This window comes from Ricinus communis, chromosome 6 (assembly GCF_019578655.1).
Source record: "Ricinus communis isolate WT05 ecotype wild-type chromosome 6, ASM1957865v1, whole genome shotgun sequence".
NCBI classification, from domain to species: Eukaryota; Viridiplantae; Streptophyta; class Magnoliopsida; order Malpighiales; family Euphorbiaceae; genus Ricinus; species Ricinus communis.
In genome coordinates this window covers 4,858,658-4,930,746 of record NC_063261.1, presented here as the reverse complement: position 1 = coordinate 4,930,746, position 72,089 = coordinate 4,858,658, and the positions used below count along the sequence as shown (strand labels likewise).

At 36.3% G+C, this 72,089-nt stretch overlaps 1 protein-coding gene across 3 annotated transcripts; it reads left to right on the top strand.

Annotated features, from left to right (window-relative positions):
- The first annotated feature begins 63,965 nt into the window (after positions 1-63,965).
- Positions 63,966-70,543, top strand: LOC8285423 (beta-glucosidase BoGH3B). Of its 3 annotated transcripts, none has more exons than XM_015716412.3 (11): positions 63,966-64,376; positions 64,728-64,952; positions 65,646-65,850; positions 66,471-66,561; positions 66,702-66,847; positions 67,224-67,467; positions 68,052-68,165; positions 68,304-68,486; positions 68,774-68,978; positions 69,623-70,115; positions 70,299-70,543. In XM_015716412.3, exons 2-11 carry the CDS (start codon positions 64,739-64,741, stop codon positions 70,393-70,395), a joined length of 1,992 nt encoding a protein of 663 aa, XP_015571898.1. In that variant the 5' UTR covers positions 63,966-64,376; positions 64,728-64,738; the 3' UTR covers positions 70,396-70,543. The 3 variants fall into 3 exon arrangements, with proteins under 3 accessions (XP_015571898.1, XP_015571900.1, XP_015571899.1); XM_015716414.2 differs by having other exon boundaries at positions 64,187-64,376; positions 68,061-68,165; XM_015716413.3 differs by lacking the exon at positions 63,966-64,376 and adding an exon at positions 64,393-64,461.
- The last annotated feature ends 1,546 nt before the right edge of the window (positions 70,544-72,089 follow it).

Genomic DNA, 72,089 nt, shown 5'->3' with positions numbered 1-72,089 from the left:
TTAGACTTGCAATTTTATTGTGCATTTAGACTTACAATTTTATTTATCATGTGTATTAGAAATAAGTTTGTCGCAAGATTGTGATTAAATATGAATAGTATTCATATGGATATGAACAATTTTTTAAAATCAATTAAAAGACACGTAATAATTTTTTCTAATTATGAACAATGTTGATTTTTTTGTTGGAATTTGGAAAAACAACACTTAATATATCATTGTTCTTTTTATTTTGTGACTCAATGTTTTATAATATTTTATAATTGAAATGGTAAAGGACGATATTGTGGATACTTTTATTAGAAAGAAGTAGTAATGGGCGTTAAATTCAATATTCCTACTTAATTAGAATTTTATTGTTAAATATTTCTCTATTAATTATGCAGTACCATTACTGTTTTGTATTTAAAAATATATGCTTATTAGGTAGTCTTCCAAAAAAAAAAGATGTTTATTTACTTATAAAACACTATGTCAATTTTCTAGGAATTTTTTTTTAAATAAAAATATAAAATATTACTTTGTATTTATTTGTATTATTTTTCTACAATGAAAATGGAAAACAAAATTCTTTATATTTTTAAAATTATAACTAAACTTTAAAAAACTTTTAAAAATAAATTCAACATCTTTTCTATGTTTTCTTTATATAAGAAGTCACTTGTTTTCAAATAAAAACAAGCAGTTTTCACTTTATTTATTTCAAGTCTATTTTTTATATTTAAAATATTACTTAAACAAATAAAAAAATCTTTTTATAAAGTAGACATGTTTTACAATTTTTCTATGAGAATGAAAATCTTTTATTTTTCTTAAAAATTAGAAAACGTAAATAGAAAAAATTCTTTAAAAATTGCAATTTCTATTTAGAGCAGCTAATATGTAATAAAATTATTGACATATTTAGTCAAAAAATGAGCACGAGAGAGTTGGTGATCTCTTTAACAAATCACCATTAATGCTATAAAGATAGATCTACTGAGAAAATAGCTTTTTAATTAGAAAATAAAATTTTATTTATAAAGTAAACATGTTTTACAAATTTACAAATTTTCTAAAAAATTAGTTTTCATTTTCCTTAAAAATTAGAAAATGAAAATGGAAAAAATTCTCTACAAGTTGTAATTCCTATTTACAAGAACAGTTAATATGCAATAAAATTATTAATATTTTCAATCAAAAAAAAAGTAGAGGAGAGTTGGTGATCTCTTTAACAAATCACCATTAATGCTATAAAGATAGGTTCCTCGAGAAACGAGACAAACAAGGGAAACCAAGAAGTTTTCTCTAATAATCGACTTGTGATGAGATCCTATTCTTAGGCCCTTAACAAATTGATGTAAGTAAGGCGTCATGGGTGACTCTAAACAATTGAAGACTTAGGGTTCATGATCTAGAGCACAAACTCATGGAAAATAGGAAGGAGGTATGCGAGATCAAGGACAATGTTCATGAATTAAGGCACTTGATGGAGTTACATTTTTCTAGCAAGAAAAAGAGTTCATAAGGGGCTGTAACCACAGATGGTCACCGATTGGACTTGGCAAAATCGTTTGGTGAGCAAAAAGTTGTTGCCTAGGGGATCCTTTAGGATGGCTATACAGATGTGAACAATTTCTTAGCAACCAACAGATAAAGGACAAGGACAAGGACAAGGACAAGGTAGGACTAGCCGCATTCTACATGACAAAGAAGGCATAAATTTGGTTTTATAAAGTGGAGCATAAGGAACTTGTTCTTACTTAGACCCAATTCAAATCCTATTGCTTTCTTAAATTTGGGCCCCCTTTGATAAGTAATCCATTAGGCGAACTACTCAACCTCAAATAGACTAGAACTATGTATGTTTATCATCGCCAAATTTAGACCCTCCTTGCAAGAGCAACTTTGGTATGATTAGATCAATTGGTTGACATGTTCATTATGAGATTAATGGAAACTTTGAGGGTGGATGTTCCCCCAAATCTGGTTACTGCTATGAATTTGGCTCGAGCTTTTGAGCTAAAAATGTAACTCAACCGCGGAAGTATTAGTATAGGACAACCTCAAACAATATGGGCAACCCCTAAAGCACTCAAAATGACTTCATCTTTAGCAGCCAACTGAGAACAGAAACCACATACAAGTAGCAATTCCAGATCAACATCCAACATGGAGAGCAGCATGGTTGCATCCCCTATTAAGCGATTGTCTAGGGCTAAGATAGCAAAAAGTAGGGCAAAGGGACAATGTTTTAATTGTTATTGACCTAAGGTGCAATTGACCTCTATTTTGATCCTAACAACCAAATTGAACATCACTAACATCATGACTGAGTGTCTATGTGACAGAACACCAAATGAACCAAACTTAGACTAAACATTCTTGAGCCTTGAAGCAAGTCTTGTAAAAAGACTCCAAAAGCGCGAGACGGTTTCCAAGGCGCGGCGGCGCTCTTCAAATAACCAAAAGTTTTCAAGACGTTGAGAGTCCACCTGACAGCAAGCCAATTGCCTTATTACACCTGGCAGTCAAAGTGTCAAAGCTTCAAGAAGAGCAAGGGCGCTTCTAGATGTAGACAAGACAAGCACGAGGGTGCTAATGTGGCGCGAGGGCGATTTTCTCAATTAATGCGATGTCAGTAACTGTTGAGATATTAGCCACCCTAGTAGTGCCATATGGTTGGAGCCCTAACATCTCTTTCAGAAAGCGCAAGCGCGCTTGGAAAGCGCAGGGGCACTTTCTATGACTTTAGGCAATTTTTGCAAAGTCATCAAATCTTGCAATTAAGGAGTTTTGGCTTTATTATAATATCTCTAAGGGGTTGGTATGAGTATAAATAACCCTCTTAAAGACTCTAAAACTAAGTGTATGAATTAGATAATACCAAAACTCTTGCAAATTTATTTTTTAACTTGTTGCACTCAATTTCTTTCTTTATAAAGTGTATTAAGTTGAAACTCTTTATTCAACTAAAACTCTAAAGGGTTTTTGTGTGAGCCTAGATATTAAAACACAAGGAATTGGTTGTTGAGTAACCATTAATAATCAAGGGTTAAGGGACTTAATGAGTGATTGATTCACTAAGGGAAGAGGTTTAATGTGAGCTTTGAAAACACTAAGTTGTTGGATGAACTTGTAAATTCCAAAGGTTGTAATCTTAGTGATTATAGTGAAACACTCAAGTGTGATCTTGAGGATTGGATGTAGGGGGGATTGTTCCCAAACCACGATAAATCCTTGTGTCTTCTTCTCTAACCCTTACTCTCTTTATATTATCTCTAATCTCTTGTGTTTTTTTACTAAAAATTATTAACTTCCGCAATTTGAGTTCACCAATTCAATTCCCCCTTCTTAGTTCCAAGGGACAACAATATTATGATGAATTTTACTCAACAGGGAAAAAGTGAAAGAGACTTGTCTACCTCCTAATGGATGAATAAGAGGAAGATGAGGATGAACCCTCTTTATTAGAACATGGGATCTCTCTCTATGCAATTACTAAAATAAAAAACCTCTCAACTATGCAATTACAAGCGTGGGTAACAGAGAAACTAATACGAACTCGAACCGGATACGTTCAAACACCAAGATAAGTAATGGTGAGAAAATCAAACTGATAAACGCTCTCCCTATTTAAGAGGAAGCACCCTTACCAATAAGTTCGAATTTGTCGCCCCAAGATCTAACTTGAAAGTTTACAATTGATTATGGAACTAACAAACTTAGCAATAGAACTACTAAGCCCTTTAGTTATAAATAGATGAAGAATGTTCAAACAACTCAAGAAACTAATAAAAAGTTAATTGATTTATCAAACATGTAGATGTGAAACTAAATCAAACAAGTTAATTTAATCTCAAGAAATTCAATAAGGAACACCTTAAGGAATAAGAGTTAACAACTCAAATAAAACTTCATTCATAAATGTATATTGATCTTATGTCCTTTAGCCGAAATACATAGCTCTATTTATAGAGTCTTGAAATGATTCTAACCCTAAAAAGGACTAAGAGATAAGCAATAAAGAATCAAACCCTAAAAGACTTCTAATGTGCGGTACGCCTCCTTCTCTAAGCATAAGTGGTGGCTGCCCTAGGGTTAGGTGAGACCTCCAATGCTTCTACAAACCCTAATGTGCGGCCCAATGCTTAGGGTGCGGCCCAATGCTTCTAGAAACCCTAATGTGTGGCCCAATGCTTCTAGAAACCCTAATGTGCGGCCCAATGCTTCTAGAAACCCTAGGAAAGCCTGTTGACTTTGATCCCTGATCTTTGACCTTGACCTTGTTCCATGACCAGAAGTTTAAGCTTCATTAATAGCAATTAATGTCACTATCTTCAAGGCGTTGTTATCTTCATTAAAAGCACCATCATTAGCCATCTTCAAAACATGCTCCAAGTAAGAATTTAAGGCTTGCTTGAACTTTTTACTCCTTGCTCGTGTCATTGGTCCTCCATAGGCTAGTGGATCCATGCTAGTTGACTTAGATGCATCCTTGGTTGCATCATTCCCCCCCTCTTTGAAAGGATTCGACCTCGAATCAATGCCTTCATCAAAATCAAAAGGAGACAAATCAACAACATTAAAAGTAGCACTAACATTATACTCACCAGGTAAGTCAACTTTGTATGCATTATCGTTGATGCGCTCTATTACTTCAAATGGACCATCACCACGTGGCATTAACTTTGATTTTCTTTGATTGGGAAACCTATCCTTCCTGAAGTGCACCCAAACCCAATCACCAACTTCAAATACCATCCTTTTGCGGCCCTTATTGTGTTGTTTGGTGATTTGTTCATTGCGTCTTTCCAAATTTGCACGCACTTGCTCATGCAACTTCAACACAAATTCAGCCTTCTTTGCACCATCTAAATTCACTTGTTCACTCAAAGGTAAAGCAATCAAATCTAAAGGACTCAAAGGAATAAAGCCATAAACAATCTCAAATGGGCAAAATTGACTAGAAGAATGCATACTACGATTATATGCAAATTCAACATGCGGCAAACAATCTTCCCATGTTCTCAAGTTTCGTTTAACCATGGTCCTAAGTAATTGTGACAAAGTTCTATTTACTACCTCAGTTTGACCATCGGTTTGGGGATGACATGTAGTAGAAAAAAGTAATTTAGTTCCCAATTTACCCCATAAGGTCTTCCAAAAATAGCTCAAAAACTTGGTGTCCCTATCACTGACAATAGTTTTAGGCAAACCATGTAAACGTACAAATTCTCTAAAGAACAATTTAGCAACATGTTGTGCATCATCGATTTTCCTACATGCAATAAAGTGTGACATCTTTGAAAACCTATCCACCACAACAAAAATACTATCATGCCCATGCTTAGACCTAGGTAATCCAAGCACAAAATCCATAGATATGTCAATCCAGGGAGAATTAAGTATGGGCAAAGGCATGTATAACCCATTAGGTTGTGATTTAGACTTAGCTTGCTTGCATACAATATAGTTAGCACATAATCTATTCACATCAGATTTCATTTTAGGCCAATAGAAATGATCATGCAAAACATCTAAAGTCTTTTGAACACCAAAGTGTCCCATCAAACCACCTTCATATGATTCTCTCACAAGCAATTCACGCATAGAACACATAGGAATGCATAGACGTTTTTCTTTGAACAAAAATCCATCATGTCTATAAAATTTATCAATAGCACCATGTTCACAAGCATAGAAAATAGAACCAAAATCGTGGTCATCAACATACAAGTCTTTGATATACTCAAAACCAAGCAATTTTGTTTCTAGAGAAGCAAGTAAAGCATACCTTCTAGATAGTGCATCGGCAACTACATTTTCTTTACCTTGCTTGTACTTAATGACATATGGAAATGCTTCAATGAATTCACTCCATTTAGCATGGCGCTTATTCAACTTATTCTGTCCCTTCAAGTGCTTTAATGCTTTATGATCCGTGTGAATCACAAACTCCTTAGGTAGCAAATAATGCTGCCAAACATTGAGTGCACGCACAAGAGCATACAATTCCTTGTCATAAGTTGGATATTTCAAGCTAGCTCCATTCAACTTTTCACTAAAATAGGCTATTGGCTTCCCATCTTGCATTAAAACAGCTCCAATACCTACACCAGAAGCATCACAATCAATTTCAAAAGTTTTGGAAAAATCCGGAAGTGAAAGAATGGGAGATGAAGTAAGTTTGTCCTTTAGCATATTAATTGCGTTTTCTTGTTGTTCTCCCCAATGAAACTTCACGTTCTTCTTTACAAGCTCGTTAAGTGGTGCGGCAATCAAGTCCTTGACAAACCTCCTATAGAAGCTTGCAAGGCCATGAAAGCTCCTCACATCACTAACATTCTTTGGTGTTGGCCACTCCTTAATTGCTTTTACCTTATCTTCATCGACCTGAATTCCATTTTCACTAACAACAAAACCAAGAAACACAAGTTTGTTTGTGCAAAAATCACACTTAGCAAGGCTAGCATATAAAGAATTCTCACGCAAAACCATCAACACCATCCGAACATGTTCAACATGCTCACTAAAGCTCTTACTATAAATCAAAATATCATCAAAGTATACTACCACAAATTTACTAACATACGCACGCAAAACATGGTTCATTAGTCTCATAAAAGTACTTGGTGCGTTAGTTAAGCCAAAAGGTATGACCAACCACTCATACAAACCAAATTTAGTTTTGAATGCTGTTTTCCACTCATCTCCTATATTCATTCTAATTTGGTGATAGCCACTTCTCAAATCAATTTTAGTAAAGATAACACTTCCATGCAATTCATCTAACATATAATCTAACCGAGGAATAGGATGACGATATTTAATGGTAATCTTGTTAATTGCACGACAATCAACACACATACGCAGAGACCCATCTTTCTTAGGGACTAACAAAACAGGAACAGCACATGGGCTAAGACTTTCCCTAACATAACCTTTACTTAGTAGTTCCTCAACTTGGCGTTGCAGCTCTTTGGTCTCCTCGGGATTGACTCTATAGGCTGGTCTATTTGGAATGGATGACCCCGGCACAAAGTCAATTTGGTGCTCTATCCCCCTTAGTGGTGGCAACCCACTAGGTAACTCCTCGGGAAACACATCGTCATATTCCTGTAAAACACTTACAAACACACTAGGAAGAGAAGAGTTAAGATTATTAGTGTTAAATAAAGTCTTCTTGTACATAAGTACAAGTACTTGCCTATTTTCACTCAAAGCCTTTCTCATGTCTCGCTCTCTAACTAAGAAACTCACTTTTTTCTCGCTTGCCTCCCCTTTTTCTTGCGCCTTACTCGTTCTTTTGCTCACATTCTTGTGCAAACCCTCGCTAAACTCTCCTTTTACCACTCGTTGCTCTCGCCACTCATTATTTTTCACACAACTCCCTTTTTGCTTGTGCACCTTTTCTTTTTCATATGCACTCTCACACTTTCTTTTTTCTTTCTCATATGCTTCCATTCGGTCCTTTACAACTTTTTGTAATTCACAAACTTCTTTAGGACTTAATGGTGCCAAAACATACGGTTTTCCATCCATTACAAAAGAATATGCATTGGTTCGACCATTATGAATTATAGATCTATCATATAACCATGGTCTACCTAGCAACATATGACATGCTTGCATGGGAACAACATCACATAATACCTCATCATTATACTTCTTTACACTAAATGCAATCCGTACTTGCTTAGTAACTCTAATCCCACTTTGATCATTAAGCCATTGCAAGGTGTATGGCTTAGGATGCTTAATAGTTGGAAGTCTAAGTTTATCTACATAATGCTGCAATTCAATTATGTTAGCAATATCACGATTCAAACCATGCAAAAATCTTGCCATTGTGGCTTCCCTATCCTCATCTATAGTGGCTCTAATAATAGCTATCTCCATAGATTGCCAATACTCCTCAACACTCTTACTACCTTGTACTAGATTTTGTAACTTGTTGTACAAATCCCTTTGGTAGTGCGATGTCACAAACCTTTTACGCATAATGCGTTTAACCTCATCCCATGAACCAACTTCGTGTTCCCCATGATGCCTACGACCACTCACCAATTGATCCCACCAAATGGCAGCATAATCACAAAATTCAACAACAGCAAGTTTAACCTTTTTAGACTCGCTATAGTTATGACATTCAAAAACCCTTTCAACCTTCTTTTCCCACTCCAAATAAACTTCAGGGTCACTCTTACCATGAAAAGATGGTATTTTCATCTTAATGCTACCCAAATTAGTGTCAATTTTGGGTTGGAGATTATGTCTAGACCCTTTAGACTCACTTTCTTGGTCATTATCAGAACCATCCCCTTTAGACGTTTTAGGCATATCATTCAATAACCTAGTTAATTTGTCATCTTGTTTTTGAAATTGTTTTGTCATATGTTCTACTACATCTCTCAATGTATAAGCTAAATTTTCCAAAGTCAATGATGGTTCAGATGACATGGTTAAACCAAAAGACTAGGAAAGAAAACAAAAAAAAAAGGACGTGATCAAGTGTTATACTCTAGAGGTTTCTTATAGTTAAAGGCAAAACAAGAAAAGATCACTCCCTCACGTGTTTCACTCACAAAGAATTGAATTCCTTATATAAATTAAATCAAATTGTTCTAGTAATCACAAGAACAAGTTTTTCACAACCTCTTAACATTTATTAATTCTGAAGTTCAATAGAACACTCGTGAATCAATAAAACGAATTATAAGCGTGTGACCAAAACAAGCTTACAACTAATCGAACAAGACTCAATTAACCCAAAAGAAAAGCTTTTTAAGAGAAAATAAACAAAATTACCCAAATCAGAATTATAAGAATGAAGAACAGCTCCAATTAATTAAAAGGAATTGCGGAATGAATCAATCAAGAGTCAATTCTTCGAGAACTACCCAACACAAATGGTTAGGGTTAGTTTTCCGTTCCTTCCTTTTTTTTTTAGAAATCTGCCTTGGTATACGGGCAGCAATGAAAATAGTACACTTTCTTTTTTATTTATAAAGATGCGAATAGAAATTGAGATGAAATAGAAGACAGACTCTTTAATTGAAAAAAAATGAACCAACTAACAAGTTTGGCTCTGATACCAAATGATACGAACTCGAACCGAATACGTTCAAACACCAAGATAAGTAATGGTGAGAAAATCAAACTGATAAACGCTCTCCCTATTTAAGAGGAAGCACCCTTACCAATAAGTTTGAATTTGTCGCCCCAAGATCTAACTTGAAAGTTTGCAATTGATTATAGAACTAACAAACTTAGCAATAGAACTACTAAGCCCTTTAGTTATAAATAGATAAAGAATGTTCAAACAACTCAAGAAACTAATAAAAAGTTAATTGATTGATCAAACATGTAGATGTGAAACTAAATCAAACAAGTTAATTTAATCTCAAGAAATTCAATAAGGAACACCTTAAGGAATAAGAGTTAACAACTCAAATAAAACTTTATTCAAAAATGTATATTGATCTTATGTCCTTTAGCCGAAATACATAGCTCTATTTATAGAGTCTTGAAATGATTCTAACCCTAAAAAGGACTAAGAGATAAGCAATAAAGAATCAAACCCTAAAAGACTTCTAATGCGGCCGCCTCCTTCTAAGCATAAGTGGTGGGCTGCCCTAGGGTTAGGTGAGACCTCCAATGCTTCTAGAAACCCTAATGTGCGGCCCAATGCTTCTAGAAACCCTAATGTGCGGCCCAATGCTTCTAGAAACCCTAATGTGCAGCCCAATGCTTCTAGAAACCCTAGGAAAGCCTATTGACTTTGATCCCTGATCTTTGACCTTTACCTTGTTCTATGACCAGAAGTTTAAGCTTCATTAATAGCAATTAATGTCATTATCTTCAAGGCGTTGTTATCTTCATTAAAAGCAACATCATTAGCCATCTTCAAAACATGCTCCAAGTAAGAATTTAAGGCTTGCTTGAACTTTTTACTCCTTGCTCGTGTCATTGGTCCTCCATAGGCTAGTGGATCCATGCTAGTTGACTTAGATGCATCCTTGGTTGCATCAGAAACCTATACCAATCCTAATTGATTCAGGAAGCACACATAATTTTGTAAGTGAACAAGTTGCCCTCCAATTGGAACTGCCAATGGAAATCAAACTGAGACTATAGGTAGCCCTAGTAAATGTTAAAAGAGTATACAACCTAGGCATCTATAAGGGAATCCAACTATGGGTCAATTCTGATCATTCTTTGCTGATTTATTTCTTATATCTTTAGATCGATTTGATATAGTTCTTTATGTGAAATGGTTGAGCATTCTAGGCCTACTCCTATGGGTTTCTAATGCCTTAATAATGATTTTCCACTTGAACGGAAAGTAAGTCACTTGGTAAGGTAAAGTGGTGAAGGCAAAATATCCACAAGTTCACATGCTCCAAGATGAAATGATAACCATAGAAAGGCTTCTCGCTAACTTTTCAGATGTATTCCAAGAACCTAAAGGACTTTCTCCTTCCTAAGTTTGCGGTCACTGCTTTAATCTGATGATAGGTTCAGAACCAGTAGTAGTTAGGCCGTATCCCTATCCACACCTGTTGAAGATGAAATAGAAAGTCAATCTACTGAAATGCTGGAGTAGGGGATCATCCGCCTTTGGCGTTCCCCTTTTTCTTCCTCGGTCTTGTTGGTGGAATAACATGATGATACTTGGAGATTTTGTGTTAACTATAGGGAGCTTAATAATCAGACTGTCAAGGATAAATTTCCTATTCCTATAGTGCGTGAGTTATTGGTTGCACTTCATGGTGCTTAGTATTTCAAAAATTAGATCTAAGATTGGGGCATATTCAAGTTCAAATGGCTTCTGAAGACATGGAGAAGACTGCCTTCCGAACTCATTGTGGCCGCTTTGAGTTTTTAGTTATACTGTTCGATCTCACAAATACCCCATCCACATTTTAGTCCTTAATGGATGAGGTATTTCTATCCCACCTATGCAAATTTATTTTAGTGTTTTTTTTACAACATCTTGATTTACTGCAGAACATGGATAAAACACATGCATCATTTGTGGATTATTTTTGAGTTACGACGCCAACACAAACTCTTCCTTAAATGATCCAAGTGCTCCTTTGGAGAGCACTAGGTAATTTATCTGGGTCATGCCATTAATAGCAAGGGTGTAATAATGGATAATTCCAAAATTCAAATGATCAAGGAATGGCCCATGCCGAAACCTGTGGATGCTTTATATGGATTCTCTGGTTTGGCAGGACATTACTGCAAATTTGTACAAAATTATTGCATGGTGGTTGCCCTATTAACCAACTTATTAAGGAAGAATGCCTTTCATTAGGATAATGCAGCTGATACAGTTTTTGAAAATTTAAAGAATGCCCTCTCTACCACTCCAATTTTACAATTATCGAACTTTGATCTTGAATTTACAATTGAATATAATGTATCCAGAATGGGATTGGTGTTATTTTAGAGCAACAAGGACGCTTAATTGCTTTATTTAGACATAAACTAGCAGATCGACGTTTGAAATTGCCAGCTTATAAATGCAAATTGATTAGGTTAGCTAGAGCAGTCCAACATTAGAGACCATACTTATGAGAAAGATCAATTGTTGTAAAAATAATCATTGTAGCCTCAGTATTCATTAAAGCAATGACTTATTACTTCTCCCTAACAATATTGGGTTAACCAGCTGCTTAGGTTTGATTTCCTGGTGGATTACAAGGGAGGTTCTTTAAATCATGCAACAGATGCTTCATCTAGGCACGAAGAGGACATTATGCTCCTTTGTGGAATTTCACATCCTCGTATCACCTTATTAAATGACACTAAGAAAGAGCGACCATATTCAACAGAGTGGATGACATTTATTTAGAAAATTCAGTTTGGAGTTGTAGACTCCAATTGGGTTGTTACAAATGGGCTTGTGATGTATAAAGGTCAAATATATCTCTCGGCTGATTCCTCTTTGATTCTCTCCATCATCTTTACTTTTTATAACTCCACTTATGAAGGTATTCATAAGACATTATATTGAATCCAAGTCGATCTCCATTGGCAAGGTATGGAGTCCTTTATTAAGGATTATACCAAACTGCTCTGTTTATGGAGAATATTAATAGGAAAATCTGCATCTAGATGGTCTTCTTTAGCCCTTTTTGATTCCAACGTAGATAAAAGCTGATATTTCCATGGATTTCATATAGGGACTTCCCAAGTTTGGGGGAAAGTTAGTTTATGTAGTGGTGGATCACTTCTTTAAGTATGCTCATTTTTCTCCCTCTTTCTTATTCATACACCGCTACTTCTGATGCCCATGCCTTTTTGACTCAGTATTTTGTTTGCATGGGTTATCGAAATCTATTGTCAATGATAGGCGCCTGATTTTTACTAGTATCTTTTAGAGGGAATTGCTTCTATTGAATGGTACCACCTTAGCCTTTTTTCAGCTTATCATCCTTAATTAGATGGTCAAACTGAGGTGGTGAATAAAACGACCAAGATGTATCTTTGTTGCTTTATTAGGGATCAACCGAGAAGGTGGATTGATAGGCATCCTTAGGCCAAGTATTATTATAACACTGCCTATCATTTCTATTTAGGAATGACACCCTTCCGAATTGCTTATGACCATAAACCTCCTTGTTGGTTATCCGATGAACTTGGTTCTCCTCGTTTTGAGGAGATTGATCGTTCCTTACAAGAGCCAGATGCTCTTTTAACTAGAATTTATCTTTGTTTACAATAGGCACAACTTCACATGAAGCATGCCTATGACCAGCATCATCAGGAATTGTCTTTTAAACCTGGGCAGTTTGTTTGGATGAAACTTCAACCTTATTGTTAACGCACTTTAGGTCACGTGGCTGTTCATAAGTTAGGCAGTAAGTTCTATAGGCCTTTCAATATTTTGTAGCGAGTTAGTGTGCATATAAATTGGAACTTCTTGAGGACAATAGGAGTCATGATGTTTTCAAAATTTCCTTACTCAAATAGTTTAAGGGTGTTCCTCCTACTAAGGTTCCCTCTTTACCACCTTTGAAGGAGGGAAAAATCATTCCCTAACCTTAGTCTATTATTCGTTACAAAATTAATCGAGGTGCTATTAAAGTTCTGGTGGAATAGGACAACTTACCATTGGCTGAAGCTACCTAGATCCCTTTGATTGTGTTTCTAGAAACCTATCCTAAATTTGAGCTTGCGAACAAGTTCTTAGTCCAAAAGGGGAGTAATATTGTGGATGTTTTTATTAGAAAGAAGTACAACTACAAATAATAGTACTAATGGGCGTTAAATTTAGTATTCCTACTTAATTAGGAAATCGCTTTTAAAAATTTCTTTATTAATTAGGCAGTACCATTATTATTTCCTATTTAAAGATAAATGCATGTTAGGTAGTTTCCCAAAAGAAGCACTCTTACCTTCTTGTGATTCCTATTTAAAGGAGTAGCTGATATTCAATAAAATTATGGATATTTCAATTAAAAAGTAAGAGTATAGGAGAGTTGGTGATCTCTTTAACAAATCACCATTGAGGCTTTAAAGATAAGTTCCTCGGGAAAAGGGAGAAACAAGGGAAAGTAAGAAGTTTTCCCCATTAATAGACCTCTGAGAGATCCTATTCGCGGGCCATTAACAAACGAAGAAGTTATTGAGTCGTAGTTGATAAGTATATGTTGAAGGTGCAGATGCAACAATTCATAATAATAAAGATATTAGTATAGTTAGTCGTAAGAATACTGAACTAACAAATTTATTAAACCAAGTTGCGAGCAACAAAGAGGAAGCTTATCATATGTATGAAGATTATGCATATCGTATGGGTTTTAGTATTCGTAAAAGAAAACAAACCTATATTACATGATCAAGAAATATTCTGACTAAGGACTACTTTTGTTCAAAAGAGGGTTTCAAAAATGACGAATCACATGGTGTTGTGAGTTTTAACAAAATAGAAACTAGAACGGGTTGCAAACCAATTGTTCGTTTTAAAATGGATGATAATGGGCAATGAAAGGTTGTTCATTTTGTGTCTTAACATAATCATGAACTTGTAAAGCGAGAGGATAGACACTTTCTTGGATGTTCATGAAAGCTTTTAGTTGCCAAGGTTGCTAATAATATATTCAATGGTGAATGTTGAAATTAGAGTAGTGGATGAATATAAATATGAGGCTCATGAAGTTGGTGACATACAACATGTAGGTTACATAAAATGTGATTGTTATAATTATGTAAACAAGTAAAATATGGTGTTGATTGAGGTTGGAGATGCATAAAGTTTAGTGAATAACTTCAAACGTAGAGGTGGACAAGAGGGCATATTTTATTGGGATGTACTAGTTGATCAAACAAATGGAATGAGTAATTTCTTTTGGAGGGATGGTAGATCAAGAAGCGATTATGAATGCTTTGGAGATGTTGTATTTTTTGACATAACTTACCGCACTAATAAATATAATTTGGTATATGCACTTTTTATAGGAATTAATTATCATTAGTGTTAGTCCTAAGAAGCTAATAATCTAAGTTTTGATGATAGCAAAATATTATGTGTTTTAATATTGTTTATGTAGACATTTAACAGTACAGGTATAAAAGGAATCTGATTAGACGATCTATAAAGTAGATTGGTCAAGCAGATATCTACCTTATCCAAAGCATCAAGCAGATACTGAGGACAAACATTTATGAATCATTAATCTCTATTTAGGAATAAGTGGCACTTAGATATCTTATTAAATGGATCAAATATTTGTTAAAATCATTTTCATGTGTACTGTAAAATACCAAGCCTTCATATGATTTCACAACATATAAAGTCAAACTTCGATTTTCTCAAAGTGGTTTCAGTGCATAAAATTGTATTCCTTAAAGTTCATGAATTTTGAGAAATCTGCTTTTAATCATACATCTATTTGACATCTTTAAGGTATCCGACTGTTTTACAATTTGTCATATTATTCTCTCATACACTCACACATTTTCACACTTGTATCTAACGACTAGTTCTTATTGAGTGAAGTAAAAAGCAATATGCCCATTGTCAAGCCTAGCTGTCTATCACAGTGCTAGCTTTTTCAATGACAACTTACTGCAATTTTTCAGGACAGAAAGCTAAAAGTTGTGATAGAAATCTAAATCAAAAGTTGTAATGACTTTTAAATTAAGGTTTTGAAAATATTTATTAGAAATTGCTTATATATATATTCCTTACATTAAATTTCCACTTGATCCATATAGAAATTATGTTATTTTACTTTAATGTTTTAAAGAGAAAATTTCTTGTAAAGTCTCCAAGCACCTAGTGTAAAAGCTTGTTGTCTGTTGGGTGACACAAACTCCTTTTAAAAAGTCTGTGAGAGGTCCATTTCAACCTAATGAAGCAAGTGAGAGATTGACAGAAGCCTAATAATTTCTATGGGTCAGTCAGAGAGTGAATATCTCATACTATATAAGGTGTCTAATTATTGAAACCCTATAAGCTTGACCTCTAGCCGTTAATAGAGTCAACTAGTGGAGAAAATCTTAAGATGTGATCATTAAGAACTTGATGTAGGTCCTATTATCAAACTAGGATAAATTCTTGTGTTGAATTCTTTTAAATTGTGCATCCAAAAAGACATCTGATATAAGCATCCTTACTCATTAAATGTCTACCAAGAAAATCTTATAAGTACACACAAAGTAGACATCTAATTATTTTTAAAACTTGCATAAGACATTCAAATCATCATCCTCTCATCTAATCCATCTAAGTAAGATATCGTGAATATTATTCGAATTCATAGAAGTTGAGGTATCTATCGCATTTGTTGGCTTACTATTGTATATATTTGATAAAGTAATTCTCAACATAGTTAGATATCTCTGCAATTTTCGTCAAGCATCTAATATTACTCTTATTGAATTAATTCACATAAAGGTTAATTAAGAAATTAGCCATCCAGCAAGAAAGTTTTGAGAAGTCTGATTCTTCCCCTTATTGGACGTCTATTCCGCAGTTCCATTTAGTATCTACATCTTTGTAATATAAGGCTTAACATCCTTGTGTAAGGATCCAAGATGGCTGGTTAGGCCCAAGCTAATACACCATTATTGCTCGAAGGGCAATATGTTACAAGACCTCCATTATTCAATGGAACACACTATTCTTACTAGAAAAATAGAATGATTAATTTCATTTAGACTACAGATATAGTCACCTGGATGAAAATTTGTATGATAACATTTCAATAAAATACTTTAGCAACAGACGCGATCCTATCACTAAATTTAAGGCTTACAAAAGCACAATTAAAGCATAGCTTAACGACCACTAAAACTATCGATAGTTGGTAAGAATAGTGACACTAGTATGTTCGTCGCTACAACAAACAGTTTAGTGATGGCAGTTGCTGACGCTACCTGGTTGTAAAGCGTAATAATCGTTCCCGCCACTTTGGCACCAAGAATCAATAAAAGTTGAAAGTCCATCACTACTCTGACGTCGTCATGTCGTCACTAACCCATTGTTATATTGTCTCCAAGTTTATTATAAAATAGACGTTGTAATGAAGAGAGTTGAAATTGAATGGGTTCCTAAAGAGGAATATGAAAATATAGAACTTTTCTGGCAATAGATAGCTTGCAATCTAAAAGCTATAAACATACTACAAACTATGGTCTAACACCACTGAGTATAATCAGGTGTCTAGCTGTAAGGCAGCTAAACAAATTTGGGACAATTTAAAGGTGATCTATGAGGAAACAAACCAAGTAAAAGGAATCTAAAATTAACCTTCTTATAAAAGATTATGAAATGTTTCAGATGACTGCCACAAAGAGTATTGCCAAAATGATTACATGATTCTCTAATATAGTGAATCAACTAAAGTCTTTCGAAAAAGGACATCTTAAAGTCCGAGCAAGTGAAAAAGCTACTGAGATCTTTGTCTAAGTCATGGGATAATAAGATGATCGTGTTAATGGAGTCTAAGAATTCAGATATCTACACTTATGATGATGGAATCCTTTATAATTCATGAGATGCTCATGTATAAGTAGGATGGTAAGACATCCAAGGTAGACAGAAAGAAGAATGGAGTAGCTATAGCAGCTACCTGAATAAATACTAGCTCAAAATCCTTAGATAAGGAGATGACTACCTTTACTAGAAAGATGAAGAGATTCTTCAAAAAAGGAAGTTAGAGAAATAGAAAGGCTTTTTAGAAATCTAATCCTATCAAGACAAAAGCAGGAAAGAGAGAGACATCTAATGTTGTTTTCTATGAACAAACAAGCCAAGGCATATAAAGCCTAATTGTCCAAAACTCAAAAAGAATTCTAAGAAGGACAAATAAAAGAAGGCGATGGCTACATAGAGCGAGAGAGATGAATTGTTAAGTGATGATAAGATGTCTAAAAGGGAAGAGACAACTAATTTGTGCCTCACAGCTGACACATATGACAAATCCTCCTCAGACAGTTAAGTATTCCAACTCAGATGACCTTGAAAATGTGTTCTATGAATTATTTAAAGAATTTAGAAACCTGAAAAGGAAGTATAATTCTCTACTATCAAAACTTACTGAATTGCATATTCAAAACTCCATCATCCTTAAACTAAATAATTCTTTGCATATTGATGTCATGAAAAATAAATTTTTGCAAGCTAAAGTTGAAAAAATAATTAAATAGTGATCTATCTTGTTCTTTGACTCAAAATAGTCGCCTGATTCATAGAAATGAACGATTGACTATTGAGAATGAAAAAGATAAGGGAAATTTTAAACTTAGACACTTCTCTAATGAGTGAATTAAAGATTGAACAAGAAAATTTTCTGAAAGTCATGGAGAAACAGAAGTCTAATCTAGATCATTTGAATAAAGGAAAAGAAATTCTTTATTTTGATTCTAGTCCAAAGATTTGAGCAAAGTAAAACACTTTAGTGATTTTTTCTAGAATAGATTTGCCTAAATATTTTCATAATCTAATGCTATTACTTCTTCAAAGTCTAGAAAGAATACTCCTATTAGTAAGTCAGAAAATAGAAAGTAACATTCTCACTATCGTCGAAATGCACATCTATTTGGAACATGTTTTTTGAGATATCTATTATGGGTACCTAAGGGTACAAATATAAAGACTACTGACAAATTAGGACCCAACATAGATTAGGACCTAAATTTGAATAGCTATCTGCAGGTATGTCTAAGTAACAAGAAGAAAACATATAACTAATAATAGACAACAGCTGCTCGAGACACATGACAGGGGACTCATCCAAGTTCATAAAGCTAGATAAAACTAGTGGCGGATATGTGAAATATGGAGATCAAAGTAAGAGGAAGGATCATAGGAAAAGACATTATCAAATCAAATCTTCAGATAGAAGATGTTTCACTTATTGAAGGATTAAAGTATAATCTGCTGAGTGTTAGTCAGCTACGTGACAAGAATAGACGAGCCATATTTAAGGCATCTCACTATATGGTGCGATCAACTGTTAACAATCAAACCATATTATTGATCCTTTCATGGGTAACATATATATGTTTAATTCAAATTGTTGTAGTATCAATGATAGATGTTTGATTCCCGTTGAGGATAATAGTTAGTTGTAACATAGATGTCTAGGACATGTCAGCATGCATTTGATTTCAAAACTAAGTCTTATAGATCTTGTTAGAGGCCTACCTAAGTTGAAATATGAAAAAGATAACTTATGTGATGCTTGTAAAAAAGGGAAGCAAACAATATCTACTTTTAAATCAAAATCCATTTTGTCCACATCTACACTATTGGAACTGTTGCATTGTGATTTGTTTGGTCCTATCACTCCTTAGAGTCTAAATGGTAATAAGTATACATTTGTGATAGTAGATGACTACTGACGATTCATATAGGTTCTATTCATCATGTCAAAGGTAGATTCCTACACTATTTTCATATATTTCTACAAGAGAGCCCAAAATGAGAAAAGGTATTCTATCACCTCCATTAGAAGTGACCATGAAAGGGAGTTTGAGAATGAAATGTTTGATTTGTATTGCAAAGACCATGTGATATCTTATAATTTCTCAGCCCTAAAACCCCCTCAACAAAATGATGTAGTAGGATGTAAAAATAGGACCTTACTAGAAATGGCCAAAACCATGTCAGATGAGAGAAACCTACTAAGATATTTATGGCCAGAAGCCATAGACATTGCTTGCTATATACTAGACAGAGTCCTAATCATACCTATCCTATGAACTATGGAGACAAAGAAAGCCAAGTCTCTCATCTTTCATGCATTTGGATGTAAGTGTTTCATTCTGAAAAATAAGAAAGACTATCTCATAAAGTTTGATTCTAAATCAGATGATGGGGTTTTCCTTGGATATTCAACATCTAGCAAAGCATATAGAGTATTTAATAAGCGTACTCTAATTGTTGAAGAATACATGCATGTTATTTTTTATTTTTCTAACCATGCCCGAGAAATAAAAATTAAGAATGTTGATTCAGATGAGGAAGAAAGAAAAGGTGATGAAAAAAATGTAGATGTCCAAGAAGAAAAGGCAGAGGTTGAAGTAAATGCTTGTAATGATGATGAGACATCTAATAATAAAGATACAATGTCTAATCTAGCTCTAGTAGACATCTCCACTCAACAGACATTTGATTTACTTAGAGATCGGAATTATCACCGATATTATCCTAGATAGTCCATCACAAGGAAGGATGACTAGAGCAGCTTGCATATGCCTACATAGGAATGTGACCTTTATGTCATAAATAGAACCTAAATCTTATGATGAGGCTCAAACTGATGAAAATTGGATATCTGCTATATAGGAAGAGCTTGATCAATTTGAAAGAAATCAAGTTTGGAACCTCGTACCTAGACCAAAAAAGCAATCTGTCATAAGAACCAAGTGCGTATTAAAAAATAAATCGGATGAGCAAGGTAATCTTATTAAAAATAGAGCTTGATTAGTTGCCCAAGCTACAACCAAGAAGAAGGTATTGATTTCGTTGAAACTTTTGCTCTCATAGCTAGACTTGAGGCTATTAGACTTCTATATGTTGTTACATACTTCAAAAGGTTTTAAACTTTATCAAATGGATGTAAAAAGTGCATTCTTAAATGGATATCTAAATGAAGAAGTCTATGTTGAACAACCACCTGGTTTTGAACTATGAGATTCTTGATCATGTTTTTAAGCACAGTAAAGCACTCTATGGTTTGAAACAAGTCTTAAGGGCTTGATATAAAAGGCTAGGTAAATTCCTTAGTAAATGGTTTCTTAAGAGGTAAAATTGATACTACCTTTTCATAAAATCAAAATCAAAGAATTTGGTCGTTCTTCAAATATATATGGATGATATTATGTTTGGATCTACTAATGATTCTCTTTGTGAGTAATTTTCTAAAGATATGTAGGGTGAGTCCTAGATGAGCCTCAAGAGCGAGCTTAACTTTGTCTTGGGTCTATAAATAATGCAATCGGATGAGGGTATTTTCATTTTCCAAACACAATACACCGAGGAATTGATATAGAAATTCAAGCTATAAGGATTCAAGTCCATTGGATCTCCAATAAGTACATTAGAAAATAACAAAAAGGGAAAAAAAGTTGATATGAAGCTTTACAAAGGAATGATCAGATTTCTGTTATACTTGATTGCTAGCAGACTAGAGATCCACTTCGGTGTATGTCTATCTGCAAGGTTCTAGGTATATCCTAAGGAATCTCATCTAACTACTTTAAAAAGGATATTCATATATCTAATTTGTAGTAGTAATCTTGGTTTGTGGTATCTTAGATGTGAATTACTTAATTTTATTTGAAATAAAGATGCTGACTATGCAAGTAGAAGGGTTAACAGGAAGAGCACATTAGGCACTTGTCAATTCTTAGGACACTGCTTAATCTCTTGGTTCAATAAGAAATAGACGTTTGTCGCTCTATCCACAATAGAGGCAGAATACATCTTTGTAGGCAACTGTGTAACACAAGTCATTCGGATGAGGAAATAGTTAGAAGACTATGGCCTATTCTACAAGTAGATACTTATTTGCTGTGACAATACCAGTGCCATAAACTTCTCCAACTGTTCAACACTTAAGGACTAAGAATATTGAAGTGAGACATCACTTCATTAGAGATCATGTCTAGAAAGGAGATCTATAGAATTTGTTCCATCAGATGAGCAGCTTGTAGACATCTTTATAAAATCATAAGGTCTCTTAGTATGGGTACTCAATTTAGATAAATTTTCACTAAATTTGCTCTAAAAATTTTTCTTAATTGTGCTACATGTCAAAATTTTCTTTAGTTATATTTCTTTTTATTTTAATTCTTTTCGTGATGTTGGGAATTGATATTAAAATATAAGGAAAAGCACAATGGAAGGAATTTAAAATTTTTTCCAATTCCCACCAAGGATCTTATTAATTAAGATAGTCATAACACACAAAACAAGCAAAAGATGGAGAAGGCTTACAATGGGAGTTTTTGGCCAATCCAATGAGTGCTTCTTGCTTTGTTGATTCTTGATTCTTCAAGGATGATTGATGCACTTTAAAGCTACTTAAGTGACGAGCCTCTTTTGGTGATCCACACAAGCTTCTAAGCAAAGATCTCACTAAACCACTTTTGAGGAGATTGAGAAGAGATATTGGAGATTGAATGCTAGTTTTAAGCAAGGGTTATAAATCAATTAATCTTATTGATTGATTCACCTAGGTTATTCTTCTCAAGAAAATGTTTTTCTCTTTTGGATGTGCCACCATCCTTCAACCTTAACCTTGCTGCCCTATATGCATCTCTTTCCATATATATATATGGCTTTTAATCAAAGTCCTTATATAGGTTTAGGATTTCTACAAAATCCTAACTTACTTTAAGTTGGGCTTTGTTATTCTAAATGGACTTTAATTAATATAAGAACTAAGCCATGGATAATAAGCCATCATAGGGCCATTAGCTCTTAATTAATTAACCTTTAATTAGGCATAATATATATGAGCTTAAGCCCAATGCTTAAATCCTCATTTTAATCCTCACTTAAAGCCTATTTTTATATGACCCAAAAGGTTGCTAAGATGTAGGCAATAAATATGGATTATGAATTGTACTCCTTTAATTCAATGTTAATTCTCTAATGTAACTTAATACATACCCATAGATCAAGATTGGCATCTAGCAATGCATTATAACCACCCAAAATGTGTAGGAATAATTAAAATGTTTTAATCTACCCTTGCAATGGACAATCTTACAATGTAATTCAATCCTTTCATTGTACTTTTATCCCAATTGATTCATAGAGAATGGATGCAAGTGTCAACTCTATAATTGAACTAATCATATTTATTCTTGATAATTGCATATAACATTATGAATAAGATAAATGAAACACTTTTCATGAGGTCACCTCCCCTCAAGGGTCCACCCTCACCTATATCACATGACACGTCAAAACACACAGGTATGTAATAAAAAATACAAGTAATAAGTAATTAATTGACTTCTCTACCTCCTGTCAGGTGACCGTGTTCTACCTTTGATGATGCTGGTCTAACAGATATGAGCTCTCAGATTAGGATTGCGAGTCCATCCATCGGTCCAAGAAAGGGTACCCTCCAATGCCGGCCAGGGCACCAATCCGCTGCAGTCGGTACTCGTGTGCTTAAATCTATTATGAAAACACGATAGGTAAAAAATAACTAAACTTATCGGCAACAAGTAAGAGAAGCTGCCTACCCTAGTGCCATCCCCACAGCCGCGGTCCATGAAGTGATAGAGCTGGCAAAGGGCTGCCTAACCTAAGCAAACGCACTACTAAAATTCAAATCTGCTAGGCTTGTTAAGAAGCTCAAGTGGATGGTCGAGTCAGAGTTAGAAAAAATGGTAGCTCCGAACAGGTACATCAGGAGCTCCTAGCATACTGGTCTACCTCATTATCGGTAAAAGGCGAGGCTGAAGTCTATCATCGTGGCTGCTAGTAAGTCTTTAGGTCCGCGTACCTCAGCTTCCTATCATCCTTGATAAAAGGTGAGCAGCCGGGTAGCTGGGGGATAAGGGTTGGGCTGACCACAGGTCTACCGTCCAAAGGTACCGACACTCCACCAAATCGAGTCCCTGTCAGCGCAGTGAAGTGCATGGGCGTGATAGTCATCTCCCTAAAATGTAGTACGAAGGTATGGGTGGTATCAGACCACCTCTCTAGCAGCGCTGTCAGGGCAGTGGCATTATTCTTGGGCTTGAACCCCGATAAGGTGCCCAAGAACGTAACAAACTCAGTCACTTCCATATGATCCTTCACTCATAAAGGGAGGCGCACCCACCACTCAGCCAATTTGGCAATGTTACCGGTAAGCCCATGAAATGTCGTGTCCCCCTACTAAGGCGCTCAGGTAAGATCTAGGTATGCATTCAATCTAAGTTCTAAGTTCTAACTTCTAATTCTAGCATCATATTGAGCTAAACACATTCATCTTACAATGTCTTTAATCATAAATACATGTATGATAATCATACGGATCACATAACAAAATAAATGAATGCATGATTTCCTGAATTTTCTCTATAATATTTCTCTCATAAACTTACTAGCAAAAATAAATAAATACATGATTTCCTAAAATTTCCCTACAATGTTTTCCAACTTTTCTAAACATTTCCTATATACTATTAAGATTATCCTATGGGCATGCACATAGTCTCTAACTATCTCCTTCACGTAAAAGTGCATGAAAGATAGCAACATACCCGGGCTCGCACTCTCGCACTAACATGCATTGACGGTGTCGGCAGAATTAGAGTCTCCCTCTAGTCCCGTTGGAATTGACACTCCTGCTCCAACACCCACTACAATTGATTCCCCTAGAATCAATAGATGTCCCCGTGCTCTCGGCACTTGGCAGCCTCACTCTCGTCACGTTGGAAGTTGGTTTGCTTCTTGAGTTCTTCTTGCCATTGCTTTTCAAAATCCACACACCATATGCTATTAAATAAAAGCAAAACAAAAACAAAGGTTAAAATTTGAGATGTGACAATCATGGTGACATCAGACCTTTATATAGGTTGTTGGGACCCTCCTAACCTTGCGCGAGGTCAAAGGTGAATCAGCGCAAGCTCAAGTATGAGTTCACGCGAGGTCACACCTGACCCCACGCTTGTACACTCTTGGCCCCGCCCAAGCATGTTCTGACTCGTTTCTAATAAGACCCGATGGTCTCACTTTATAACCACTGCACAGACGCCGCCCCGAGCGAGGTCACACCTAACCCCGCGCTTGTCCACTCTTAGCCCCACCCAAGCATGTTCTGACTCATTTCTAATGAGAACCGATGGTCTCACTTTATAACCACCGCACGGACGCCGCCCCGAGGCTATTGAGAATTAAAATGAAAACATAAGGAAAGTCACAACAAAAGTAATTTAAATTTTTTCTTAATTCCGACCAAGGATCTCATTGATTTAGATAGTCATAACACACAAAACAAATAAAAAGGTGTGTGCCGCCTATTCCAAGGAGTGCTTCTTGCTTTGTTGATTTTTTATTCTTCAAGGATGATTGATACACTTTAAAGCTATTCAAATGACCAGCCTCTAATGGTAATCCACACAAGCTTCAAAGTTAGAATCTCCTATGAACAATCCTTCACAAGAGAGAGAGTGGAGATGATGAGGAGTGAATACTAGTTTCAAGCTAGGTTGAATCTTAATTAATCTAATTAATTAAGTGTTGATGACATCATTCTCCTTCACACATACACATATGCACATCCTTGGCCGCCCATCATACTCCATATACATACATGGGATTTAACCTAGTCTTGTAACAAGCAAGGCCTTACTTACTCTTAAGTTGGGCCCTAATTGAGCTTGTTTAGACTAAGTTAACTTAATTAATACATAAGTATAGTTATAGGGCCCTTTTAGCCGAATATCATAGCCCAATATGTATTAAACTAATTAATCTTTACTTAGGCCCAATGTATATAAGCTTAAGCCGAATCTTAAGCCTCATTTTAATCTCAACTTTAAGCCCATTTGTTTGTGACCCAAAAGGTCCCTAACATATTGGCAATGAATTATGAATTATGAATTAAATCCTTTTAATTCAATGTTGATTCTCTAATTAACTTAATTCATATTTCATAGATAAAGATTGGCATAATGCATCATGACCATCCAAATGTGAGAAAGGATTAAAGTGCTTTAATCAACCTTTACAGTAAACAATCTCATAATGTAATTCAATCATTTCATTGTAGTTTTATCTTAGTTAATTCATAGAGCACGGATGCAAGTGTCAACTCTATAATTGATTCAATCATGTTTGTTCTTGATAATTGCATATAACATCTTGAATAAGATCTATGAAACACTTTTCATAATCTTCAATCAAACCTTGGCCAATGATTTCCATGTTAAAGCATATGAAGAATCATTAGGATAAGATCCCATGACATATTACATACTAGTCTATATCATTTCATTGTAGTCTATATCACATACTAGTCTATATCCTATATAGACTTTATTATGATCATATTGTAAAAGGAACATATTGGAGTTAATGGTTATAAGAGTATATATCATGTGAGAAGGTTTGCAAAACTCTTTATTGATATAACTATATCTTACAAAGTTAGGTTTCATCATCTTATGAAACTTTATCAATTTGGGCAATTACAAGTTATAGACATTCTTAATGATGATCCAATTATTCCATATTATGATCTAATCTTGATATGATACTTTATCATAACTCCTAAAACAAGCATACATCCTATATATCGCTTAAGATTTCGGCACATGTGTCTTTCTCAAAGACAACTTGATTATAATATTGATTTCATAAGATTTATAAGTTACATAACTTATTTATGTTACTTATTTGCCTTAATATCAATAATATAATCATTATGCCTATTTAGTATTACTTTAGTTCTCTCACAATAGGGTTTTATTTTTCTTACTTTCATGCAACCTTTTGTATGATATTCTAGAAACATAAATCATTTAACTAAATAAGGCAACAATTGTCAAATATTATTAAATGAAATAATAATCAACAACTGTTCTAGAAAAAGAATTAATAATAATTATTGAATTCTGAAAAAGAAAAAAAAAACTAATAACTAAACTAGATGGCAATAATTGCCTTCAAGCTAGTATATTCCTTCTTTTCAAACTTAGAAACTTGTTCTTGCCTCTTATCCTTTAAAGTAGTGAGATAAGCCTTGCAGTTCCTTCTCCAATGTCCTTCCTTTCGACAATGGTGACACTTTCCTTTATCCTTGTTGACACCTCTAATAGCCTTTAAGGCTTTCTTGGGCTTATGGGCTTTCTTTCCATTTTTCTTCTTAGACTTACTCTTAGCAGCCTTTAGAACTACTCCTTTTTGCTTCTTTACGGTGCCCTCTATGATCTTTAGCATATTAATAAGTTTGGGTATCATAGTATTCAACTTATTCATATGAAAGTTCATAACAAACTGTAAAAAACTATCAGGTAGAGATTGCAAAATTAAGCCTATATTTAATTCATGGTCCATCACAAAACTAAGACGCACTAGATGTTTAACATATCCAAGCATATTTAGTCCATATGCATTCATAGATGCATCTTCGGCTATCTTGCATCAGAACAATTCCTTAGAGGTCTCATACATTTCAGTCCTTGACTACTCATCAAACATTTCCTTCAAATATAAGATGATAGTTTGAGCATCCATATTTTCATGTTGTCTTTATAGTTTGGAAGTCATACTTCTTAACATCACACAAACAACTTGGTTATCATCTTCTTGACGCTTTTTCTACTCTTGGACCACCTACTCAGGTGCATCTTCGGCAAGGAGATGCAATGGAGGTTCCTAACATGTTGGCAATGAATTATGAATTAAACCCTTTTAATTTAATGTTAATTCTTTAGTTAACTTAATTCATTTTTCATATATAAAGATTAGCATAATGCATCATGACCACCCAAATGTGAGGAAGTATTAAAGTGCTTTAATCAACATTTATAGTGCACAATCTCACAATGTAATTCAATCCTTTCATTGTACTTTTATCCCAATTGATTCATAGAGTATGGATGCAAGTGTTAACTCTATAATTGAATCAATCTATTTGTTCTTGATAATTGCATATAACATCTTGAATAAGATCTGTGAAACACTTTTCATCATCTTCATTCAAACAACCTTGGCCAAGGATTTCCATGTTAAAGCATATCAAGAATCATTAGGATAAGGTCCCATGACATATTACCTTGGGCGATGAATTCTTTATTGATAACTTATTATCTTCATAGACTCTTAGTATACCCAATGACTATCCTTTGAGCGCTCCATGGATAGGAGGAGAACATAAGATAGTATCAAAGTATAGTAATCCTCGTATAAGATAATATACTATTATCTCAAGTCTAAGAATCACGTCTTACATGATTGTCACAAGAGTATTATCCATAGATATTTAGGATGAATTCCATATGGACTACTTAGTAGGGTTGTGTATAATGAAATTATTCTTATAACCAGCACCCATATGCTTATCTTGGAATCCTTACTCCTCAACCTTATGAGACAAATTGCTTATTTCACAAGTAAGTGATAACACATTATGGTAGTCTCGAGCGTTTGATCAATATCCAACAATCAATTTCTAATTCTTAATCAAAATCGACTATGAACAAAGTTTAGGAACGTAAGTAATGAGAACCTTGATGGTTGCTATCTATGCAGCTACAATCTAAGGCAGTGTACCTATCGATGCAGTCTAACACTAATGGCGAGTATCAAGGTCGTATTCCTCGGGAAAGTAAAAGCCCAGATTTACTTCTTTGTTCTTTGTTATATTAACCTAAGATGAATGATGAATAATTTCTAAACTAACTAATAGCTACAAGCTAAGTTCTAAGGGAGATGCAGGAATGAATGGATAAATGAAATAACCAAGACAAGAAAGCAAACCCAAAGGGAACCTAAAATAGTTGGTGATCAAACAAAAGATAAAGGATTGATGAATCCAATTATGCTACCCGTGGACGAATTCTTAACTGAATTCGATTTCTCTCTCGAGATAACCGAATTCCTAAACCTAATAACGTAAAGTTGGAATCTCTTCCTAACGATTGATTCTTAAATTAGCATTAAGCTTTAATCCGCCTCTATTAAGCTTTGTTAATTCTTAATCCGGCTAGTTAATTATCCTTATCTCTAAGTGATTATTAACCAATTCTTGCTATTCAAAATTCCAATTGCCAAATGGACTTCTCATTCACACAAAGCAATCTAAACACCACAATTCACAATGTCTCATGAATAATGCTATCTTATTAATACTGAAAGCAAGAAGAATACAAAACCAACTCAAACAATCCAACAATATAATATTAATCCAACATAGTAAAGAAATCCCAATGGATTTAATCAGTCTAGCTAAACATGTTCATGTTTAAAACAATCTAGGAAATCAATTACAATGAAAGAATAATGAAAATGAAACATGTACACCCTTTTCTCTCGAATTGGATGAACAGCTCCAAATCTGGATCTATACTTTGATTAATCTCCCAAATTGCCTCTTGAATTGCTCCACTACTGTTTTGCACTCGGAACCTTGCGATTCTGGGGTTCTTCCTCCCTGCAACTCTCTCTCGCACTCAATATTGTGCAGAAACCGAACCAACCGCCAGGGCTCTATGTCGCTCCTTCCTCCTCTTTCTAACCCTAAAAATTTCGTTTTCCTTATATATTTTGTTTCAGCACGACCATGGTCAAGGCCATACTGACCTAGGCCATGCTGAAACTGTGGATCTCACCAAGTAGGTTTTCACCATGGCCGTGCCCTCGCCGGTGCTGGCCACCACGGCCCGTGGTGGAGGCCGTGGTAGCCTCGAAAACCGTGCCCAAACCATGGTTGGTCACGGCTAGAGTCCAGGCTGTGATGGTCAGCACGGCCTTGACTCAGGCCATGCTCAATATGTGCAACACGAGCTCTTGTCTGATCTTGATGAATTCTCGTCCATTTCCACACGTATTGATCTATAATTGCTTAAACACCGATGACGGTCCTATAAATGCTCCTGAAATGCAAAAGAAGACAAAACACGAGTGATCTAGGAATAAAAGCACAATAATTGCTAAGAACATACGTAATAATATGCAAGCAAATATGTGTAAAACTATGCACATGAAATTACCCCACACTTAAGCTATTGCTTGTCCTCAAGCAATTAACAACTCACCTCATAAAACTGCAGTTAGCAATTCCTTATAGTTTATGCCCCTAGTCCACAACAGATAGTATCCGACACATCTCAAAGGATACTCAATCATAAATCAAATTGCAAATCATTAACAGAGAATGGAAATAATATTAATGCATGAATAACTTAAATGACAACTCAATACAAACATCACGAACTAGTGCCTCACTGGGATCACTCAAGTTGCTCAAAGTTTCGCATTAATGCACCCTAGAAATGATGGTATCGCACCGAGGCACCCTCAAGAAGACCACGGTATCATACCGTTGCACCCTCAAGAAAACAATGGTATCGCATCGAGGCACCCTCAAGAAGACACTAGTATCGCACCGACTCACCCTTAAGAAGACGCTGATATCGCACCAATGCATCCTCAAGAAGATGATGGTATCACATCGACGCACCCCAAAAACGATGGTATCACACCGACGTGCTATAATGACCCAATTATGGACTTTGAAACCTTCTACTCGCTCGCTTTGAGCGGACTCACGCTTTCCAAAAACATCTTACAACAAATCATTTTTTCTAAAAAGCTTTCCTCCAAAGCAAGGGGTAAATTATTATCATAGAAATTTAGAAATTAAAGTTACATAAATCTCGATGATGAGAAGGTTTAATTGGTTGTGAATCAAAAAATGGCTCCTAAGTAAACCTAGGGAAATTTCCCTAAATCTAAAAGGGGAAAAAGAGAATACTAAGAGATACCAGTCTCAAGCTTAATTTTGCATGGGTGCAGGTTGACCCGGCGCACGTGCAACCCGAAATCGCGTGCATTGACCTAGACACCACATAGTTTTCTGCCCCGCGCATGTCCCGGGTGAACTCGTGCACATTCAATGAATCCATATGAATTCACTAAATCTCAAGCAAGGAGAGCTGTTGACCTAGGGAGAACTGCCCTTACACCTACACTCGCACATGTTCACTCTCTATGCTCGTGCATCTCCAAGCTAAGCTCATGTAAAGACTCCCAAGGCTAGTTGATGCCATTTTGCTTGAAACACTGTGTTTGGCGAGTTCCAGGCCTTGAGACCCTAAGCTCGTGCTAGGTCACCCTCTCCGTGCATGGGTCTAGGCGCCCTATGAACCCAAACAGTGGCGTCTTGAGCAAAAATACATGGTGTGGTATCTATAGCTCTCATTGAAGTTGAGTTCACACGGGCTTACCCCTGTGCTCGTGGGAGCTCAGTCTCTCTCCTTCAGTAGCTATGGGTTAATGTCTAAATGATGCCGTGAACCCTCTGTGTTCTTTGGAGACTAACCTCGCGCAGTTTCACCCTGAACTCGAGGAAGGTCAGCCTTTGTAATGGTAAAAAAATTTCATTTTAAATTTTTCCTTATTAATTGTTAAATATATTTCTATCTTACCTAAACATTCTATACTTAATTTATTACATTTGCATTATTATTTAATTATGCATGCATCTACTATCGTTTGTTTCCTATCAAGTGACTAACCCGAAGTGCAGCGTGTAATTCCCGAAAATCTGCCCCCTCGATGAGGATCAAGTTCAACTTTATTTTATTTTTATTTTATTTATTTTATCATCATTTATTAATGTGTATTAAGGCCACTAGGGCCATTTGCATGCATAGCTACCCCTCGATTAATCCCTGCTTTCCTCAATCCTATTCTAGCTCTATTCTCCTCCTTCCTTCTATGTATGTTTAATTAAGGCTTAGGACATCACCTTGCATGCTAAAATAGATAAAATCGGACTTAGCACTTATTTTTATCACCTCACATGCAAAGATAATAAAATTGAATGCTTACAAAGTAAGTTCCCGCGCCTTGCATGTACTCGCCTCAAATGCTAAAGGTTAAAATAAATCTGACACCTAGACCTAGGTAATAGAACCAGATTCTGATTTGGTCATCTTTCACATGTGAAGATAATAAAACCCAAGTTACCAAAGTACCTCCCAATTAGGACTAGCAAGGGCACTAATATGCCTCCATCTAGGACTAGCTAAGGTACTAAAGTACCTCCTCCTTAGTTTAGTCTCTTATTTTCTAAGAAAGATAAAAAAGGCTAGTGTGTAAAATGAAAATAGGGCAAAATAGGCTAAGACAATGTTATTAGGATAGGTAAAGGCTCATATGCTCGAGTGGAGGCTAGGCTTCACCTCTTTATATGTACCTAAGTTTATGAATCTAGAATCTCTGATTGTAGGGAGGGGGAAACTTAGGCTCTCCATAAAGGGTACAAAGCCATCATCCTCGGTACCAAAATTGTCCTAATCTCATTGGCTGGCGACTCCTTCTCCGATTAGTCTTAAGGCCATCTCATAATCTCTTAGGGCCCTCAACTGAATAACTCAATTTGAGACGGGCCTAGTACAGAGAGCAGACCTTGGACAAACAATGGATCCCGGTCACTCACAAGGAGTTTAAGGGTGCGAACTGTCAACTTTAATGCTTCATCAAGAGCACTATGGCACTTCACGACAAAGTTGCAGTCATGGTATCGAGTCAAAAATTGCAGTCATGGTATCGAGTCAGAAATTGAGTATCAAAACCGCATATGATGCGATTTTCCCATGAGTTGGTTATAAAAGGCCAAGGGATTAAAGAACGTAGAAAAATATAAGGATGTTTTTCCACCATATAGACAATGCGGTTAATGATTGCCTAGCTGAGTTGATTATGAAAAAGGTCATTCCAAAAGAAAAAGAAAGATTCCAACCATTATACTATTCAAGATTATTAGGCAATTAAGGCACCAATATTTAATCCTTCATCTGTACGATCTAAAGGGGTTTCAAATGATAGGCTCAAAGGACATTTTGAAAAACCAAAGGCAAAAGCATCCAAAAGAAAACAAGGTTTGAATACAATACTCTTTTAATAATGATATTCATATATTTGTATTTTATAAGATAATTAATTTAATTTGTGTTGCAATTACAATATGGATTTTATTAGGTAAAATAAAGCAAGTAATAGGAACTTCTTCTCATGCACGAACTAATATTGCTCCTCTAGTTGCTCCTCCAAGCTTGCACCATATAAGTTTGTTATATTTGAATGGTAACATTTAGTTGAGTACCTTATTAAAATTTTATTATAAATTTTTTATTTTTTATGACATGTACAAGTATTTGATATAGGTGGTTTACAACAAATAATATACACACTGCTCCATTTCTAAGTACTCAACCACTGAGTATTTTATCACAAATACTTTAGTTATAAAATATTATGAATATATGCCCAATCAATAAAGTTAGAGAAGATCATAAATTATTAACATGTGATTTGTGTGATTTCAGACTTCCTAAACTAATTGTACAGTTGCCTTTGAATGAAACAAAAATTTCTTTTATAAGCATGTTACAAGTTATTGCTCAGACAAATAGTTTAACTTGAGCAAACCCAATTTCGGTAAATTTATATAAGTTTGATTGTTAGTATATATTTTTAAGAAACAACTAAAAGCATTCATTAATTTATTTCAAGAACTAATTACCTATGATGAAGCATAATCACTAGTATTATAAAGGAAGTTAGAGCTATTGTGTGACTATATCATGATTAAAGTAGAAACATTGGTCTTTCAAACATGACAACAAGAATATGTGACAATTAATATTTAGTTTTAAAGTTTGGTTGAAAAAAGTAATATTTTTATTTAAATTGTATTCATTTGCTTTTGATTTTCGTTACACTTACAATATAATATCTTTCTATAATATATGTAGCATCGTTATTTTTATTCACTTGAAACTCAGTATGAGCATATGCATTTTATGCATAATTATTTTCATAAGTGCATTTGGTTAATATAATGACAATATTTTTATAATTACGATTTAAGTACTTGAATATGCACATAGTATTGGCATATTTGTATAATGATTATCAAGTTTAGTATGTGTGAGTTTATGTCATAAATAAGAGTGTTTTAAAATGTATTAAATGTTTAAGAGGTATATGGGAATTAGTAAGGAAACATGAGTGAAAAAATAATAAGTAGAAGGATTAAAAGAAACTTTATCTTATTAGTTTGAGATAAGTAAGTGGTAGTCTTTAGAATTATCGAGAAGAGAGGAAAATAGGGATTAGAGACGTGAAAAAGGGCTGAGTTCTTAGAGAAAAGAAAAGGGACAACAAAGAAACAGAGAAAAGAAAAGAAAGAAAAGAGAAGAGAGAGAAGAGAAGAAACTCTAGGATTTTCTAATCTTGGAAAAGGTAAATGGTTTTATTTTATTTTCTTATAAAACTCATCTTCTATGACATGTTAAACCTGCATAACTAGTTCGAAGTTTGAAGAAATTGAGTGATTAGCTTTAAAAGTGATCATGGTGCAAATACGGGTTTTGGAGATTATGAATAACCTTTGATTAAGCAAAATTTTACACCTCAGTTTTCATTACCTTAAAGAAAGAATTTGAAATGTGTAAAATATAAAAGTTGTAGATTTATATCTCATCTATATGCTTGTAAAGCAATTTTGCAAATTTGATATGTGTGAAGAGATATTCTTCCTCGAGTAGGACTGGTTCATATTGCTAGCTCTATAGTTAGTTCGAAATTTATTTTCATGACCTCGGAGGTTGGATTTGACAAAGTGTAAAATATGAAAAAATATTTATTTGTGAGTTATCTAACTCTCTGTAAACTAGGCTTCAATTGGATATGTACGTTAGTAGTCATATTTATTAGACCTATTTAGATTATAATTGTACAAAAATAAGGTAGAATTCACGAATTTACCATATATTGTGTAGTAATTATCTTGGCCTGGATTATGGATATTTGGTAGCCTCATGTGTCTAGTTTAAGTAGAGAAAAGAATTAGGTCATTTGGATATGTATAACTAGATTGGTGGCTATATAAGTGAAGCAAGGCAGGTTGTCCTATAAGAATAAATATGTATAAATATTAGGCTTACTTGCGTTGAACATGATTGTAATTATTTATCAAGCATGACTATCATTATAGGCATATTCTCAATTAAATATTTATCATATTTTAGGTCCTCAACACATTTAGAAAGCCCAAGAGGGAGATTCAAACATGTAATAGATGTTTTGACATCAAAGGGGAGTATAAGCATCAATTGAATTCTATCTTTTATTTGTATGATTGAATTGTGTTATGGATGTGTAATTGATGCTTATTTATATGTATATGGAAGAATTATTTATTGATTATGTATATACACATTATAATACAAGTCAAGTGTGGTTTTTATGATTCTAATGGTTATTTGTTATACAAATTGTATATGAACACTTGCATTTGGAATTAAAAGAATGTTATGAACATCTTAACAAACACTTGCAAGTCACTTTATATATGGACCAAAAGGTCAAATCACATATCAAATGCTAAAGATCAAATGAGATCATATGAATCACATGTTATATGTTGGCCAACAAATCACTTGATGCACATGAACTCTGGGAGCGGTGTTTGACTTGCGAGGTCACAACAAAAATAAATGAACTATTACATTAGTGCTTGCACTAATGAAATCTCACAATTATAGTTTATCTTGGTGTTAATAAAATTCAATGGATGTTTATAATCGCTGAGTCGCGATTGATCAAATCGCCTTTATTTTCGGATAATAAAGTTTAAAGTTGGGGTGTTTTGAAGTATAAAAGCATTATAAATAAAGATTTGGAGCATAAGTCACTGACCAAATCCTCACCCCCCCCCCCCTCTCTCTCCTTTATCATGAGCATACACTTGGTTGAAGAAATATTTTATACTCATATGCATATCTAAAAATAATGTGTAAATGAAGAATACTAGTGTAATAACCCTTTCTCTTATGCAAATAATGTTTTGAATTTTTAAACTGAATATTGATATGATATTATTATTATTAAGCATAAAAGGACGTGTATATATATATATATATATATATGCATATTATCAAATGATATAGGGTGTTACAGTTTTTGGTATCAAAGTTGGGATAGGTTCCACAAGGGACATGCGTGTGAACATGACATGACTTGTGTATTGTTGTGCATTATCAAATAACACAATCTTGTATGTTTATAAGGCATTAGTAAAGGGTAATGCTAGAGCTCATGACCTACTAAGGATAGAGGAGTTGGTCGATGTGCGTTCTATAGAAGCATCATATCCACCATTAGGAGACCAACCTACTGAACGGGTTGGATCTCCTACACACTCTCATGCACAACATATAACTCTCGAATAGACACATAATAGACCTCAACAACAAGAAGTACAGGGGCCGGAGAATGATAGAGAAAGAAGGTATGATAAATTGAGAAAATGGGGTGCAGTTGATTTCAGTGGCACTACAGATCTAGTAGTGGCAGAGACAAGAACTCAAGAGTTTTAACTTTGATGAAACGTACATCAGAAGAAAAGTGACAATGTAGTATCACTAATATAGGGGCATGTATATGATTGGTGGGAAACAGTTCCAAGGAGTGATGTTCAACCTCAAGTGCTTACATGGGATGATTTCTTTCATGAGTTCATCAGTGATTACATGCTAGAAGTGTACAAAGATGACAGAAGAAAAGAATTCTTGAATCTGACATAATGGACCATGATTGTAGTAAAGTATCAGGAAATTTTAATTAACTATCTCATTATGCATTAAATATGGTTACCACTGATAAAGATAAATGTCGGAGGTTTAAAAAGGGCCTATAGTATGAAATTAGAAATAGAATCACAGCAGCAGATCTTGAAAATTACACCAAGTTGAAAGCTACTGCAATTAGAGTAGAGAGATTAGAAAAAGAAAGAACTCAACCATGGTCAGAAAGGGGACCGAGTAATATGTATGAGATTTTAGCAAAAGATAGGGTAGACATGGAGGTCACATGTCACCTTAAGCTAGCGCAAGGGCTAGTTATTCTGAATTTCATCTTATTCAAGTAGAGGTCAAGGTCAAAGTATGGGATAACGACCCTTGTGTGTACACTATAGAAGACAACAAATTGCTGAACGTAGACTAGTAGGTGCTACTTTTGTGGATCTCTTAATCATATGCTTAGAGATTGTCCTTAGAGGACTATAGTGATAGAGGGTAGTAGAGGTAGAGCTATATCAAAACCCATGTTGAAGTTTGAAGAGCAAGTGGAGTTGGAGCAATAACTAGTAGGGGTAGAACATCTAAAATTAGTAGAGGTATGAGTAGATCAGAAGGTGAGAGCTCTCGACCTCACACTCAAGCTAGAGTATTTGTAATGACTAGGCAAGAGCCATTGTTATTCTAGAAGCTGTTATAGGAAACTTCTTGTCCATGATTTAGAAGCTTATGTATTAACTAATCCTAGCTCCACATATTCAATCATATCATGGAATTTGGTATCCTAATTGCGTGGTAAACATGAACCCTTAGGTTTTAATTTAAATATGAGTATTATGGGTGGTGGCTTTGGGTGCACCCAAGTTTCTATAATAACTACCGCACTACAACGCTTTTCAACCTAACAGGGAACTAACTAGTCATAGAGACAAGCGTGGAGATGGGAGTCGACACCCAGGTAATTCTCTATGACATGTTTACTAATTAAGTGACATTTTTCGATTCCACAAGGAAGCTTCGCCACATCTAGAAATAGATCCGGAAGACAACTTCCTTATTTGTGTATCCTTATTTTTAATTTTATTTTTTAATGGATTATTCCATATAAACACAATAATTATATTTCTACAAGTACCCACTACACCAAGTAAGGTTTAGCTAGGTCTAGCCTATTTTAATTAAACTTAATCCCCATTTAAATTGTTAACCTAATTAACTATTTAATTATGTAATGAGGCACACCTAGTCTAGTCCAATTACAAGTTATGCTTTTGATTACCAGATCTTTAACCTAAATGGACTACCCTTTTTGCATGTCAAGGCCGAATTGAGTGATCTTATTCTAAGTGGGTCCATTAATTAGATAAAAATATGGTAAAAACTCAATAAGTCTATATGGAATTTAATTTAGGTCCAATTTACCATCTTATTAACTAATGGACTACAACTTTCAAGGTCTAATTTCAAAACCTAATGTATGTATGTGCAATTTTTTATTTAGCAATGAAATACTCAGATATTTACCATACATCTAAAATGGAGCAAAAACAAAAAGTAGGAAATTATATCTAACAATTATAACTTTCCCATAACTAATAAACTCAAAGAAAACAACTAATCTAGGTTACAAACTATAGAAAAATCGCTAAAAAGGGTCAAAAAGTCTGAAATTAGGGCAAGAATTAAAGAGCAGGCGATGCGTAAGTCATTGCGCCGATCGGCTCTAGGCCCTTGCTTAATTGCATTGCACATAATATTTAACCCTCTCTCGCCCAGAAGTCGATTCACATGCAACGAAAAACATCAAACATGATTAATATATAAAAAATGAAATGAAAAGCATAAAAATTGAATAAAATAAAGCTAGAATATATAAAAAAAATAACAAAAAAATAGATAAACTAACAGGAGACAGAAACTTCACATGCCATATCCTAAAACTAATCATGCAACCCCAAAATCAATTCTGATCATATTATCATATGAATTATCATAAAGGCAAAATCAATCTAATATATTAACATAATTATTTAATTCATCAGATTCAGAACTCAATACAAATCATGTTATCATATTCAAAACCCAGCATGCATAAATGCTATAGAAACATGTTAAACTATTAAAGAATCTTAGATCTGAAAACATAAATCACATAAGACATTAAGAAAACCAACCCTAATCATATTTCTAAACTCATTAAAAAAATTAAAGAAAAGATAAAAAGATGTTGATGATGCTAGATTTGGAAACCCTTAGGTTGTCACCGTATTGTGTTGATCCTCAAGTATAGAGATGGTGAGGAGGTGGAATGGGAGATTGGATATGAATCCAGTGCTTTTTAGGGTTCGTTTTGGTGTTTGATTTGTGAAAGTTGTAGGAAACTACTGTTGTTCTAAAAAGAGTTTCTTAGAACGAGTTCTTTCTTACTAATTTTTCTTAACTCCTATTGACTGCTTAAAAATGCTATGATAATTACTGATAATAGCCAGCCCTAAGTATAACATTCTATTTATAGCAGTACGGTTTAGGAAACCTTAGAAAATTAGATAATATCAATAATTAAAATAAAGAAGTTTTTTTTAATTTGTTAGACATTTAGCTTGATAAATATATCAAAATAAAATCTATTTAAATTTAAATAATTATCAATAATATTTTTTAGAAGACTCTTTTGACATTTTAAGTAAAAAAATATGCATAAGACGACGTCAAAAGCTAAGATAAGAGCCAATCGGACTGTGTAGAGCTGATTGACTCAGCATAGATTCGATTGGCTCTGTGTACTACTGATTCAACTATACAAAAAGCCAATTGGCTAAGGGGCTGAAAGTTTTAAGAATTTCTTGCAATTTGGTCCCAGTACATTCAAAAACTGCAATTCCAACCCTCAAACTTAATTTTTTTCAATCAATTAAATCAAAATTGATTTGAAACAATAAATTTTGTTCAATTACTCACAAACCTGATTGGGATTCACCCGTCCTACCCTTTCGAGACTCGAGAAAGGCAATAACTTTCATCGTTGAATTTTTCATAATTTTTCTGATATCTAAATCCGGAAAACAGGTGCTCAGAGTTGCCCCGAAATTTGTCGAGATTTATAAACAGAAATGTGATTAATTAAATTGAGACAAATCATAAATATCAAGAATATGGCAAAAGGATATGAAAGTGATTTGTAGAAGCCACGCTTCGTAAGCCCGAGTTGGTGTATATTTTTTATTTTGATTTAGGGACCATGCCTGCTTGATTGAGGGACCATGCATGTTTGACTGAAGGACCACACCTACTTGATTGGAGGACTGCGCCTACTTGATTTGAAGGATCACACCTGATTGATTGGAGGATTATGCTAGACTGATTGTAGGACTACGCTACTTGATTGAAGGACTATGCCTTGGTTGATTTCCCACTTTCGTTATTGAATTTTATGTTTAGGGTGACAAATTCCACTTTCAGATGTACTTTGATTTTTGAGCTGACAGATTCCACTTTCAAATATAATTTAATTGATCAATGTCTTCCCGATACTACATTGGTAATTTGCCCATATGGGGACTAAAATGTAATTTTGAGAGGTTAGGGACCAACATAGCGCTTTTGCTTAACTCTTTTTACTCTTTCTTTGATTTTTTTTTTATTTCTTAGCCAAATTCCGCAAAATTTGTTCAAAATGGCTGGCTCTTCCTCAAGATTTGTTATACGCACCCAGTTGCACTGGATTAGGACTTTTCACCGCCAATTTCACGCCAGAATGATCTTGGGCTAGTGAAAGGTGAGGAAATCTGCATTCTAGCTAAATTGAGCACGCATCAGGTATTTTAGTCGTCGATGAGGTATTTTTCTTTTGCTAAACACTTTTTCCTATTATTTTTACACTTAATACACGTGTAATTTTGGTTGAATATAGCAAAAATTGAAGAAATTTAATAAAATATTGCATGCCATAGCCTGCAAAATAATGACAAGTTAATCAGACACGCATGTTATTATTAGAAATCTGAGACTAGAGTTATATAAAGCCTGATAATGAGAAGGTTTAGTTGGCTGTAGAACCGAAAGACGAAAGGAACCATAACCCTAACGTCTTAGGAAAATCGCCCAAGAAAATAATAATAAAATGATAAATATTAAAATGAACAAAAATAATAATGAAAATAATGGTGATGGGTCTAGAAGGTTGTACTTGTGTGGGCTCAGTCTAAGCTCGATCTTGGTCAAGCACGCATGTTATTTATTAGAAATCTGAGACTAGAGTTATATAAAGCCTGATAATGAGAAGGTTTAGTTGGTTACAGAACCGAAAGACGAAAGGAACCGTAACCCTAATGTCTTAGGAAAATTGCCCAAGAAAATAATAATAAAATAATAAATATTAAAATGAACAAAAAATAATAATAAAAATAATGGTGATGGGTCTTGAAGGTTGTACTTGTGTGGGCTCAGTCTAAGCTCGCGCGAGCTCAACCTCAGCTCACACGAGTTCGTCCTCGTGTGTGCCCAAAGTAAGCTCGCGCACACTCAGCCTGAACTCGCTCGACTCCAACGTGTACGCACGCGAGTCGAGTAGTTGACCTAGAGGCATGGGCCCTGTATAGGTCCTCATGCGAGTCTGTCCTCACGCTTAGAAAAAGGTCAACTCTTAGCTGACGTGTCACTCATCCGTTGGATGGCAGGTTTAGGTTGGATTTTTCCCTCTAATGAGAGGACAACACTTGGCAAACCCTATAAAAGACAAATGAGAACTTTGTGTCTAGGGTTGAAATTTTTGGGATCTGGGAATTGTGTGTCCAAAAAAGGCTTTTTGGAGAAAAAGAGATTTTGGAGCTTGCAAAATTTATTGTTAGAAAATCTCTTTGAAAAATTAAATTATTTTCTTTGGGCAATCTTTCTTAGAGCAAGGTTATTTCATTTTCTTTTTGGATTTTGGAAGATTAATTCGTTCTCAAAGAAAAACAAAGGTAGCCACTTAAGGGCAAAAATTTATTCTTCACAGTCATTACATCTAAATTTTATTTATTTTATTGCCCATTTATTCTATCCCATGCATCATCATTTTTAATTTTTATCCACACACATTTTCTATAATAATTTTATTTAAAATAAACCTCCGTCATTTCTGATTTCTGTCTTCTCGGTGGGTTGAGCTCGCACGAGTTTAACCTGTATTCGCGTGAGGCCAACCTCCGCCAATCACAGATTACTTGTCATTTCATTTATATGCTTCAAGCATTTTGAATAAAACGATATCGTTCAATGGCCACAAGGACTTAAATCATTAAGCTCACGCAAGGTCACCCTTTGAACTCACGAGGTCAGGGAGCCCAAGGCCTGGAATCGATGTCGTTTAGCCCTTAGAGTTGTGTTTGGTATGTTTTAGGGACTGGACTCTAAGCCTGCGTGAGGTCACCCTCTACTTGCACGAGTCCAGTGACCATTCGAGACCAAACAAAGACTCCTAGGGCTAAACGAGATCGTATTGATCATGGTTAGAGTTTACGGTCTGACCTCTCGCGAGCTTAATTTATGCTCGAGCAAGTTCACTCTCTCTCTTTTTTAGCAAATGGGTTAGCTTTAAAATGACATCGTGAGCCCTTTCTGTTCCTTGAAGGATTGATTTCGTGTGAGCTCCACCTGTATTCATACGAGATCAACATCTGTGATAAGACATAAAATATTTTTTAAATTATTTCATTCAGTTGCTCTTATTTTTATCTAATTTTATTCTTGTCTGCTATCTGTTTAGCCCCGCATTGTATTTGCATTAGAATTAAGGAAGGCCCTATATTTCCGTTGGCTTTAGTGTAAGGGATATCCATGTCCCATTCGAATAAGAGACAAGTTACATTGATGATGACCGCTACCCTTAGCCCATACTAAAGAGGTTATAAACTTATCATGTTGAGTAGTGCCAACACAATTCCTTACTACACTTAAAAAAGGGATAAGTTTTTCCATAGTATAAAAAGGGTATTCCTTGCCAAGGGAAACTCGGCCCTATTATCCCCAGCCAAAGCTCATACAGTGAAATCTAGTTCCTTCCCTTAGGACTTGTCGTATTGTTTGCTTGCGTGATGTTCATAAATTGGAAAATAGGTCCAATATTAGCCAAAGTACTCGCTCATTTAAACCAAAAATCTCTATTTTTGGTTATGACCTTAAATCGACACCTTTGATGGGTAAACCCGATGAGACCTATTATAAAAATGGGCGAGCATGAGGGTAACCCCCCGAACTTCTCCTAGTATCCTAAATCTCTTGATGGTTAGACCCGACACTTCTCTAAAATTAGTCGGCCCGCTTGTAGGTGATCGATATAAGGTAAACTTGATAGGATGCCATGGAAGCGGATCGAATATTTTCCAAGAAAGTCGTGACCATGCGTCGAAAGACAAGAGAGCGGATGTGGTTACCCCCTGTTATCAATCACGTCAGTACCTAGAACCTGTGGGAGATTAAGACTAACCATGGACAATGAAGGGAAGTGAGAGTTATATGAAAATTTACAAGATCTTTGCTATGTGTTCACATGCCAATTTGTGATTACTGTAAATGCTCCTAACCCCTTTTCTTTTGTTTCTAACTTGACATGCATGAACAAGTGTACATACATACATGCATACACATTTCACATGCATACACATATATAACCCTCTTTACTTACAACCACTTATCTTCTTGATGTTGGGAGATGCCTATAGACTTTGAGACTTGGATAGAGTTCACTAGCCTCAAAGACAAGGTCAACATCCCCGATTCAAAGGTCAGAGCTTTGTTTCGGTCCTTTACGGATGTGACGAAAGAGCTTGTGGCCGTAACTAGCACTTTGAAGAGGGAAAGAAGAGAAGCAGCAGTTGCTGCAGAGGAAAAGGCCAAAAGGAGGAAGCAGAAGGCCTAACAGAAGGCCCAATGGAAGGGAGACTTGAAGCCAAGATCCAAACCGAATGCTTCGAGCAAGAAGAAGAAGAAATATGCTAGGCCCCTAGTGTCATACTCCAATATTCTCTGTAACCTCCGAGACAAGGAACTACTGCCTACCTGGCCTGCCCCTAGCATAAGGATATTTATCTGTGGCGACTGTGGAGACTCCGAGTATTGCATGTACCCTTGCACCTTTGGTCATGCAACAAAGGATTGCATCCATCTGAAGAAGGACACTCAATCTCTATTGGATAAGAAGTTGAGCACCAAGGACTCGATCTACGATAGAAAGGTGCCGAAGTACTCTGATTAGGGAGCCTTATGGGCAGTGCTCTTTTGTGCCAATGTGCTAGCTTAAGGCTTTAATTGAATTTTGTAATAGAGAACTATGAAGTCTCTTAATTTGCAAAAGTTATTGCAATAAACTGTTCAGTTTTTAATGAAGAATGTGTCCTTTTTCTCATTTGTTCTTAGCAATCAATAGGTGAAGAAGATAACATGCATGTTAAACATCATGCTTTTGAAGTTCTAACTCATGTTGGTAAATGCAACCATTTCGTCATTGCTTAGGTTAGGCGAGGACGCAGAGAGACGGCAGAAGTAGAGGAACAACATTATGAGGTAAAAGCCCTGCAAGAGGAAGTTACAACCATGAGGAGTTAAGTGCAAGACCTCATGAAAACTGTTAACTAGCAAACTGAGCTGATGAAGCTGTTACTCTCCATACTAAACACTGGAATGCCATGAGCAGTGGAATAGAACCTAGGAATGGTGCTAGTGCACTAGCACCACTAACTCCTTGTCACTTTGGACTTCACCACTTCAACGGTGGAAAAGGAAAAGCCGCCTACTAATAATTCATATGGGTTTACAGATGGCGACAATGAGATTTCGGCAAGACCAAGCAGTTTAACTCTGACCCCATCTCCAGCATCTATGGACCGTAAGTTTATCGAGATGGCAAGACAGTTGGAAAGGATGCAGAAAATGCTAAAGTTGAAGGGTTTGGAGACGATAGAGGACATCGATGACTCGATGGCGTTAACTTCTAAAGGAAACGTGAATTTTCCAAACCTGCAAAAGTTTGAAGGGAACGAAGATCTGCATGCTTTCTTGAACTCTTATAGAGTGGGATGTTGACATGCGCTAATCTGACTAAGCAGCAAATAGTAAAGTATTCCGGGCTGTATCTGACAGGCTCTACTGTGAGATGCTACTCGCAGCTGGAACAAAAGGTGAAAGATGATTGAAAGGACATAGCTTAGAGGTTTGTTAGGCAGTACGAGTATAATACAGAGGTGGAAGTTAGTATTCGAGACTTAGAATCAACTCGGCAACAGCACAACGAGACAACTTCGGACTTCATTCTTCGGTTTAAGGCCAAGGTAGCAAAGATGATAACGCGGCCAATTGAAAGGGACTAGGTTTAGTTTGTAATTAAGGGCTTGCTGCCTCACATTTATGAGAGACTAGCCATATATTTAATCAAGAGCTTTGAGGACTTGCGAGAATGTGCGTCCAATGTAGAGGAGGCCGAATTAAAAAAGAGCGCCTACAGATGGAGCATTGGGAATGTCTCGAGTTCTAAGGAGGTGAGTGTGTCCGCAGTTCAATACAATGCCCTGACACAACCCCATAGATTTTCCAAGTTCCAGGTGCCCTTATCGCAGGTCATGGTAAAGTTACAAGAGCACAGGCTGCTGAGGCCGCTGATTATTCGGCTAAGGATTGTTCAGTTGGGGGAAGATGCGGGGCCTTATTACCAATACCACCAGATTAATGGCCACAAGACAAATAGCTGAAAGAGCCTCCGTTATGAGATTTAGAGGTTGATATATGAAGGAAAGATAATGGACCCAGAAACAGGAAGGCGAGCCAACCCACTCTTGGAAGAATGCGTGTTTGCAATAGCCGAGGTATTATCAAAAACCCAAACAGAAGGAAGAGAGATTGGGAAGAGAGAGAGAGAGAGAGAAAATTAAAGAGTGGGAAAAAGAGAAGTATAAATATAAAAGTGATGATAAATGAGTCACCATCATTCACCTGTGGGACAGCTTCGGGACCCAGTCCTCCATGACTGTAAGTCTCGATGTCTAGGGAAGCGAGTAGAGAGAAGAAAATCAATTGGGGGAGAGTAGGACCCCTAGACATCTTGAGGGAATTCGGCAAGACAATTCAGGAGCTAGTGAGCAAGGTAGTTGAGGGTATCACCTGACGAGGACGGGTGTATAATGACATGGGCAAGCAGTCAGTCACTAATAAGAAAGAAAAGAAAATAGAGAAAGAGAAAGATGAAGAGAAGAGTGAACACAAATCGAGTGAAGACGCCTCGCTGAGGTAGCTCAATGATGTGCGTAAAATACACACATCTAAATGGGGTTTTTAAGATTGATTTTATGGACATTTGGATGTGAATTGGTCTCAACACTCACCCTATACGTATGTTTGTTTGCATTAGGTCCAAAAGAGGTCAAAGGATGATAAAGGAAAGAATTGGAGCATAATTGGACGTCAAAGCTGCCAAAACGAGCTAAGTACGATCATGAGGAAGCTGAACAGGGCCGTGTTGGTTTCAACACTGGCCGTGTTCCCAACACGGGCACCAACACTACCGTGTTGGGTGTCAACAAACATAAAAGAAAAATAAGTTCTTAGCGAGCACGACCATAGAGAGTGACACGGCCAAGAACATCAGACCGTGTCCCCAACACGGCCAGGAACATGGCCGTGTTGGAGGCGACAGGGGTATTAATTAAAAGAACAAAGAGAGGAAAGGGAGGAGGAGGCTAGGGTTAGAACGTCCCAAACCCTAATTTTTCTTTCTCTAAGGGTTTTCTAAGCTGAAACCAAGAGAAAAGGAGACTTAGATCAAGGTTTCAATCGGATTCCCTTCGAAGATTGAAGATTGGGCAAGGTTCGTCGATTGGTTTTCAAATCGAGTAAGAGGAACAAGGATCGATTCAAGATTGAGCAAGAGGGCTATTTACTCTCATCCAAGGGTGTAATCGGGTTTTCTCTACCTTTACTCATTGTTGTAGTTGAATTCTTGTGTATTTTGATAATGAACATGATTAGCTAGATGGATTAAATCCATTGGGATTTCTTTACTATGTTGGCTTAGTATTATATTGTTGGATTGTTTGGATTATTTTTGTATTCTTCTTGCTTTCAGTATTAATAAGATAATGCATTATTCATGAGACGTTGTGAATTGTGTGGTTAGATTGCTTTGTGTGATTGAGAAGTCCATTTGGCAATTGGAATTTTGAATAGCAAGAACTGGTTAATAATCGCTTAGAGATAAGGATAATTAACTAGCCGGATTAAGAATTAACAAAGCTTAATAGAGGCGGATTAAAGCTTAATGCTAATTTAAGAATCAATCGTTAGGAAGAGATTCCAACTTTAGGTTATTAGGTTTAGGAATTCGGTTATCTCGAGAGAGAAATCGAATTAGGTTAAGAATTTATCCACGGGTAGCATAATTAGACTCACCGATCCTTTATCTTTTGTTTGATTGCCAACTAGTTTAGATTCCCTTTGGGTTTTTCTTCTTGTCTTGATTATTTCGTTTATCAATCACTCTTGCTTCTCCCTTAGGACTTAGCTTGTAGCTATTAGTTAGTTTAAAAATTATTTATCGCTAATTTTAGGTTAATATAACAAAGAACAAAGGAGTAACTCTAGGCTTTCACTTTCCCGAGGAATACGACCTTGATACTCGTCATTAGTGCTAGACTGCATCGATAGGTACACTGCCTTAGATTGTAGCTAACACAATTTAGCCTATCACTCAAGAAGACCTAAGCCAACATCTCGGTCTAGTAGTTGTTAGAGGCGTCCCCTAAGCACAGAAAGACATTGACTAAGACTTTGGATCAAATAGTGGTGTTAGTGGAAGCAACCCCCGAAGAGTTGGTCTCGATTCTACGGTAGACTACTGAAGTGATAAGCTTTACGGATGAGGAGTTGCCACCTGAGAGAAGGGAACATAACCATATAGAGGCCATAGTTAAAGGGATAAGGAGCCTGTGTATGATGGTTGATGACGGATCAGGGATCAATATATACCTCTTGAGGTTTCTGGGTAAATACGGGCTGGAAAAGACCGATCTAGAGCCCACCTATACTATCATCCGAGCCTATAATGAATCAAAAAGGCAAGCTTGTAGGACCTTCAAAGCTTTGGTTAAAGTAGGGCCCATCGAATTAGTCACTGATTTTGTGGTCTTGGATATATTGGTCTCCTTCGCAATTCGCTTTGGTAGGCCTTGGTTCCATGCTTTGGGCGACATCCTATCTACCCTACACAAAATGGTTAAAATCTTGCATGAAGGAAAGGTGGCAGCAAACAAGGCTATCGAAGTAGGGATATGGGTAATCAACACCATCGAAGAACGGGTCCTGACTAGGTTTTAAATGGCTATGCTAGAGCCAGAAGAGAGAAAGGACGAGAAAGATGAGCCCAAGAAGGCCATTACCGAGATACTATTGCCCTAAGTCTGAGCTAGAGACACTCCGGCCATGAGAATGATAAAGAAAATGGGGCATACCCCTAGGTTCGACCTAGGTAGAGGCCGAGGCGGAGTTAGCTCATAGGACGACCTGGGGATCGAGGGTAACTCTAACCCTATTGGGATGAAAGATAAGGTCCCACCAACTAAGAGGATAGGAAAGGGAGGTCACCTATAGGGAGATTCATACAGTTCGTGAAGGAAGGAGCCTTCTCCCTGTATGATGGTAAGTTAGAGCCTTGGATTAATGGAAAAGGGAAGTCTCGCCCAGGGTTTGAAATCTTCACAAAAGAATTTTGATCTTCAAGCGTTGAGAGGATCGAGCAGGTTCGAGAGAAGAAGCTCGCCATGGAAGCCAAGATATTGACCATTACAGAAGGGAAGTCGAAGAAGAAAGAGTCAATGCCAGCTGATGAAGAAATGGCTGATGTGGCCGCTTTTATTGAGAACTTTATTTATGATGTATTTTATGAGGACGTGTTTGTCCCTAATCTTTTTGACAATGCAGGCGAGTTAGTCGCTAAATTTAATGAAATACATCTCAATTCTGCTTACTTGTGTGGTGTTTTGTCTAATGGTGATTTGCATTTTGATGATCATCGCATGCATATTTGATATTAATTCCATACCATGTCATTCAAGAAATTTAGGCACAGTTGATTCTCTTCAAGAAATTTCATTAGGGTCTAACTGAACTCCTGAAGAAAAAGAGAGAATAACAAAAACATTAATAAGAAGACAAAAGTGCTTTGCTTGGTCGTATAAAGACATGCCAAGGGTAGATAGAGAGATAGCCGAGCATAAGAATCCTACTTACCTAGAGGTCAAGCCTGTCAAGTAAAAGCTCCGTAGACTTCGACCAAAAAGTGCTCAATTAGTCAAAGATGATATCCAAAAGCAGTTAGAGGCCAATTTTCTAGAGGAAGTAAAGTATCTGACATGGTTAGCCAATGTGGTTCCGGTTCCTAAGAAAGACATGAAGGTTCAGGTTTGTATGGATTATAGAGACCTCAATAAAGCCTCACCCAAAGATGACTTCCCTTTATTGTATATAGACATTTAGTGGACAACGCAATATCTTATATGCCATGCACTCCTTTGTGGATAGGTTCTCGAATAAAATCAAATAATGATGTCGGTAATGGACAAGCTTAAAATAGCCTTTATCACAGAATGGGGAGTATTCTGCTACCAGGTCATGCCGTTTGAACTTAAGAACGTTGGGGTTACTTATTAGAGGATGGTTGTCATTGTGTTCCACGATATGATGCATAAAGACCTGTAAAGGACATGCAGAGGCTTTGGACCGGTTCTTAGAAAGTGGAATAGAATAACCTTCGGTTGAACCCTAAGAAATCTATATTTGGCATAACCTCGTGAAAGCTGTTGGGGTTCCTAGTAAGTGAAAGAGGCATTAAGGTGGATCATGATAACGTGAATGCTATCTGAGAAATGCCAGTGCCAAAGACAGAAAAGGAAGTCCACGGTTTTCTAAGAGGGGTCTAGTACATCGACCGCTTCATTGCCAAACTCACATTGATCTGCTAGCCCATCTATAAATTCTTGAAGAAAGGTCAAAAGGAGGTTTGGGATGAAAAGTGCCACATGGCTTTTAAGAGGATCAAGGAATATCTAATGACTCCACTTGTCTTATGACTGCCACAGCTTAGGAGAAGCCTCATCCTATACATAGAAATAGAAGGAGAAGCCAGGAAGGGGTCGAACATGTCGTGTACTATATAAGTCAGAAGCTACTCCCCTACGAGAGTAAGTATAATGAGGTGGAAAAGGCGTGTTTAGCAGTGGTATGGTCGGCGAAGAAGTTACGACACTACTTCCAATCCTTTCATGTTCAAGTGGTATCAAGGCATGATCCTATAAGATATTTGCAAAGGACGCCGTCTCTAGTTGGGAAATTGGGAAAATGGATGATCATGCTAACAGAGTTCGACATATAATACCTCACTAAGAAGGCGGTGAAAGGCTGAGTGATGGTAGAGTTTTTGGCATAAAACCCAAGCGAAAAGGATGAGCCTTGTGACTTCGAATTCCCGGATGAAGGATTAGCAACAATTTCAGTGGTCGATTGGAGATTGTATTTCGATGGGGCTGTTAACCGAAAAGGGGTAGGAATCAGGATAGTAATGACAACTCTGATAGGTGAAGTGATTTTGGTGGCCAAGAAATTGAACTTTTGGGTAACGAACAACATAGCAGAGTATGAAGCATGTGCATTGGGTCTGAAAACCTTGCTCACCATGGGGATTCGCGAGGTCATAGTATCACAGGTCACTAGCAACTAGTACTTGAAAGAGGAAAAACTGAGGCCATACCATGAACATGTGAAGGAAAAGGCCAAATGTTTCAAGAGATGCAGGTTCGTGCATATTGGGAGAGATTAAAATTATATGGCAAATGCCTTAGCAAGGTTGGCATTAGTTTGGGAAAACTCGAGGAAGTCTAAATTCAAGCCACTCATCATCACGCAATCATACGAGCCATGCTACAAGAAGGGGAAAGAATGGGTTAAGAGCACCATCGATAATGGCAGGTCGTGGTACTTTAATATCTAGAGATACCTAGAAGAGGGGGTGTATCCAGAATAGGCCGTAGGAAAAGACAAGGCAACCCTTCGCAAACTGGCCCTACACTTCCTCAGCCCTTAAGGCATGCTTTATAAAATGGGTTCGAATGGAGTACACTTAAGATGTGCTAATGAGTAAGAAACATAGACGGTAATGGAGGAAGTCCATGCCGGGATATGTGGGGCTTATATGAGCAGCCCTTAGCCAAGAAAATCTTGAGGCAAGGCTTTTTCTAGCTCACCATGGAAAGCGATTGCATTCAGTTTGCTAGAAAGTGTCATCAATGCCAGATCCACGCTAACCAGATCCACCTATCGCCCTCTTATTTGCACGCTATGTCCTCTCCATGTCCGTTCTCAGCTTAGGGAACAGACATAATTGGAGAGATAAGGCCCGCGTCCAATAATGGGCACCCGTACATAGTGGTCGCCATTGATTACTTCTCAAAATGGATTGAGGCCAAAACTTTCACACGTATTGGCACCAAACATATGGCTAAGTTTGTTAAGAGAAACCTAATGTTCCATTGCGGAGTTCCTCATCACGTGTGCTAATGAGTAAGAAGTATAGAAGGTAATGGAGGAAGTCCATGCCGGGATATGTGGGGCTTATATGAGCAGCCCTTAGCCAAGAAAATCTTGAGGCAAGGCTTTTTCTAGCTCACCATGGAAAGCGATTGCATTCAGTTTGCTAGAAAGTGTCATCAATGCCAGATCCACGCTAACCAGATCCACATATCGCCCTCTGAATTGCACGTTATGTCCTCTCCATGTCCGTTCTCAGCTTGGGGAACAGACATAATTGGAAAGATAAGGCCCGCGTCCAATAATGGGCACCCGTACATAGTGGTCGCCATTGATTACTTCTCAAAATGGATTGAGGCCAAAACTTTCACACGTATTGGCACCAAACAAATGGCTAAGTTTGTTAAAAGAAACCTGATTTTCCATTTCGGAGTTCCTCATCATGTGGTTTTAGATAATGGGGTGCAATTCCAAATGAATTCAAGACCTTGATGGTGAAGTACAAGACTAGGCATCATAAGTCTTCGACCTACAAGCCACAAGCCAATGGTGCAGTAGAGGCGGCCAATAAAAATGTAAAGAAGATACTGGCCAAAACTATGCAGACTTACAAAGAACTAGGCCGAGCGGCTCCTGTATGCTCTTTGGGGTTATAGAATGACAATCCGTACTTCGACAGGGGCAACACCTTATTCATTAGTTTAAGAGATGGAACCAGTATTGCTTGTAGAAGTGGAGCTACAATTATTGAGAACCATGGTGGAGGCCCAGATACTGGAGATGAAATAGGCTCGAGGTAGACCTGAGCAGCTGACCTTAATCGATGAGAAAAGAATGAGAACCATGTACCACATGGAGCTGTATCAAAAAAGAGTTGCCCAAGTATTCAATAAAAGGGTCAAAGATAGGCCACTAAAAGAGGGGGATTGGGGGTTAAAAGAAGTTAAAGCAACCGACTCTGATGCTAGAGGGAAGTCTAGACTAGATTAGGAAGGGCCATATGTAGTAACCAAGCTATTCTCCAAAGGAGCAGTCAAGATCTCCGACCTGGACGGAAATGAATTTACTCAACCTATCAATCGTGACAGGCTAAAGTTATACTACATCTAGAATGAAGAAAAATGAAAAGAATGTATAATAATAATAAAAAAGTAAATAATAGAAAATATAGCCTACTAATCAAAAAACCTGAAAAGGCTGGTCAGGCAAAAGTCAGGGCAAAAGAGAGAAAATAATCAGCTAGAAAATCTAAAAAGACTAGCTGATAACGGGAGTGATATCATGAGAAATCAAAATATACCTATATGGGCTTTTACTAAAATGAATGAAATTGTTTAGAATTTTTATCAAGCATGTGTATGTCTGTTTACCATCTTACACGTTAACTAAAAGAAAAATAAAGCTAAACGTCTAAGTAAAATAAATGAGATCTAAAAAGAAGCACAATTTCTATTTTTTCATCTTTTTTGCATCTACATCTGCATCCTTAGATAGAGAAGCTAGTTCTCAAGTCTTCTTGAATCGGGCAAAGCTAAGAGAAGTAGAAATCTAAAGCTAAACCCAAGCCTTTAAATTGTCATCGGTGGTCAGATTACCCTCGAAGTTAAGATTTCGCTCTATAGCTCAACGGGGCAAAGTCTTGAAGGAGTATAGATAGTGGATGCTCGTAGTCCAGGTAAGCGTATGCAATCACCATATACCATGAGTGTGACACGCTTGATTCTGCACCAAGGGCAGGTCCAGCGAATAAGCGTATAAGGAATGCCCTTCATCTAGGAAATGCAGCCATCATGACCTCGTGGGGTAACAACATAATGGGTCTACACGTGCTTTGACTCGTACTTATCGATATCCCTCGGGGTGGTCAATATTTGAATCTTCTCCCGTAGCCAAATTTTCAAAAAGACATAAGATAAGAAAAATAGAAAAAGAAATAAATAAAAAAGAAAGGAAAAATAAGCTAAGCTGAAAACCCAAAAGGGCGACTTAGGCAAAAATAAAGGCTGCTAAATCTAAAACCCTAAAGGGCAGGTTAGGCAAAAGTTAAGACAAAAGCCTACTAAGTTGAAAACTCGAAAGGGCAACTTATGCAAAAGTTAAGGCAAAAGAAAATAAGATAAAAAAGATTTGGATGTCTACCTGTAAGAGAACGAGGCTACCACCAAACCGTTGATGGGTTTTGTACATATCTAACCCAATGATGGTTTCGGCCAAGATGACTGAAATTGGATCTGCTCCATTCTCCACCTTGTCAATAATGCTAGCAATTCTAATATCTCCCTCTTTTTTAGGAGAAGTCAGCAGAAATTGGGCATAAAGACAAAAGTGCAGCATTCGGATCCAAGATGGGGTGCCCTTCTCCTTCTTCTTGCAGTTAGAGATTAATGAAGTAAGAGTAATGTGCTCGCCAAAAGAATGGGAAAGTACCTCAGCTAGGGGCATATGTCGAATAAATCCACTAGTTTGCCAAGAAAAGGCTCATTAAGTTTTGGCAGGGAAATAGGATATATGGAATCCATGGGAACACCAAGAATAGTAGAAAATTCTTTAATCATGGGGCATAATTCTTATCCATTAAATCTAAAGATATGGTCCCTTGGGCATCTAAAGTTGACAGTAGAGTGGAAGAACCCATAATCAAGTTTGATATCTTGCATGGCCTTGAAAGATGAAAGATGGAATTTCCTAAGTTTGATCCAATCATTACCGATTAGGGTTTTAAGAAGAGTTTGTAGGCTTTTGGCGCTTTTCTGAGACATATCTTTTGATTTTTGAAGTATGAAATTGCGTATGAAGAAGTAAGGAGGACTCATGATTTATATAGGCCTTAAATCAGTGTCTAAATCGGACTCTACAACTGCAGAGTTGATGTGCGTAAAATACACACATCTAAATGGGGTTTTTAAGATTGATTTTATGGACATTTGGATGTGAATTGGTCTCAACACTCACCTTATACATATGTTTGTGTGCATTAGGTCTAAAAGAGGTCAAAGGATGAAAAAGGAAAGAATTGGAGCATAATTGGACGTCAAAGCTGCCGAAACAAGCTAAGTACGAGCATAAGAAAGCTGAACATGGCCGTGTTGATCTCAACACTGGCCGTGTTATCAACACGTTCACAAACATGGGCCGTGTTACCAACACGGGGACAAACACGGCCGTGTTGGACATCAAAGAAGAAGTAGATTTTAGGGAGCACGGCCACAGAGAGGAACACGGCCAGGAACACCATCCCGTGTTGAGAACACGGCCAGGAACACGGCCGTGTTGGAGGTGACAGGGGGTATTAATTAAAAGAACGAAAAGAAGAGAAAGAGAGGAGGCTAGGGTTAGAACGTCCCAAACCCTAATTTTTCTTTCTCTAAGGGTTTTCTGAGTTGAAACTAAGAGAAAAGGAGACTTGGATCAAGGTTTCAATCGGATTTCCTTGAAGGATCAAAGATTGGGCGAGGTTCGTTGATTGATTTTCAAATCGAGCAAGAGGAACAAGAATCGATTCAATTGGAGCAAAAGGATTTGGGGCTGTTTACTCTCATCTAAGGGAGTAATCGGATTTTCTCTACCTTTTTACTTATTGTTGTAATTGAATTCTTGTTTATTTTGAGAATGAACATGATTAGCTAGATTGATTAAATCCATTGGGATTTCTTTACTATGTTGGCTTGATATTATATTATTGGACTGTTTGAGTTGGTTTTGTATTCTTCTTGTTTTCAGTATTAATGAAATAATGCATTATTCATGAGACGTTGTGAATTGTGATGTTTAGATTGCTTTATGAGATTGAGAAATCCGTTTGGCAATTGGAATTTTGAATAGCAAGAACTGGTTAATAATCGCTTAGAGATAAGGATAATTAACTAGCCAGATTAAGAATTAACAAAGCTTAATAGAGGCGGATTAAAGCTTAATGCTAATTTAAGAATCAATCGTTAGGAAGAGATTCCAACTTTAGGTTATTAGGTTTAGGAATTCGGTTATCTTGAGAGAGAAACCGAATTCGGTTAAGAATTCATCCACGGGTAGCATAATTAGACTCACCGATCCTTTATCTTTTGTTTGATTACCAACTAGTTTAGATTCCCTTTGGGTTTGTCTTCTTGCCTTAGTTATTTCATTTATCAATCACTCTTGCATCTCCCTTAGGACTTAGCTTGTAGTTATTAGTTAGTTTAGAAATTATTTATCGCTAATTTTAGGTTAATATAACAAAGAACAGAGTAACTTTAGGCTTTCACTTTCCCGAGGAATACGACCTTGATACTCGCCATTAGTGCTAGACTGCATCAATAGGTACACTGCCTTAGATTGTAGCTAACACGAGTAGCCACTCATCAAGTTTTTGGCGCCGTTGCCGGGGAATTGTTTGAAAACTAGAGTGAAATTTGCTATTTGTTAATTTAGCCATTTTTTTTCTTTCTTATTATTTTATGATTTTTATTTTTATTTGTTTATTTATTTTATTTTATTTGTACGTATTTATTTAGCTTAAGTTTATGATTCAGATAGTGAATGATAAGGAGGTTCAATGCTAAACTCAAAATCTTTGTATGACGCATTGGAAAATGAGAATAGGAACCAAGAGAGTGCTAAAAATTGGGATGCCCGTGCATCTTTAGATGCTCGAGTGGAATCATTTTGCAGGGCTACCGATCAACTCTCTTCTCCTATCCTTTCATCTCAAGTCTTTTGTGAATTTTGTTGTGGTTTACATATGTGTAATGATTGTCCATTGTATAGTGATGTTGCTCATTGTTCTTATAACTGTGAACAGGTGAATTATACGGGAAGTTGGCCAAATGACTCGTATGGAAGCACCTATAATCAAGAGTGGAGCACTCATTCACCCTTTGGATGGAGCTTAGATGGCTAAGTACCACTAGGAATTCAGCAACTACATCAGCAGCCTAATGTTGCACCTTCAACTCAAGATGAAGAGTTAGTGTCAGAGGAGCTGATGATGAGGTTCATAACAAGTCTTGAGGAAAGATTCCAACAAACAGAGAGGATACTTGAAGATCAACAAGCCTCGATTAACAACATAGAGCATCAAGTAGGCTTAATCTTCAAGTTGCTAGTGGAAGAGCAATTGAGAACTCCATCAAATGCTGCTGAATCTGAGGAACATTTGAGCGCCATCACTTTGCGTTCAGGTGAGAATTTTTCTGGTTTATCTATTATGTTTGACGATGATGCTTATGTGCAGGATGACTCTTTGAACATGGAGATAGAACCAGAAAAGGAAGAGGCAAACATGATCCCTTTGAAAGACTACCAACAAGAATACACAGTTGATGATGCTGAGTTGCAGTTAGAGGAATTTTTGGTGGATTTTCCACAAGTCCCTTCGATGATGGAAGATGAGCACGAGTTGTCCAATGAAGAAGTCTTGGAGGAGCTCGAGTTTCTCCTAGCAAGTGAACCAAGCCAAGGACTGAAGAAAACCATCAACACTCCTGAAGAAATTGCCCAACCGTCGATCCTTCCAATTGTTGAAACTCTAGCTTTCAAATTGGAAGAGCCCCTAGAGCATCATGACTACGTGCAAATATATGAGGAGCGAGTTTTGCCCATCATACTGGCAGCTTGCTTGACTGTCGGGAAGAGGAAGTTGACGATTATCCCTCTAAGCGGATATTTGAAGCCATTTGCTTGGAAGAAGGATGGATGGTCGCCAATCCCCACCGTTTGCTTTTCACCATGAGTCCAGCTAAGAAGACTCATCACATCAAAAAGAAGCGCTTTTGGGAGGCACCCTAAATTCTATTTTTCAATTTGAATACTTTACCCTTGCATTGTGAACTTAGTTGATTAGGTTTTATAGTTGGTTTTTGTTAAGTTTTATTTATGTTGAGTGTATGAGTTGAGGATTTATTGGTTTTGCAGGTGAGAAAGAGTGAGAAAGTGCTGAGAATCGCAACTTTTGCATTATCTGGAGATCACACGGGCGTGTTCAAGACCGTGTTCAATAACACGGCCCGTGTTCTGATTGAAGAAAATCAAACTAAGATGAACACGTTCACAGAATCTAACACGGGCATTTATGCCTTGCCGTGTCCACAACACGTTACCATGTCAAAGACTGTGTCCGTAACACGGGCGTGTTCTGAGAAGTGGTAAGTCAGCACGTTTTTATTCGCTTAACACGGCCCGATATCCATACCGTGTTCATGAACACGGCCCATGTTGTCGAACACGGGCGTGTTCCGCACACTTGCCTATATATACCACTTCATTCAAAAAAAAATTTTGCTCTCCCCTATCTCTTACTCTCTCACATCTTATTTCTCATTTCGAAGGCTTTGGATATTGCGTTTGTCAAGTAAGTACCCTCCAACTTCATTTTTCATTATTTTATTTTGATATTAGTTTGAATTTATATTTTCTTTGTGTTTCATTTTTTTTATTTTTTTTATTCTTTTTTATTTATTTATTTTTTGTTTATTCCCTTATTTTATTATTTGGTGCATGCATTTATATTCGTGTTTGTGCTTAATTTTCTTTTATTTTCTTTAATATAGTTTATATACTTAACTTGCTCATATTTTCCGTTTTTCTTTTCTACTATTATTTATGATTGTGATTAATTCCTTATTTTTCTCTTTATCATTATTGTCGGTCGCTAAACAATAGGCTCTGTCATAGATAGTCGACTCTGTTTGTATCTATTTTATATTAGCATGTTGGTTTGCCTTGTGATGGATTATGGCGAAGTAAACTCCATATGAATGAATTGCAAATTTAATTAGTTAGCATTAGTTGGTAGTGTTGTGGATTAAATTTTCTTTGCAGGACATTGAGCAGTTTAATTTTATCGAGTTAAATTGTTTGGTTTGTTCATTTTATGCCGTTAGGCTGCCAGAATTTTGTTGATCCTTAGTACTAAAAGTTTCCTTTTCAGGTACCATGTCCACCAGACGAGGATCAGGAGTTTATAAGAGGAGGCGGACCGATGGTTCCTCTTCCTCTCGATCGTCAGGCGCTGCACCGACTAGTTCAGGCCAAATTAGACCACCGCAACGCCATCGATTCCTACTTTTCCAAGGGCAACCCACCTTTGAGCAGAGATATCAATCGATGAGGCACAAAGATTTGGGAAAGGGGGCGTAGGATAGGCTCGGCACCGATATCTTGAGACACCCCATTTCAACATTTCTTTGACATTGTTGAACCAACATAGAGGGAGTTGACTGTGGAGTTTGCCAGCACTTTCTTTCTGCAAAGCCACTTACGGGACTTCTAACAACCGGATGCGATCAGTTTCAGACTAGCAAGGCAGACTTTCACGATGAGTGTACAACAGTTTGGGGTACACTTAGGCTTGTGGACTGAGGAGGATGCAATTTGGAGAGGTTTATAGTCGTATACACCGCTGGTGTGTCATATCCGCAGATGTGGTACGAGATTTCGATGACACTGAGGGTTCTGATGCCGGCCCAAGGCGTCTAACTTGCCTGAGGGACTACGGTACTTGCATGCATTGCTGGCTAGGGCCATCACTGGCAGGGGAGATAGTGGTGGTGTAGTTACCCAGCCAGACCTGTTTATACTTTACAGCATGCACCAGCACCAGTCTATCGACATGGGGTACTTATTAGCCAGACAGATCAGTGCCTTCTGCAACAACTCAAAGAAGGTATTTTTCTATTTTGGGACTTACATTACTCGACTGGCTAGGAGCTTAGGAGTTTTGGAGGAAGCGATACCACATTTGATAGAGCTGGGGGTGATGGAGACGTTGGGACTTCACCAGATGGTTAGTATGGGGATGGTGACTCGTAGGCAGGGTCCGCTAGGACCAGAGTATAGACTGAGGAATGCTCTCTTGGCGACTCGGAGAGAGCGACCGCCCCACGAGCCCATGGTACACAGGATGTCCAACCTTCTTCTGATATTCCAGAGTCTTCCTCCAGACCGTCTACTTCAGCTCCTTCTGGGTCTTCTTCAACTGTTTTAGGAGTCTCCCCAATTGAGTTTAGAGAGCTGCAGCTTAGAGTGCAGAGGTTGGTAGAGGAGCGGCAGTGACATTTCATTCGACAAGAGGCTTTTCAACAGGACCTTTTACGGTGTCGGTGAGTTTCAAAGCCGGATGATGGCTCGATTTGAGAGGCAGAGGGCTATGCTTCAAGCCCTGATTGAAAGCAGGGAGGTAGGTTAGAGGCCTCTATGGCCAATGACATGTTCGATGATATTTTTGCTACGGACTTTTGCACATCCTGGGCCGGGTTCAGGCGAGCCATTTTGACATCCCTCTAGCGGATGATCCAGTCTAGCCCTCCCTCTCCAACTAAGCACCCTTCAACACGGCTGACGAGCCTCTTATTGATGCTGCTCCTGGCCGATCCACCGGCTCTGCATGTGACACTACTTAGATCCTCGGAGAGCCACTCCTCCACCACAGACCGTGGCCACAGTACACTGTGATGCACCTCTTTTCACTCCCGGAGCCATAATCGGGGGCGGTATTAGTTTATTTTTCCTTTTCATTTCATATATTTTGTACACCGAGGATGTGTCCTTCAAGTGTGGGGTGGTGATATCAATATATACTTACTTTCATGTTCTATTATTTTGTATATGAAATTTAGATCCTTTTCTAGTGTATATATCGCATTTCATTTATTCCATCTCAGTTATTTGTTTATTCTTTGTGCAATTTTTTTTGTAAAATTTTGAAAATTTTTCACTTTGTTTCGATGCTCTTACTATTGACTTGCTTTTGAAATCCTGTTTATGTCCATGTGATCGGGTAAAACCGATAGTGTTGAGTCTTGCGGAAGAATGTAAGATAATTAGTTTGAGTTTTGCACTAAGTTGCTTTGGTCTATTTAATTCTGTTTTGATGATTTTTATTTGGAACCTACTCAAAAAGCACACTTGTGAGAAATTGAGCTTAAATTGTAAGCATACACGTTATATGCTTTTATTTATTTCTTGTTGAGAGTGCCAATTACTGTTTTTACTTTTAGAACTTGCTCGGTAATGCTTATGAGGGCCACAAGGAGAGTTTAACACTTTGGTATGATAGAGGCACTTAGGTTTTTCATTCTAGCCAAATAGCCTTCATTCGTTTATGAGGGCCACAAGGAGAGTTTAACACTTTGGTATGATAGAGGCACTTAGGTTTTTCATTCTAGCCAAATAGCCTTCATTCGTTTATTGATTCTGTAGATAATCTTTTCTTTCACCATTTTTTTTATCATAATATATTACCACTTAGTTTAATTCTGCTTTGGGTTATGATTTTGCACATGAGTTGTTTTTATTGGGAACTTTTGTCTTGGGAATAGCTTTGGAATCTTGTAGCAGCTTACTTCAATCCAAAAAGAAATTCACTCTATTATGTGAATGTTTTCCCTTATGATTAAAAAAAAAAAGATTAAGAGGGAAAGGTGATGAAAAGAAAGAAAGTAAGTGAGCTAAACATTTTGACTTGATTCCTATTTTCCACCTTGGACTACTATCCATTGTTTACCCCTTGTGATCATTGTGACTTGTGTGCATGTCATGTATTTCATTGCAGAACACCATAGGTTCAACTTTGACCAAATTTACCTACCCTTACCTAATCCCCATTACAACCCTTATAAAGACCTCTTGACATGGTTGTTGACTCTCCATAAGTGGTAGGAGTAGGATTTAAGAGCAAGCATATAGTAAGTAAGGCAGTAGTTGATGCATTGAGCGATTAAACACTACCCTTTAAACACTTTGAGTGATTTAGAGTGAATCTGGTGAGGAGATGGTTCTGAATAATTTCCTTGAGACAGTATTTTATGAATTATTGGCATCTTGGTTGTGATACTTGAATTGATTGCTTCTTTTCTTTTTGTTTGACTTACGCTTGTTAAGGATATGTGCAGGAGCTCTCTAGTTTGTCTGTCAGTTTAAGTATTGTTCCTTAGTGGTTTATTTTCCTTATTTTACTTTTGATTACTTGAGGACAAACAATGAGCTAAGTGTGGGGTTATTTGATGTGCGTAAAATACACACATCTAAATGGGGTTTTTAAGATTGATTTTATGGACATTTGGATATGAATTGGTCTCAACACTCACCTTATACATATGTTTGTGTGCATTAGGTCCAAAAGAGGTCAAAGGATGAAAAAGGAAAGAATTGGAGCATAATTGGACGTCAAAGCTGCCGAAACGAGCTAAGTACGAGCATGAGGAAGCTGAACATGGCCGTATTGATCTCAACACTGGCCGTGTTATCAACACGTTCACAAACATGGGCCGTGTTACCAACACGGGGACAAACACGGCCGTGTTGGACATCAAAGAAGAAGTAGATTTTAGGGAGCACGGCCACAGGAGAGGAACACGGCCGAACACCATCCCGTGTTGAGAACACGGCCAGGAACACGGCCGTGTTGGAAGCAGGGGTATTAATTAAAAGAACGAAAAGAAGAGAAAGAGAGGAGGCTAGGGTTAGAACGTCCCAAACCCTAATTTTTCTTTCTCTAAGGGTTTTTTGAGTTGAAACTAAGAGAAAAGGAGACTTGGATCAAGGTTTCAATCGGATTTCCTTGAAGGATCGAAGATTGGGCGAGGTTCGTTGATTGATTTTCAAATCGAGCAAGAGGAACAAGAATCGATTCAATTGGAGCAAAAGGATTCCAATGTTTACTCTCATCTAAGGGAGTAATCGGGTTTTCTCTACCTTTTTACTTATTGTTGTAATTGAATTCTTGTTTATTTTGAGAATGAACATGATTAGCTAGATTGATTAAATCCATTGGGATTTCTTTACTATGTTGGCTTGATATTATATTGTTGGATTGTTTGAGTTGGTTTTGTATTCTTCTTGTTTTCAGTATTAATGAAATAATGCATTATTCATGAGACGTTGTGAATTGTGATGTTTAGATTGCTTTAGAGATTGAGAAATCCGTTTGGCAATTGGAATTTTGAATAGCAAGAACTGGTTAATAATCGCTTAGAGATAAGGATAATTAACTAGCCGGATTAAGAATTAACAAAGCTTAATAGAGGCGGATTAAAGCTTAATGCTAATTTAAGAATCAATCGTTAGGAAGAGATTCCAACTTTAGGTTATTAGGTTTAGGAATTCGGTTATCTTGAGAGAGAAACCGAATTCGGTTAAGAATTCGTCCACGGGTAGCATAATTAGACTCACCGATCCTTTATCTTTTGTTTGATTACCAACTAGTTTAGATTCCCTTTGGGTTTGTCTTCTTGCCTTAGTTATTTCGTTTATCAATCACTCTTGCATCTCCCTTAGGACTTAGCTTGTAGTTATTAGTTAGTTTAGAAATTATTTATCGCTAATTTTAGGTTAATATAACAAAGAACAAAGGAGTAACTCTGGGCTTTCACTTTCCCGAGGAATACGACCTTGATACTCGCCATTAGTGCTAGACTGCATCGATAGGTACACTGCCTTAGATTGTAGCTAACACGAGTAGCCACCCATCAAAGCACCTTATACGGTGGTGGCCACACTGCCTTAGAAGCATCTCATTCCTCCCAGACCATACAGTGTCCTATTGGATTCTTTATGGCATTATCGATCACTAGCTACCCTTGAGTCTAGCCTTGCTTGGAGCTTACTCTAAGCGATTGTACACTCCACCATTGAGTCAAAGGTTAGCAAGTTGGTTAGTGGGTGAGAAAATTAATTATTGTGGAAAGTGAAGAAAAAGAGAGACTTTTCTGAAAAAGACAAAAGAGAGCTTTTGGGGGCAATCAATTTGGTTCTTTGCAAAATCACACTTCCTTTTCATCCTTTTTTGCAAAACAATTTCCATATGTTCTTAATTGTGAATCGCCAAAGTAGCCACTTGAGGCCAAAAACTATTCCTAATTTTATTTTTCTTGCATTTCTTTTATTTTTATTGCATTTTCCATAATTTTATTTCTGTCTATTTTTCATCATTTTCTTATTTTTGTTTTATTTACTACAATATTCGTTTTCTACATTATTTATATTTTAATGTTTTAAATACTTCCTGGGTTGGTTGAACTCACGTGAGTTGACCTCATACTCACACGAGGTCAGCCTATTCCCCGCAGACTTTTGTCGTCTTAAATACAATGCCCTGCATTTTAAATTAAAACGATGTCGTTTGAAACCACAAGTACCTAAGCCATGAAGCTCACGTGAGGTTAGCCTCTGTGCGCGTGAGGTCAGGGAGCCCAAGGTCTCTACTCTATGTCATTTTGCTCTAACCCCCGCGTTTGGTGCATTTTAGGCCCTAGAAACCTAAGCTTGCACGAGGTCACCTTCTGCTCGCGAGGGTCCAAGTGCCACATGAACCAAAACAATGGCTTTTCGAGCGGAATGACACAGTGCAGCGTATGTAGCTCAAGATTGGAGTTGAACTCACGCAAGCTTACCCTATTCTTGTGCAAGCTCAGTCTCTCTCCTTCATAAGCCAGGGGTTAGCGTCTAAATGACGCCGCGAGCCCTCGTGCCCTGAGAGGACTAACCTCGCACAGGTTCACCCTATACTCATGCGAGGTCAGCCTTTGTGATGATGGAAAAACAAAAAATCATTTTATTTCTTTCTTCTTAAGCATTGTTTAATTCCTAATTCTGATTCTTTCCTCATTTTAATTATGTTTTCCTATTGCATGTGTAATTCATCATGTTTTTATTATTGTTATTTATTTCATATTAAGCTACTAACATGAGATGCAGAGTAGATAATTCCCAAAGAGCTGCCCCCTAGGAGGATCAATTTTATTCTTTGTTTTATTACCATGTGATAAATCTTATTAAGGCTATTAGGGCCATCTGCATGCATAGTTCCTTCTGATTAATCCCCACTTCCCTTAATCCCTTTCTAGTTCTATTCTCCACCCTTATTCTATGTCTGTTTAATTATGGCTTAGGATCTCACCTCACATATAAATAATGGATAAAATTGGATTTAGCACTTGTCTTGATCGCCTCACATGCCAAGATAATAAAATTGAATACTTACCAAAGTGAGTTCCCGTGTCTCGCATATACTCACCTCAAATGATAAGGCTGAAATGAATCCGACATTTAAATTAGGATTAATAAAAATTACAAATGATGTGAACACTCATGGCATGCTAAGATAAAACCTAAGGCACCAAAGAGCCTCTCGATTAGGACTAGCAAAGGCACTAATGTGCCTTCCATCTAGGACTAGTTAGGGTACCAAGTACCTATCCTTAAGTTAGTCTCTTGATTACTCACCTTACATGCTAAAAAAAATAATAAAAAAAAAAGAATTGGTGACTATAAAGAATATAAGATAAAGAATAGGCTAAGACAATGTTGTTAGGATATGAAATGGCTCGTCTGTTCTAGTGGAGGCTAGGCTTCACTGTCTAGGCGGATAGGGGTGCTTTCATAAATATTTTCTATTTGTATCTAACTTTTTAAACCTAAAATCTATGACTTGAGGGAGTGGAAAACTCAAGCTCTCCGCGAGGAATACAAAGTCGTCATCCTTACTCTTAAAATAATCCTGATCTTATCAGGTGGCGACTTCTTCTTCTATTGGTCTTAAGGCTATTTGTAATTCCTTATTGCCCTCAACTAAGCGGACTCCGGACCAGTAGTGATCTACTCATTTCTTAGCTAGGGTGGCACATAATCTTCCTTTTCCATTTATTTCCTTTATTGTTCCTCCATTTCTTGAGGAAACACATCTGTTTTGATTTTGATCTTTCAATATAATTACTTATTTAAAAAAAAAAAAAGGAAGTAAAACAAATATTTGTAAAACATACCATAAAATCCACGTATTAGATGAACAAACTAACAAAAAAAAGAATAATTAGGACGTGGCCCTCAACCATACTCGAAACACGATGTACACGTGGCCTATCCCGTTCTCTTTCACTCTGTGCACCAATCAGGAATCGATAAATATTTTCTCTTTCACGTTCTCTTTCACTCTGTGCACCAACGACAATAACACTTTCTACTTTCCACTCAGATTCCACCAAGAAAGTAAAAGCAAACCAAGCTACTCCAATACTTGTCACTTCAATTTTCCATTTTCTTTTTCTTGCACCACTCCACATTTCATAGTAAACCTGAGTTCTACTGCTCAAGTAAGCTCTCTCTCTCTCTCGTTTACGTTTGAATATGTTTGTTGGGTTCCTAAAGATGGTTGAAATGTTTGGTTGCTTAGAAAGTGTAAGGAATAAGAAAGAGGAAAAAAAAAAAAAGTTTCTTGATTGTTTAACCTTCTTGTATGCTATTTGATTCCATTCTTTCTTTGATTTTCAATAATGCACAGTAGTTACATTTCATTCTCGAGTGTGGCTCATTAAGTGCTACTCAGAGATGCGTGATTTTCTTAGCAGTCAAACGAAGTTTTGATTTAATTTGTCTTTTCTTTTTCTTGCATTTGGGTTCTCATTGTATCTCTTATTTCTTGAATCTTTGACGTGACTGTGTAGGAAAAGTGAAGATGTCTAGGGTTTTAGCAATGGGCATTTTGTGGTTATGGGTGTGGATAGCAATGGTAGAAGCAGAGTATGTTAAATACAAAGACCCGAAACAGCCAGTGGGTGCTCGAGTTAAAGACTTGATGAAAAGAATGACTTTAGAAGAAAAAATTGCTCAAATGGTACAAATTGACAGATTGATTGCTAGTCCTGACATTTTGAAGACCTACTCCATCGGTATATTCCCTTCTTCTTCTTCTTTTTGACGTTTTTATTTCAATAATAGTAAGTTTATCAATTTTTTTACAATGTTGCTGTTGCTGCCCCTTTATTACTATATATTGTCCCCAATGAATAGCACTGCACGTATTCCTCTTGTCAAATAAAAATTAATAGCAGTTAATATTCCTTTCCTTTTGCATTCTTGGGGTTTTTAAAACTTGATATTCGGGTTCTGATATCAGTTTATATGGACATACTCTAGTTGATTCATAGTATGTATACAATATTATTTTTCTTCATAAATGTTGGGTCAATTCCTCTGTTAACCCCAAGATAAAAGCACCATGCGTTACAAACTTTGGCTTTTCTTTTATGCTTTGCATATTCAATGGAGTTTGAATTACTTCTTGGGCTTGGAATTCTAATTATATTTTATAATGTCTATTAGTTGAGGTGCTTGCATATATTTTAAAGGCTTTAAGGTTCTTCTAAAGTTTTCATTTCAGCATATTTGGTTCTCTCTGTCCTTTTATTACCCTTTTCTTATGTTTGTTGCTGCATTTGATTGTCTGTCACATCAAACTACTGAAGAAGAAACTGAATTTGGCACTCAATAACTCTTCAGTTGAATGTATGACAAGAATAACTGATGAAAGTGATGAATGTCAATAAAAGACAGAAAGGACTAAATGTTTCTTCTTGCTGCAGGTAGTGTACTGAGTGGCGGTGGGAGTGCGCCACTTCATGAGGCTAGTGCTGAGGATTGGGTTAATATGATAAATGGGTTTCAAAATGGATCTTTGTCTAGTCGTCTGGGGATTCCAATGATTTATGGCATTGATGCTGTTCATGGACATAACAATGTCTATAATGCTACAATATTTCCTCACAATATTGGGCTTGGAGCTACTAGGCAAGTATAGTTTGAAGTTCCTTATCTAATGGTTGTTCTTGAATGTTTATCAGTCTCTTTCAAGACTTGTTAATCAATAACTTCTTTGTGACTTTCATTTCAAGTTGCATGCTGCATCTGTTAGGTCAATGTCTTTCACATTTTTTTAGGTCATGAAAACAAAAAGTCTCGTAGTCTTTGTTTCTAAAAAGGTTGTGTTCTTTCTACACAGTTTTTGGATATTAAACGAACCTCCCTAGAAAGTAATTTTAATGTGGCCGATTTCCCTCTCTTTGTTTGAGTACTAAATTAGACTGTTAACATAATAAAATCATGTTGAATTTTAAGGTGCATTATAAAATATACAGTGCTTAAAAGAAAAGGGAAAGAAGAAAAGGAAAAAGAAAGTAATGTAAGAAAATCTCACATTTGGTTAGTGGATGCCCTTTTAATTAGTTTGGTTAATGCCCTTTTTAGTTATGAATTGCTTGACAGCTATAGAGCAATTTTGTCATTGAGATCTTTGGATCAGTTCATGTTATTTATTCTTGAGGAACGTCCCATCTGGTTATTTTTAATTTTACGCAATGCCACTAAGACACATCTACTTTTGTTTATTTTGTAAATCTGCTTATAAGCAGGGATCCTAACCTGGTGAAGAGGATTGGCAGTGCAACTGCTCTTGAAGTTAGAGCTACAGGGATTCCTTATGTCTTTGCTCCATGCATAGCGGTATGTTACATTGGTAAAATAAATTTCACAACTGAAGGAATTTATCAGTGATTAGGTAGTTGAAGTTGTGGCTGAGTGCTTCTATGCATTATTCTCATTTTCACTTTACTCCTTTGATATTCCTGATGTTTGCTTTAAAGGTTTGTCGAGATCCAAGGTGGGGTCGCTGTTATGAAAGCTATAGTGAGGATCACAATGTTGTGGAAGAGATGACCGAGATTGTACTGGGTTTACAAGGGGATATTCCTGCTAAATCTCGAAAAGGAGTTCCATATGTTGGGGGAAAGTAAGAATGCTTCAGAATTTCCTTCATTGAATAGGCTTTGCAGTTTTGCAAGATCACTTGTATGGTCAAAGTTTTCTACATCTAGCACAAAATGGAGCACAGTGCATGCCCTGAATCTTAGTTTTAAATTACTGAATTGCCTTCTTTCTTTTTCTTTTTGATGCTTGAGAAGTGCAGTAGTTAAATGGTGTCATTGTACGAGACATTATATGTTAAAACTAAAGCACTTGATAACTGCCATTCTGTTTCCTAACTGTCTGTACTTTCTATCTCTGCTAATTATTATCTGCACTATATTCTCGACTTTCTCAAATTCTTATTACACTTATTTCTTGTTATATATCTATATTATAATTCATAATGTTCTTTCTTGTAGGAAAAAGGTTGCAGCTTGTGCAAAGCATTTTGTAGGTGATGGTGGCACAACCAAGGGTATCAATGAAAACAACACAGTGATTGACATGCATGGATTGTTGAGCATGCACATGCCTGCCTATTCTGATTCAATTATCAAGGGTGTCTCAACAATCATGGTTTCCTACTCCAGTTGGAATGGAGAAAAGATGCATGGAAACCGTGAGCTAATTACTGGATTCCTCAAGGATACCCTCAAGTTCAAGGTTAATGTCACATTTATTGTGAATTTCTAAGATGTAGATAGGTTTATATAAGACATGTGAAAGGTATGTGTCCTGCTGAAAACAATTAGAGAATGAACATACCTAGTAAAAGCTCTGTGGTTCCTGTGCTGCTATTATATTCATGAATATACTTGATGCATAGCTAACCCAACAGCAATATACCTCCAAAGACTTTCCTTGGCTGTGCTTTTAGATGTATCCTCCTGCAATCCTTTCAATGCCTTTAATGTGAAAACGAGCGTGCTTTGGCTGTCGTTTATTTTTTGCTGGTTGTGGATTACCAAATTTCTCCTGGATAGATGCATTCATGTTTTTAATCATATTTGCATTCCACCATAGTCATCATGGGTATCTATGTATTCTGGTTTATTATTTTGACCTAGTTGTTACTTGTTTGAAAAATTATATATTCTTGATGGGTTTGTTCCACACAATAGAAGTGGTACTTGGTCTTCTCTTTCTGTGTATGTCACGTTGAATATGTATAATTCCATTAGCTTCGCTATATATATGCAGCATAAATTATGGCATTCCCATGATAACTCCATTTGGTTTCTTGAAAGGAACTGCAGGGATTTGTTATCTCAGATTGGCAGGGAATTGACAGGATTACCTCGCCTCCACATGCAAACTACTCATATTCTGTCCAAGCTGCAATTCAAGCTGGCATTGACATGGTTAGCAGCTGGATTTATGAATATTGACATTTGAGACTGAATTCGAATGAAACTACTTTTAGCCCTAAATTAGTCACCGTAAAACTGATAATGAAACCAAACATGAATTTGAAACTGGAAAGGTTCTTTTCTTTTCAGGTCATGGTCCCTTTCAACTATACTGAGTTCAGTGATGATCTTATTTACCTGGTCAAGAACAAAGTCATCCCTATGGATCGCATCGATGATGCTGTGGGAAGAATTTTGCTTGTCAAGTTCAGCATGGGCCTCTTTGAGAACCCATTGGCTGATCTCAGCCTTGTCAATGAACTTGGAAGCCAGGTCAGTAAATCAATCTGTTATTGAGTACATATTGAAAAGTTTATGAATTGGCTTTTCACTCTACAGTTTGGTTTTGTATGCTGTTGGATAATGCTAGAATGCAAACAATATCTGCATCTTCCATTTCCATTTAGATGTTACTCCATATAACTTGTACGTGCAACGTGCTTGAATCACTTCCCTTGCCGTTAGTCACTTTCTGATTTTTTTTTTTAACGCACTTATTATTTTAGATGTTATTTCTAGTAGGTTTAATGCCCTTAGTGATGAATGTGCTGTTAATCTAGGAACATAGAGACTTGGCAAGGGAAGCTGTTAGGAAATCACTTGTGCTGCTAAAGAATGGGAAGAATGGAACTGATCCTTTACTACCTCTCCCTAAGAAAGCTTCAAAGGTTCTAGTTGCGGGCACTCATGCTGATAATCTGGGCTACCAATGTGGTGGATGGACAATTGAATGGCAAGGATTTAATGGCAACAACTATACAAGGGGTATGTTTTGCTTAACATGTTATGGTGCCACATAGTACAAGTGGGACGCTTTAAATAACACATTCATGAAAATTTTTGTCCTTATAATCACTTGCATAGACAATTTAAAAAGGAAAAAAAATTATCATTACTTGCACTATTTTAGAATATTCTTTGGAATCATTAGGCTTGAATATGGTGCCAAGAAAGTTGGGAGGAAGACTGCAAATTCCCTAATAGAATTACAATTTGAGCAATGTTCTACATAAGCATCTGAAACAATTTTGGCAGTTAGATAGCTACATCGTATGCCTGAAAGATTTGTCACTTATTAGATTATGTACTAAATGTTAGTTTTGTAATATGGTGTGAAAAGAAGGGGTATAAGGATGCTTTTTTTTATTTTGAAAAATATTTCAGTAATTTGGGTGGTTCGACTTCCATTTGTGAAGTCATTGGATATACCTTGTAACACTGTAGAGCTGAAATTAGGTAGCCAGCTTCCTAGAAGCATATCTGTTCTGTCCTCAATACTTGAAACTGTGGCATTGAGTATTGCTTTATTAATATGTATTCCAATCCTAAGTAATTATTGAATACAACATGTCCTGCTTATATCTTTTAGCAGGAAGCAATAAAATTGACCCTGTTTGGTTCCATTGCAGGAACCACTATCCTTGCTGCCATAAAATCTGCAATTGATCCAGATACAGAAGTTGTCTTCCAAGAGAATCCTGATAGCAGCTTTGTCAAGTCCAATAAGTTTGATTATGCCATTGTTGTTGTTGGTGAGCCCCCTTATGCTGAGACGGCCGGAGACAGCTTGGACCTCACAATGATGGATCCTGGTCCCACTGTCATCAGCAATGTCTGTGAGACTGTCAAGTGTGTGGTTATCATTGTCTCAGGCAGGCCTCTTGTGATTGAACCATATGTTTTTTCAATGGATGCCTTAGTGGCAGCATGGTTACCTGGCACTGAAGGCCAAGGTGTGACCGATGTCCTCTTTGGAGATTATGGATTTACTGGAAAACTACCACGAACTTGGTTTAAAAATGTAGAACAACTACCAATGAACATTGGGGATTCACACTATGATCCGCTCTTCCCGTTTGATTTTGGAATTAGGACCAAGTCAGCTCCGGGTGTTGTGGCCAGGTAAATTGTTTTGATTAATATCTCCTAGTTTTATTTGAGCTGCATTTTATCTATTTCTGGAATATTTTTATAAGCAGGTTGTGAGTATTCATTTTTTCATGCCTTTCACAGTTTTTGTTTAGTTAAAGATGTTGGGTTTTATGCATGAATACCTAATAAGCTGTTGGTTTTGTTTGTTTGCAGGTCAACATCAACTGGCGTTATTGAGAGGCCACATATGCTTTCTGTAGTGGTTTTTGTAATTTTCAGTTTGTATTTCACAGGTATATTTTTGAACTGAACTTGCTCATGAATGAGCAACCTAACCTTTAGATGATTCAATAGATGTAGAATCTAGAAGATGTTTGTTTACTCATTGTCCTTATGATTAATGGAATCTTGGCAATCTTTGAAAGATCAAATCCAAATTTATACTTTAGATTTTTTTATTACATTTGTACCTTGTCTCTATTCTCTTTTTACTTTTTTTGACTTCTTTCTTTTGTTTTATACGGTATATCCATTGAAACCACTCTCTTTTAAAGAAATATTTCTCTCTCAAAGAAAATCCTCTTTCTTATTTTTATCTTCGTCGATATCTCGCAAAGGATTAAATTTCCTTGTCCTTTACATTATTAATTTCATATGCTAAATATTTTTTTATACTAACATCAAACGAAATAAATTGAAATTCTTGACGTCACTATGCTTTGAAAATAAATGTTAAATGAGCCGTGAGATTGTCATCTTATACAATGATATATATGGATACGATGGAAGAGTAATGAGTTTAGTCATGATCATGCATGGAAGCATTTCCCACAGAGAATCAAGTCAATCTCCTTTAGTCTTTCTTTTTTTTTTTTTTTTTTTTTGTCTTTTATAGTTTACTAACCGCCTTCCTTTATTATTCCCCCAAGAAAATGGTGGGTGATGTGACTATTATTTATAGGTTTTAAGTTAACTTATCTGAATCAATTCTTATTACATGTAATATCTTGGAAGAAATTTGTGAGTTTTTGTTATATGTGTGCGCGTTGAATATGCACTTGAGATAGACGATGAATTTCTTTAAATGATATTTTTTTGCTTTTGGTAATACTATTGGTGGATGTAGTATTTATGAGTTTGTTATTATATACAAAACAATATACATCTATTAAACTATATGTATACGAAACATAATATATGCTTAGCAAATTGTAATTTCTCATTTTACCAGCATATTAGCCAATTGTAATTTCTCATTTTACCAGCATATTAAATAGTAAAGTGAAGTAGCTTTTAGTAATTATAATAACTATTAAAAAAAGGACTGAAGATAAACAAAAAGAACTTGACAAATAGAAGAATGTAAAATCATATGATGCTATATTTTTAAGATTAATGGGATCAATGTATTGAAGGATATTGGTTTTTTTTTTTTTCAAAATTTGTTATTGAACATGCAAATAGTGTTTGATGGATTGCCTAAATAATTTGAGAAAAAAATTAAAGATGTAAACAGTATACATATACTCTGCACTACTTTAGATTTTAATAGAATTACATGATAAGCTTAATATATACCTTTTATTGTACCACTTTTTTTAAAAAAAATATATATTTAGAACATAATTGAATTATATATAAAACAAATCATATATTATTTATATACAAAATGTATATAAAAATATATAAAATATTATACAAATCTATAAAATATATACTATTTACTGTAACTTTTTTTGTGTTTTCTTAAAGATACAAATGCATTAAGTATATTATATATTAGGTCATTATATTAAAATAAATTGAATATATTCTATTATATTGAATAAACAATGATATTATATCCATTGCTACTGGAAAAAATAATTTTAAAATTAAATATATTAAACAAATTTAAATTTTGATAAAAGATACTAAACATATATTTAACATATACCTTTTATAATTATAAAAAAGTTATTGAATGGATTTTAGAAAAATAGTTTTAAATACTAATTATACTAA

What these genes read in the sequence shown, in the direction of transcription:
- LOC8285423 (XM_015716412.3), top strand. Translation starts at nt 64,739, where the DNA reads ATGTCTAGGGTTTTAGCAATGGGCATTTTGTGGTTATGGGTGTGGATA. An exon ending in GTTCCATATGTTGGGGGAAA is followed by an intron (nt 66,848 to 67,223) that starts GTAAGAATGCTT and finishes TCTTTCTTGTAG; the next exon opens with GAAAAAGGTTGCAGCTTGTG. An exon ending in AGGATACCCTCAAGTTCAAG is followed by an intron (nt 67,468 to 68,051) that starts GTTAATGTCACA and finishes GTTTCTTGAAAG; the next exon opens with GAACTGCAGGGATTTGTTAT.